At 32.5% G+C, this 72,089-nt stretch overlaps 1 protein-coding gene and 1 long non-coding RNA gene across 2 annotated transcripts; both read right to left on the bottom strand.

Annotated features, from left to right (window-relative positions):
* Nucleotides 1–821: 821 nt before the first annotated feature.
* On the bottom strand, nucleotides 822–37,634 carry LOC124363713 (serine/threonine-protein phosphatase 6 regulatory ankyrin repeat subunit B-like). Its single transcript, XM_046818976.1, has 3 exons — nucleotides 34,528–37,634; nucleotides 32,564–32,683; nucleotides 822–4,789 (listed from the first exon to the last, which is right to left on the bottom strand). Exons 1-3 carry the CDS (start codon nucleotides 36,181–36,183, stop codon nucleotides 2,129–2,131), a joined length of 4,437 nt encoding a protein of 1,478 aa, XP_046674932.1. The 5' UTR covers nucleotides 36,184–37,634; the 3' UTR covers nucleotides 822–2,128.
* LOC124363150 lies at nucleotides 30,217–33,505 on the bottom strand. The gene is made up of 2 exons (XR_006922523.1): nucleotides 33,333–33,505; nucleotides 30,217–30,789 (listed from the first exon to the last, which is right to left on the bottom strand). It is a non-coding gene; the product is annotated as an uncharacterized LOC124363150 (long non-coding RNA).
* Nucleotides 37,635–72,089: the final 34,455 nt, after the last annotated feature.

Raw genomic sequence — 72,089 nt, forward strand, 5'->3', positions numbered from 1 at the left:
CAAAATTTTACTATAGTACCTTATATAAACATGTTTGTGTATAAAAGTAGTTAAACAAAATTAAAACCCTGTTTTGGTTCTGAAGGGTTAAGCAATACCAGACACTTTTTATTGTTCAGAACAAGCAAGTTCCTCAGTTTTTGTTACAGTTAACATTCCTCTTTTTGTAAAATAAATACTTGGACGATGCCATGCCATCAAATACCTCTCCACATACTGAAGATATCTTTACTTTTTCTATCTAAGAATTCTTTCTCTTATCTTAACTGTAAATGAGGTGTTTAAGCATTTGCAACAACTTGTGCATGTTTGCACAATGTATTCCATATTACATACAATTGGTTAGCTTATCTTATTATTCAATTTCGATAAGGAGCATCAACGTTTATTGATTAAGTATGTTATATAAAGCTTGCAACGTCAAACAGAGTTTTGTACAAGAGGCAAATTCTCTACACATTACCAAGCCTTCAGTTCTGAGACTGTTCCTAATTATATGTATTCTCAAATTACTTTGAGCTATTTACAAACTTTCCTGAGCATTTCGCTACCTGCCTTTCAATCATCTTATACAAAATTAAGATTCCCATTAAGGCATACTATAATAACAACTGAGTACTGCTTTGTGCAGCCTCGAAGCGCAGGGCTCAGTGATTCTGGGGCCGGCTATAACGAATCATAGCACAGTAACAATATGTTTGACTGTAATGTAGGACAAAACAAGTCAAACTATAGAGCCTTGCATTGCTCAGTCAATAGTTGAAGTAAACTTAAGTATAAAATTATATAGTAATAAAAAACAGGGAAATAAAACGATCTTATCGATACAAAATATTTAATATGAAACGTTAAATACTCTGTATTAACAAAACGTCTTCTATACAAACACTGCTTATCTAAACATACAAATTAAATTTTTATTTATAAACATTATTTTAAATAGTAAACACACGGTGTTTTACATTTAAATTAATTATTAACAAAGTAGTACTTTGTAGTTTAAAAATATATTACGGATTTAATTAAACTTCCAATACGGTATATAAAAATATGTACGGTGGTGTATTCAAAGAATACCAGCGTAGTGTCATGGTACTCAAATGAAACCTAAAGGAATCATTTCTACTTCAGTTTTCATATCGCAGCCTTCTTTCTAAACAACCACGAATACATTTTAATTAATGAAATCTTAGAATAAATAAATAAACACCATAATGATTCGTGGAATAGACAGACAAATATTACCACTACTTAGTCAAATTGTTCATGTCCTAAACTAAGAATATATATTCCCAATATTGTAACTCTGCTAGTTAGTTTAGTGTTCTCTAGAGTAATAATGCATGTTCAGTTTAACATTTAAAGATAACAGTCGTTGTGAAATCCATCTTTCTTCCGACTAAGCCAGAACGGATATTTTGATTTCAAACACTTTCCAACTTTTGTAAAAAGTCTAGTCTATGGCAGGAACAAAGTACGTGAAGATGTATCAATATTTTATATTAAAAGTTATGACTAACTCCTTTTGATTTTATATATATATATATATATATATATATATATATATATATATATATTTCAAAGTGTAGTTACTTTCTACAGAAGTAAACTGTTCTTAAATAATTAGAAATAAAATAAATTACATCTGATAGTTTAGTTTATTCACTAACATTTTTGAGTATGAATACGTGTTTCTAACATATGAAAGAAAGTTACATTTAGTTATTGTTTTATCTATCCTTAAAATTATTATTATTATCCAGGTATAATCTTATCTGTCATAATAATTACTAAACTTTATTCCACTGTTTGAAGCAAATGTTATCAATGTTATTTTTCAGTATAAAATTAACGGTAATGTACTTGGATCATTAATATGTTATACACTGGTATTCTAAAATGTAATGGTTTTCGTACTATACAGGTAGATGACAACAAAAAGTAAATCAAGAAACAAAAATGTATGTATTCTTATTTAAAATGAACATTATCTCTGCTTACTAAATTAATGCTTTCACAGCTGTAAGTTACTTGCTGTAGAACTAATTGTGATATTTTGTAGCATTTTTATACAATAAGAGGCAGTTATTTTAAATGTTAACAAACACACGTTACTTAGTGCACACACTTATTTGTACAATAAAGTTTTCAATTCTCGGTCACTTAAATAACACATAATATGCCTTTTCACCTCATTTGGCAATGTTATATCAATTGTAGCACTCATTTTTTCTACCGCTAAATCTAACAATTTATGCCTAACTTTTGCTCTCTGAAATGTTCCTCTCAAAAATGAGGCATATAATGGAAACTCTACATCCAAAGTGGGAGAATAAATCGCTTCTACCATGGATTGTTTCATAGAAAATTTAGGATCCCTGTATTTGGAAAACACATCATAGAGATTATTGCTGCCAATTTTCTTTTTTTTCATGTATTTCAATTCAGTTAAGCAAGTGTTTTGAAAATGAACTAGTTCACCATAAGATTTGAGGTCTGACACAACTTTACTATTCAAATTTAGTTCTAAATTAGCACAGCAAGTTTTTATGATTGTTTCTAAAAACAAAACTGGCAGATCTGCAGATTCCTCTCTATATTCTACTGGTGTTTTCCCTTTATAATCTTTTATATCATCCATGGTAGCCCCATAATCCAGCAACACTCGAACACAGTTACCTTCAGTGAACCGTAGATGATTTATAGCCACGTGGAGGGGCGTTTGTCCTTTTGAGTTTTGAATATCAACTATAGCTCCTCTCTCCAAAAGCTTTCTGGATAATGACTCTGATTTATTTTGAGCAGCATAATGGAGAGGTGTGTTCCTTTTCTTGTCACTCAAATTTACTTTAGCTCCTGAGGCAAGTAAAGGATCAACTACAGCATCAAACTCGTACAAGACTGCTAAATGAAGTGGTGTTCTATAACACTTATCTCTAAGGTTTACAATTGATTTATGGATTAAAAGAATGCTTACTTCAAAGTTTGTACATAAAATTGCATAATGGAGAGGGGTACTCCCTCGATTGTCTTTATTATTTACATCTGCTCCTTTATCAATTAATGCTTCAACCAAAGTCTTATTGTTTGCCAAGACAGCCAAATGAAGGGAGGTTCTGTTTTCAGCATCCCCGACATTCACACTTGCTTCTTTCTCTAACAGTAGTTGAACTATTGGTTCAAATGATCTTGAAACACCAATATGCAGAGGACTTTGACATTTGCTGTTTTTTGAGTTCACACAAGCTCCATTATCTATCAATGCTTTGACCAGATCATAATCCCCATTTGAAACAGCAAAGTGAAGAGGACTGTTTGTGTCTCTGTCCTTAAAGTTCAACATAGTTCCCTTGTCCAACATAACACTTATTACTGGCCTTACCGCTTTTCTGTACAGTGCAAGTTGAAGTGGTGACTTAGTTCGCTTATTTTTTAGGAAAACGTCGGCACCATTATCTAACAACAACTCAATTACAGATGTTCGGTTGTTCAAAACTGCTAAATGTAGAGGAGTAAGACCTGCATTGTTCTTTATGTTTACACCTGCTTGCCTTTTAAGTAGGAGCTCAATACATTCAGAATAAAACCCACGAGAAATGAGTACATGGAGAGGAGTATTTCCTTCATTGTCTTTTATATTTACTTCCCCACCATAATCTAATATAGTTTTTAATGATTCCAAATCATCCTCTACGTGATGAAAGGCAGTCCTTCCTGTATTATCTCTCACATTTACTTCTGCTCCTCTTTCCAACAGAATGTTAACAGTACATAAGTCACCCTGGACTGCCATAAGGAAAGGTGTAAACCCAAAAAAGTCTCTTGCCTCCAGTAAAGCTCCACTATCCAGCAATATCTCACATATCTCCTTTGAATAAGCAAGATGAAGAAGTGTTTCGCCGCCACAGTTTTTCTCATTTACTTTGGCACCTCTTTTTAAACTTGTTTTAACACCATAAATAAAATCCACTACTACTGCAGTGTGTAAAACTGTATTATCTTCCCCGTCTCTCTCATTTATATTGGCACCATGATTTAACAATGCATCAAATATATCTTCATTCATTTTTATAGCAGCCAGGTGAAGTGGTGTAGTTTTGTTACACTTTAAGTTCACGTTAGCACCTTGCCTAAGTAATAACTCAACACCAGCTTTAAAGTCTCTTTTAATAGCAGAGTGAAGAGGTGTCTCACCTTCATTATCCCCGATATCCACCACTGCACCTTTGTTGAGAAGTATTTGTGTAATATCAATGTACTGTCTGCAAATGGCGATATGAAGAGGACTTTTACCTCGTTTGTCTTTGCAGTTCAAATATGCTCCTTTCTTTAACAATACCTCCACTCCCGATACATAATGTATGTAAACAAAATAATGAAGGAGTGGGAAATCATGCACTTCATTTTCAAAAACAAATTCTTTGTCAATAAGAGTTTCAATTATTTTTAAACATCTTCTTTTAATTATTAATTCAAGAGGAGATTTCAACTTATTTACTAGATTTAGATTGCCCCCTTTATCAAATAATTTTCCAAAAATAGTTGCATTGTTTCTATAGACAGCCAAATGTAAAGGAGACCTTCCTCTGTTGTTACAGATATTAACGTCTGCTCCCCTCTCCAGCAGTAGATCAACTGCAGGCTCTGAACCCCTCCAAACTGCTTTGTCCAGAAGTGTTCTGCCGTATTCATCTTGGGCATTTATATCTTGACCTTGATTTAATAATGCCTCCATTTCCTCCATCAAGGAGATCTGAATTCTTTCAGGAACCATTTTCATATTAAAATATCAACTAGACCACTTTTGTATCTATTGAAATTTTCCTTTTACTATTTTTAACCGTGTGTAGTGTACTTAATTATAAGACTGAATTAAATTATTTATAAAGGTACAGTTGTGCTGAATTGGTTCCAGTGAGACAGGTTACTATGTTTTCTTAAGGCCTGAAACAAAGCGGAAGTAAGAAGAATTTTGCATTATTTATAATTTTATTCAGAGTATGAAATGAAATCCAACATAGGTAATTTAATACTAAGCACATATACATAATTAAATTATGATCACATTTAAATCAAGGAAGTTTTGATCTGATCATAAACATAGATTATTTTATACAATACGTAAAACATAGTTATTTTTTTAACATGAAAGAACTTATGAAGAAGAAAAATTATTTAATTCTTCGGATAGTTAAGTAAATATTCAAAACTCAACTCAAACAATAGTGCTAAGCAACTTCTGCCATAACTCGAACTATGACTCTGTAATGTAGTAAGGTTTAAAAATATTGTAATTAATATATCACATTGAATGTTCTATTGTGTTGTAATCAATATAATATCATAATATAAACCTTACAAATACACATATTCCTGTTTGTCACTCCAGTAGACTATGTTGCAAAAGTGTACATTTTAATAAGTAGTTCTAAATAAAATTATGTATCCATTATTTAATTTCAATAAATGAATGTTAACTTCAATATATAATAGTTTTAAATGATTGATAATTGATGTTTTGACTTAATTGACGATTCCACAACATAAATGTCAAATTCAAATTCAAACAATGCTAAAAGTCTGGTGTCAATATCAATATATACTGGTTGAAAATGGACATGATCGTTTTATAAAGTATTTCATTAGCTGCAAGAGAGTCCTTTGCTGGTATTTAGAATTATAATGATAATAGTTCAGTGCAGTGCCTTACCAATTTTGTTCATACGGAAAGATTCTTTGTATTGGTTTTAGCTTAATTTATTATATTATTAACAGGTTCAATCATTATAAAAGTCAACTGAGTACAAATATAAGTTATACACCCAGAGTTAAAATGTTCCATCTGCAGTAAAAAGGTTTTCTCTAATCTCTTTTTGTTATCTATGATACCAACTTTATTCAAATATTGTACACCCACTCATCACATCACATATTCCAAAGCAGGGGAAAACCAATAGGATTTTAATGGATGGTATACTCTTTATTTTTTGATAATATAACTTGAAAACATATAATTCTACAGAAAAACTACAAATCGTATCTCAGCACGACAAGCTGGAAGAGCAGAAAGATAATATCCAACCTCTACTCCAAGATTTGTAAAGCTTCAGGCAAGCATCTTTGTTGATAAAATACAAACAACGCTGTTTAAATGTTCAAAGAAAAATTTCATCAGTTGTCCCCAATCCCTATAGCATTATCAAATATAAATTACAGTCATTACCTGGTAGCTGAGTGGTTAGCATCACCTAGGAATCTGGATTTTAATCCTAATGTGGCCATGACATTTTCACAAACAAGTCTGTGGTTATTAAACTTTTAATTGAATAGGACTGGCATAGATAGGATAATCATCCAAATAGGCTTTCTGGGAGTCAAAAGTTACATTGGTAAAGTTATCATATTGCATAATTGTAGATATTTCATTTTACCATTACCACCATAATTCACTTTAAGAGTTATCCAAATATGTTAAAATATGAAAGTTGTTTTATTTTGTAATAAAAAGAGATGAGTTTGAATTACAGAATGAGGTAGACAGGAGTCTATTCTACTTGTAAGTGTCAGTTTAGATGAGATAAAAATTTTTGAAATAGGCCTATAATTTAGAAAAACAATTTTAAATTTAATGCTCAATATTTTATACTAGCAGTTCTTGGGAAATAAGCTCACATTTTGTTTAATTCGAATAGAATACAATTTAATTAACGTGAAAATAAATTATAAAATTTTCAAAGGTCGACAAACACTTTCATACTGCGAGCAAATTTGCATTGTATAACCATCCTTTCAAAAAATGAATTCCCTAAGAAATCAATATTCAGCCTATTAAATCTGTGTTTGATAATTGTTTATGGATGTGCCATGATTTTCTATTTATTATTTAATATTTTCCCCTTCCATCTCAACCCCAACCAAAAACTAATGCGACAGATGACTAATTTCTTTTCAGAAGAAACTTTTTATTGATTTCAGGAAAAAACTAAGTTCTAGACTATTATATACACCATCTTTACCTACTGTATATGGCATACTTATCATTTAAAACATCAACACCAGATATTGGAACATTAAAACCAATATTTTAATATTATTGCAAAAGACTCAAAATTTACATATTATTATTTACATTTATTTATGCTTCACGAATATTTTCTGAATTAACAGTGATTTATTATGCTTCTTTTTATTCACTGAAAATCTTGTACGTTTTTCACGGTAAAGTAAATAGCTCACTTTTTATGTTAATCAATCTGAAGTAGAATTTTTAGCATCTACCCTAGCTATGATATTATAATATCATAGAATTGATTATGCCTAACCATATTACATAATTCTACAATGTTTGAGGTACCTAAAACATGATTAAAAATTAATTACCAAATTATGATTAATTGATAAAAAAACTTTAAACTTGTTTAGCTAAGCTAAAATGTTAACATGAGATTTCAAGGTGTTGTAGTGTTCCAAACAGTGCATAAAATCACAGTAGCTATTGCCATCTGGCAGCTGTGTTACAGCAGAAGAGCACCTATCTCAGGTAGTATGACTATGTTGCGCAATATATTTTTCAGTTCCAAAAACATTGATTTTTAAAATATTTTCATCTCAGACTTTTAATTATTGAAACAATCTGGTAATTTTTTGTCGCCAAACACCCACAAGTAGACCCTTTTTTATTTTTTAAGGCAAAAGACTCCTAGGTTTTTATTGCTCGAGATAGTGGATACAAGTCTTGCTCAAATAATATTGCAGTGTCATAATTACAGGGATACTCAACTCTATTAGTGAATATTACAACTGCATAACAATAACTGAAAAGAAATGTTGCTTTAAATTAATTAAATAATATAAAATGTATCCATAACGCACAATGGGCCATTTTCAAGACCTTGAGCCAAAGAAAACAATGAGAATAACACCTTCTACCACTCATAAGGTATTTTCACTTCATTGGCAATGATCTTCAGAAAGATTGAGAGCTCAGTTCAACCAATAGGGATAATTAAAAAAAATAAAAGTATTTCCAAGCTGCTTGCATTTACATGTTTTATTTGTACAGTTGTTTCGTTTTTTATATTTAAAGTATAAGGTCACACTGATGTGGGGCTTTCTTTCTGAAAACCCGGCATGGGGCTCAAGAGACCCATGCCTTACCATTATCCTAAACTGGCACAGGGCTCTTGAGCCCTATGTTTTATATGATTTGTACGGTGAGTTTAACCCAGCTGTACGTCCAACAGACCCAATAGCTTTTATTGCTCTTTTTGTACGTTTTTTGCCACATAAAGTGCAAAACACATACAGTACACTATAAAAAATATGAAAAAAGTTGTACACTAATCAAAGTGTGATGATGAACGTGGCAGAGATAAATTTTGTGATGCCTTGATTTGTGATAGCTTAACCCTATGCCAAAAGGTTGTTTGACGTCTGAAGGAGATGGAAAACCTTTAACTTTCACACAAAAAACTTTCAGCTTCAAAACTATTAGAAGTGAATAAAAAGATATAATTATGTTACATGACTAAAATAGTAACATATTTGTTACTAATAAAAAACTTCCAGTACATATTTACAATCAAACTGTATGAAAAACTTGTGCATCATAAACAGAAGGTATTTTGAACAGATTTAAAAATCAACAAAACCATTCCATTACTAAAAATGAACTTCAATAAATCCGATCCCCATTCTTTCAAAACCAATATTCATAACTCCTATGATCTCAAATATTTATGAGAATAATGTTCTTAATTATTCACTTAAGACCTTCCATCAAAGGAACAAAGTTCTCTCTCTGTATCAATACTCTCCGTACCGTTTGGTTTCTGGCCCAATTTCAATACTTCATCTGCCATAGCTTGCACCTTGAAACAAATCCTGTCCTCCCTGGATTCTAGTGAATACACACTTGGTTTATTTTGTGACTTAAGGAAGGCTTTGATGTAGTTGATTACTATCCTACCAATGAAGCTTGAACAATATGGTATCAGGGGAATAACCCTAGACTGGTTTGAAGCTTATTTGATTGGCCGTGTTCAGTTTGTTGAAGTCCACAACAATGGCAACAGAATTACTATTCAGAATTTTCAGTATTGGAGACAGGTGTACCTCTCGGCTCAGTGCCGGAGCCACTTGCCACGAAATGAGATTCCCGTTTTTAATTTATTGAAATTGTCTTACTGAACAAAACAATATAAGGCTTTAGAGTATTAAAATTACCAATAATGAAATTTAGAACATAAAAAGTGGAACTACTTCTCTTGCACGATAGTAGAAAGTTAAAGGCTACGTAAATTTACAATAATTGTTTGGTTTTTCCAGTTGCGTTTTCTATAAAGCAGTTATGGCCAGAGGCATCCTTGATCAGACCATTTAGAATTTGATTTATTACTGACAGGTAATATCTCAAGGGCTGTATGTTGCCATAAGCATAGGGTAGCACTATGCTGCTGCAGCCCACGTTGATGGTCGAAGGCTTTTGTGTCAGGCTGATAAGAATTTTTTTATTCTTAGAAGATCTAAATTAACAAAAACATCTTTTATTTGGGCAAAATTCCCCCGATTTCAACTTTATTGTTATTTTACATATCCAAAGATGGTGCATCAGCTGATGTCAGCAGCAACCAATACAAAATTGACTTACAATCATAGCAAGATCATGTGATGCCTGTAGAAAGATGAAATATTAGGCAGGGTGCACACTGAAGAAACCTGTTTCAGGAAACCGTTTTCATGAAATTGGTTTCAAGAAAACCATTTAATTTAAATATGCACACAGCAGAAACGGGTTTCCATCAGTTTCATTTTATACCCACTTAAACAGCAGAAATCAATCTCCCCACTCTGCAACCAATGTTCTGAAAGACAGAAAAATCATAATGCTCCTGCATTTGCAAGATCTTCCAAAAGTGGAAGTACTACAAGGATGGTTTTCGACAGCTTCTGCTAACTTCCCCTGGAAAGAAATTTTTTGCCATACTAAAACAGCAAATTCTTTTCGATATATTAGGTTAGAGATGTGTCATTAAAAACGTTACATCATTTTAATGAATATAAGTATCAATGGTATTGGTACCGAAAATCTAAAAAAATAAGTATCGACACTATAGTATTACTTTTATACTGTGGAAAGCACTTTTAATACTTTATTTAAGTCATACATGGTAGTAAAATCACTTGAAACATGAAACTAAAGCCATTATGAAATCTGTTTTTTGGGTTGCGTGTAAACCAGTTTCAAGAAATCAATGAAACTACAGTTTCATGAAACGCAGTGTGCACAGCCCTGTGTTAATCTAACCTATCTGTTGCAAGCAACTAAAGTTTCTCGTTTCATGAAACCGGTTTCTTCTTCGGTGTGCACCCTGCTTACTCTACACGAGAAGAGTAGTTCCACTTTTAAATTTCTATAATTTTGCTATTATGTCATTTCCACCTAATGAAACATTATACTGTTTTGTTCAAGAGGACGATAGCAATAGGGTAATTATATGAAACTTGTATTTTGCCACACCGCTCGTTAAGTTTACAATTACATTTTGCATTTTTAGATAGTTATGAATATCGAGGATTCAATACTTTGAATATTGTTGATCTTCAATAATTATGGTTCGCTTGTTTTGGTGGCTGCTTATTATACTGCAGCCAAATTGGCTGAGCGTTAGCAAATATTTCTAACTTTAATCTATGGTTAACTATGATGGAAATATAAATAACATACAAATAAATTTGCTATAAAACGGACTAAAATTATATTACATTTGAACTTAAAATATGTAGATTATAAAGTAAATAGAAAAATAATAAAGTGAGTCAATGTTAAAATTAGGTGATAAGATTTGAAAAGAATTTAATTTCTAGAGACAAAATTAAATTCTATGATGGTTTATGTCCAAACCTTAAATTTGGCTGGACAGCATTTCAGTACATCAATTAGCAAGATGAAAATTTCTTTGTCTATCAGGAGGAGGAGTGGGGTTGGAGTGTAAAAATTTCTTTGATAATTATTCACTTAAGCCACATCACACTTTTTGCCAAAATTTCAACTTATAATAATAAGAAAATAAATTTATAGGATACTAGTACAATAGATATAAAAGGTAATAAAGCCTAAATAATAACAGAAATTACTACGGAAACGCCCCTGGCTATGATGTTTGAACTTTTAGGTTAGAAATTTTAGTCTCGAACAGTTTACAAATCTTGAATAGTCCAACAATCTAGGGGACAGGAAGAATCAGGGTTTCTAGGTGGAGGGGATAACAAGTTAAATTCGAGCTCAGATCGTGTGGAGAAAGGCTACACCAAAATGCCCCTGGGCAATGGCCAACAATGCAGGCTTCGGTGGCGCCTACTCTGCATTGCTGGCAAATAAAGAAAAACATCCTCGAGTAATACCTAAATTCGAGCTCAGATCAAATATGTGCCCCTTCCCGCTAATAGGCTAAACCGAAATGCCCCTCACCATCAGTATATGTTAACCATGACATAATTAAAATAAAATCAAATAAAAATAACAAATATAACCAAAGAAAAGAAAGAAAAACTTATATAAACAAAAAGGGTAGAGTACGATAAGCGGATCCGGTATTTTATATCGAAGAATGTAATCATCGATACCTAATATTTACATCTCAAATCTTAGACTATCAGTTGATATAAAAGTATCTATAGTCCTCAATAACAATCATATGTTTTAAATTAAAATATGTATTTAATATTTACAGTGGTCAAACAAGACGACCATATTTGTTCCTCTGAAAGTTACAGTTGTTTCTTTCCCACAAATCTTATCACAAGTATTATCATCTTTCAAAGCAATGTCGTTTAGTTTTCTAAAATTGACTGTAATTTTTAATCAAATGTTACTTATAGGCCCTATATACTTGAAATATTACATTACAAATATTATTTGAAAGTATTTACAGTACGCGCGCTGAAGGTTCGGCCCTGTCGTTGCCCTACTAACCAAATAAAAACATTGACTCTCCAATGATCCATCACGGACAACAATGTTTAATTCTCCCTCGACAATCAACTTATGGTTAGACCAACTTCCTGTACAAATAAAATTCTGAAACTTCGCAGATCTATTTTCCTGTTTATGCCAATGCTAATGGATGTATTAAGTTTCAATGTCTTATTACTTTTCTTCAATAAAATATATTTTAAAATTAACTGTGCCAAATTGTGGTACAAAAAAGTTTGTATGTGAGGATTTTTTTTATTATTTGGTCAGGAAACTTTCACCAGCGGGAAAGTTTTTCTGAATGAACTGAAGTTAATTTTAGATTTATAGATACATTTTTCAGATACATAGTTTAGGTTAGCCGTAACTTAGTCTGAAGTGGAATGTATCACCGACACCACTGCCCTACAGTTTAAGGCCCATTCACGTAAATGCAACACGGCAATATCATTTGAAAATTTAACATTAAATCACTTTACAATAGTTTATTTCTGAAAAAAAAAAAAAAAAAAAAAAAAAAAAAAAAAAACACTTTAGGCCATAGTGGTGATCTGTGATAAACTTAAAAGTTTTAAACTTTAATGAAATTATGTTGAATAGAAAGTGTTTTTGGGGTGGATTGTTTATAAACTAATTTTATGACAGGTGAATGAATACGAAACACTGTTGTATAAGAATCCTGTTTATGAAAAACTTAATTATTAATTATGTGGCATGACAATAAATTATTTTTTTAGCATTCCTACGAATACACTATACATAGAGGCATTTGTTATATATGGATTAAACCGTATTACATTGTAGCATTCAATTCAAAATTCGAATACTACCTTAGCAATACATTGTGACATTGTATTATACTGCAGTCCATAATCTTGTAGCCACTTGATCATTTCTGCTTTTTTGGAACCTGAATTAGGTGCTTTATTAACTTGGACGTTATGATAGGCGGCATTATCAATAATTATTAGAGTTAACTGGTAAGTTTGGGATGAGCTGAGTTCTTGTCCATGTCATAAGGTTCGCATAGTTTATCTGATCATGATAATCTCCTTTGCTCGTTCCCCCCCGCTTTCCAGATTAAGCAAGCTCCAGGAATAAACCCCATTTCACCCCCTGCGTGCAGTATTATGGCCCTATTGTCTTTACTTATTTTCTTTTTGAAACCTTGAAGACTGGCGTCACCCCATCCCTTTTCAGTCACATGAGATGATAATATATACGATTCATCAATGTAAACATTAGGAGAGTTCTCTGCTCGAGCTTGTTTTATACTTCGTAAATAGTTTATACGTTTCATTCTTATGTCACTAGCTTCAATGAAAATTTGCCTATTTTTTTCTACCGAAATCCTAATGATGCTAATATTTTTCTGAGGCTAGTTAAACCCCCTTCATAGTTAAATTTTTCATTCAGCTTGTTTTTTAACAATTGAAGAGTTGGCAGGCAACTATCAGTTTTATTAAATTCATGGACGGTTCTTCGAACAACACATTTATCAAAGTCGTCTAGTTCTATTATTTTCTTTTTTCTTTTGTATTTTTTTGGGGGAGTGACCGAACACTCCCCTTCAGTGGAAGAATCCATAATTTTTTTTTTACGGCGAATCTTCTTAATCAGTGTCTTTGAAACACCACAAGCCGCGGCAGTTCTTTCTAAACATTTATTTATAGGGATTCGTTCATCATTAGATAGTTTCGACTCATTTGCCATGAACTCACTAACCCTCCATTTAATTTCTCGAGCCTGGCTTTTCGTAGTTTTTCCTCAAGCCACTTTGGAAACGTATCAGGCCATTATGCCGACTGAGATGATGAATCAAAACAAAAATACTAAAACTTGTAATATAACTTTAATAGCAAGGATAATATTAAATAATTTGTAACGCCCTACAACTACCAAAATTCACTAACCTCACTACTAACTAAACTAATGAATTGTGTATAACGCACTTAAACCACTTGTCCACTTCTAACAACAGTGAATACTCGACTGTGAGGGAGAACAGGGACAATAAATATTCGACTGCAGCGGGCCAAACATTGGCGGATGTCTGCAGAACAGTTGTTATATCGGGCAATCCACCCGTCCCCAGCCATAGTCCCCTCAGTTGACTCGGAGCCGAACCTTCAGAGCGCGTACTGTACAGCTGTTGATGTAGATTATTTAAGTTGATTGTTCAAAATAATATTAATCAGTAATCGATTGATTATATCGATGGTTGTGATTAAGTAATATCGTTTGCCAATTTCGATATAAAAAACCGAGTCCGCTTATCGTACCCTACCCAACAAAAATAATAAAGAAGTCAAAATGGTTGCATTTCACTTAAGCCACTTTACACTATTTCCTAGCTAAGGCAAAACTTCATTCTCATTGATCCATTGTTGTGCTTCTGTTCTTATTTAGGCTTTCGAACCTTTTATATCTATTTTACTAATATCCTACACATTTATTTTCTTATTGTAAGTTTAAATTTTGACAAATAGTGTGAAGTGGCTAAAGTAAATAGTTATCATTTCTATTCTGTAAGATATATGTTTGTCCATCTCAACACAGGGCATCTCAATAATTAAATTAAAATAGGGTATCAATTTACATTAACGTGACCATGGAAAGGTATGTTCATTTTTTTTTCCTGAAAACAATATTGAAGAAAAAACTTGTCGGCAACGAAAATCAAAGGAGCTACAATTTTTTTAAATCCTCTGAAAACTCCGTTTTTGACAGTTTTCTATAACTCCGTGTCTGCTCGAACTCAGTATAGCCAGATTTTAAAAACCCATTATCATACCAACAACGAGAAATTATCGTACTTTCATATAAAATAATCGGGTAAATATTAAGATCAGCGACTACCGCTCCAATCGCCGTAATTTTTAGCATACTAACACAGGTTAACCTAATTTCACCGAAAAAATAGTCTCAATTATCGCTAACATATAAAAACCAGTTTTTCGGCAGTACAATGTTGGCAATACAAAACACATAAATAACAAGATTTTCGACTATCAAACTAAAAACAATGGCCGACCATGGTTGTTTCGATGAGTTGACAGTAGTCACGTGACAAACAGGAAAGTTTCCGATTGGCCGGGCGGATCACGTGACCTATAGGACGGCTTCGATTGACCGCCAGACGTAAACAAACAAACCCACATGGACAAGGAATAATTAGTTATTGACATGGCGTGCGATGGTTCTTGTCACACGCTAAAAAGACCCTAGCTTGCCTATTCAAAACTCAGATCACGCGATGCTTGCCCGCTGCGCAGCGCTTTGCGCTGCTTGCTCTTTTAGCAAAAAAATTAACTTGAGCTTGCAAAGTCCAAGCCCAGATCACACCATGACTGCTTACACACACAAAACTCAGACAGAACTAATGCAGGTTTCATTACAGGCAAAACATAAGTGGCACGCGTTTATCACTGATAAGATGACGAGTTTATACTAGAAGTAGTACCTGGACTACTGCCCTACGAACTAATAACACCAAAAAAACAAATAAATGCACTGTCAGTCAGGTTTTTTTTTATTTTTTGGGGCGGGGAGAGTAAACGGCTACGGCGATAATCGAGACTATTTTTTCAGTGAAATTATGTTAACCTGTGTTAGTATGCAAAAAATTACGGCGATCGGAGCGGTAGTCGCTGATCTTAAGATTTACCAATAATCGTACCAAACACATTTAATGAAAAAGTATGTTATGTTCGTATAATAAATTATGTTATAATTAACTTTTGGTTTGTTACTTGTATAAATTTGTCAAAAATCTTTCATGGTACTATAATAACTACCCGTTGTGTATCTTACTGGTGCATAAAATCAATGAAATTATCGTACCTTTACGATAATTATCGTACCTCTGGCAACACTATCCATTAAGGTAAGTGATAAGTTACTGAAATACGTTAATCCTATCAACGATGTAAGCAAAAAAATTACTCGAGCTTAGTATGACTGCTTACACACACAAAACTCAGACAGAACTAATGCAGGTTTCATTACAGGCATACGTTTATCACTGATAAGATGACGAGTTTATACTAGAAGTAGTACCTGGACTACTGCCCTACGAACTAATAACGAATAAATGCACTGTCAGTCAACGGCTACAGCGATAATCGAGACTATTTTTTCAGTGAAATTATGTTAACCTGTGTTAGTATGCAAAAAATTACGGCGATCGGAGCGGTAGTCGCTGATCTTAAGATTTACCAATAATCGTACCAAACACATTTAATGAAAAAGTATGTTATGTTCGTATAATAAATTATGTTATAATTAACTTTTGGTTTGTTACTTGTATAAATTTGTCAAAAATCTTTCATGGTACTATAATAACTACCCATTGTGTATCTTACTGGTGCATAAAATCAATGAAATTATCGTACCTTTACGATAATTATCGTACCTCTGGCAACACTATCCATTAAGGTAAGTGATAAGTTACTGAAATACGTTAATCCTATCAACGATGCCTGCGCACTGCTTGCTCTTTTAGGAAAAATAATTAACTCGAGCTTGCAAAATTTGAATCCCAGATCACGTGATGCCCCTGCTCCTTAACGCAATAATGTCCGAAAGGCATCAATATAATACAATAATATACTTTCCCCCCAGTTCATATGCACCTGTGATAATAATACTTGGCTATAAATGCCCAACCCATGAAAAAAGTCCATTTTCCATGGTCACGCTAATGTAAATAAATATCTAAAATAGATTAGAAATGTTACAAGCACACTCAAAGATAGGTGGTGTGACGTACTCCCATTTTTTCATAAAATAATTTAGACTTAACTATCCTTTAACAGAGCATGAGTTAAAACGAAATCCTACCACAATTCGACTTTGCAAATTGGTTGTTACAATATTCTCTCAACGTTTAAATCCAACTGTGTTACCATTGCAATACAGTAACACGAGCAATATTTGTAATTTTCACAGCCAATAGTCAAGTTCGTATCAATCAAATCACACTCACAACTACTACACAGGTCCAAATACTCACACAATTACATCGAAACTAACCTTAAACTAAAACAATGCACTACAATACCACATCAGATCAGAGTGAAAACTTGCTTGGTACCACTTCAATTGACTTTTTTTCTGGTGTGTCGTTATAACCAGCTGGTTAAATAAAAAAACGCAGCCGCGTACTTCACTTTTTTCGTGGTTGTTTTTCCAAAATTTAAAAGTTGTATATTTGCAATATATGAACATATTAGTTAATTAGATTTGACAAATTTAAATATAGTATTTAGACATGTATTTAAAAACATATAAACCCAAATATTTACCTGCTAGATACATATGACTCTTTTTTTCTTAAACCTTATTACCTAACAGTGTTTAATTAAAAGATGGGACTGAATACCATTTGAAGGATGTGTGTTGAGGCTTAGATCTTTACTGCCAGGGGTCCATCAAGCTACTCCGAAATTGGAACGGATCATGAAAATATGTGAAAAAGTTCATTTGAAGGTATGTCCTAAAACCTTGAGTTTTCCGTCCATGTGTTTTGTATAAAGAATTTATATTATTTGAACCAGTTAAAATGCAGTTTTGAAACTTAAGAATTGTATTAACTTTTGGTAGACTTTTTGATAATAAAATATTAACAAAATCCTTGTACGCGTTTCAAAATGGCGTCTGTTTAAAATTTTAAAGTTAAATAACAAAAACACCGGTATAGTTACAAAAAATATACAGGGTACCAACAATTTGGTCATTTTTATACCAATTCTAACTGTATCTTTTTAAAAGAAGTACGTTAACGCATAAGCTAGCACAATCACTATATTGGTATGCTTGCACAAGCCGGAAGCAACTAAGGTTTTGTCTTTTGATAGGCATCAGCTGAACACACTTTTACTGAACACCATGTTTACAGCCACAAGTGTAACTCACTGATGTATATGGATACAGTCTCTATCCCTCTTTTAGAAGTGCTGGACCCACGAAATTTGGCACGCACGTAGCTTTTGCCTCAAAACCCCTAGGAAGAGGCTGAAAATCGAAAATTTGTATTTGTTAAACACTCAAAAAATTATAAATATTTAGAAATTTAATACATTTATTCTCCTAACACAGACACAACTCTCTTCAAAAAAGACCAATAGGTTTTTAAACCCCCGTTATAATAATCCCCTCCCGGGAAATACCTGGTGTGGCCAGATAGTTTCCTGCGTAAATTAAAATCTCTCCATCAAGTTATCCTGACGAACTTTGCTGTCTTAGATAGATGAAAACTCTACAGGTATTGAAACAGCTATTGTTATTATACTGTTATTTCTTTATTCTAACTAATATTACAGTATAAAAAGAGAAGGCAGGTAAAAAGTAGGTATATTAGTATATAACAAAATATCCTGTTCAAGATCTTTTTTCAAACTTCATTTGACTCTATTTCAAATGGTAGTTAAATCAAAGTTCACGTATTAACTTTTCAGAGATCTACAAAACCTAGAGGAGTCATAAAAAAGATTGTTGACTCTGGGTATGACTGGTTTAAATTGTTGAAAGTGGTTTCACTTTGTTTGTGTAATTTTGAACTGAGCTTGATGAAGTTGTTCGAATTCAGGCAGTTTTGCGACTTCATTCCTCCTTTTCCTCTGCTGTAAGGTAATAAATTCATTGTCAACAGGTTTTACTTTCACTTATATTTCACCAAACTTACACCGTGGTATATACTTTATGTTTGTGGCCATTGGATCCTCTGGTTTCATTAAAACTAGGGCACACTTTGACAACCTGAACTTCTTGGGAAATAACATAAAGAGTGCCTTCAATGCTCTTTCCTTGTCAATAATTTTTCCGTGACTTGCTTAACCTTTTAATTTAACATGGTCGGGATAAACTTCATCACTAATAAGGCCCGCATCATGTGCGACACATTTATCAAATCTATCTTTTCTGGGCTGTTGAAATGTTAAGTTTAATAACATAAAGAGTGCCTTCAATGCTCTTTCCTTGTCAATAATTTTTCCGTGACTTGCTTAACCTTTTAATTTAACATGGTCGGGATAAACTTCATCACTAATAAGGCCCGCATCATGTGCGACACATTTATCAAATCTATCTTTTCTGGGCTGTTGAAATGTTAAGTTTTTATTTATACTGTTTTGTGAAAAGTAAACGTAGACAGTTGTTTTGTAGGATCATTCTCATTTTACACTGTCTTTTATATTCAGCATAGACGTCAATCTGTTGCCAAATACTGGTTCAGTTTATAGATTTATGTCTTTCCTGCAATAATGTGGAGGTAGTTAGGGTAAACTATCTAAAAATTGTATTAGCTTTGCTTTGGTTTTATATCAGCAAACCTAGCTCCTCTAGGTAGTTGTGTCTTTGCTGGAGTTATTGCATGACCTTGAGTATTTTTTTAGAGTCTGCGCCCATTCTCTAACTGTCCACTCTCCCAACGCCAACGTATTAGATTAGAAAGAAGGTTTTAAATAATTTATGTTCTTTTTCATCTATTTTGTTTTCACTGTATAAATTAAGGTCGCTTTTCTTCTTCAATCTATGTCTGGTGATTTCCTTCTGCTGACATTTTACTAATAAGGCAACATACCATGTCCCCATGATAAATTGTTCAAGGAATCTTTGAATATTTGTTTTCTCCTCATCTGATATTTCATGACAGGTTCTTGCACACCCCTGGCTTTGGCATCTAGGTCCTAGTTCTCTTGATTTGATATCTATCCCTCTTTAAACCTTCCCATCTCCTTTCTTTTTTCAGCCTATATATTCTTTGCCCTGCTCACAAAGATGTTTTTATCTGTTGTCAAACCATTATTCTCTAATTCCATGCCCTCTCTTCTTTTAACCAACCTTCTCAAACAACATCGTTATCTTGTAAAACCTCTCCAATTTCTTCATAATATAGGGAGGCTATCGATCATTACCAACTGGCAACGGAATATCATGTCTAGGGCATTTTTCTAAATCCTGTGCCTCTGGTAATTGCTCTAGATCGTTATTTATGGACTCTGATATATTTTAATTCGATGTCATCTTGTTTGGTATTTGTTCAGTTTCATTAAATTCTGCATATTTCATAAAGGCATTGTTATCATTTTCAGCTGCGTTACGTCCAACTTCAACTTCTTCCAAATTATTTTGAAAAAGTTTTATTTCATTGTCGGTTATTGATAATAAATTGCTTTCATTGGTATCTCTAATAGATAAATATATGACACTCACTAAATCGCTGAAAACTGCTTCTATTTGAGTGGATAGATAACTGCTCTGCATCCAGTCATCAAGTCTTGACTATTTATACCTTTGCTAAGTTACTGGCTTAATTTATTAATAAACGAACTATCAATAAATATATTAATACTACTTAGTTTACCTTTTTTAAGTTCTCTTAAAATATCAAAAACTTTTTTCAAAGTGACACTACATCAACGGATTCACTAAAGCAAAGCTTCCGAGGTTATACTATGAAACTTCAGTATCTTTTTATACCAGACATACGAGTTGACACTTTAATAGCTTTTTTAGATATTTGAATTTTTAAATGAACTTTTTATGGGCTAAACTTTCTGGAATTTTCATTCTTCATTTTCATACTTTCATTTCTGAACAAAATTCGACATACAAGGTTTCACTTCTAGACCGTCGATATCATTGTACGATAACGTCAATCGACAATACATTACCACAATGTTCAATGGACTAAGTATTTTTAATAATCAAATAGTTAATTCAAGAATTGTAAGAAATCCCAACAACATTTAATAACCATTTATTAAAATAATTTTGCTTCCAGGGGGAGCAGCTGCCCTCCTACCCCTCACTGGGTACGCCCTTGATCATGTGTTGGGTCATTTTCAAATTGAGAGCAAATATCATTCCCAGGTTAATAACATTTTACTAATTATACAAATAAATATAAGAGCTTAAGGATTAACAAGGGTATGCTAAGTAGTTATAAAGATCTATTTAAAAATAAAATGTTATTTTCTAATAAATGTTATGTGTCAATTTGTCCCCTCGCTGATGGTCCCCAACAGAGTTGAGAATGTGTATAAAAATCTTCAATATAAATCTCTATTCTTCAGTTGTAATACAGGGAGTGAGTACTATTTCAACAATAATCTCTTTTGCCGTAACCCGTGAATAAATAAATATTATTCCTAAATAAAGGATTCGTTGTGTTTTTTCATGCCTCCAGAAATGCCTCAAAGACCTTTTTCCACCAAACGCGAATTCAGTTGTAGCGTTACCTGTCTTATGAGTTGTGAATATTCTGTGTTATAGGTTAATATCGTTCCAGTTTGATTAATTCTTAAAACCTTTTTTTAAATTTCGTACCAGATAACATTTATTCGCGTAAACTAATTAGAAGTCTACTCGCCGATGGAAATTTAACAATGTATTTCTTGGACAATTGCGTTAATATTATCAGTGTGGTGAGCCGTTACGGAATCGGACCTAACCTCAAAATCTTCCCGAATCTAATTCCATTGTTGAATTTAGCGGGAAACCTCGACAGAACGTCTCCTCGCGGATGTCCGCGAATGTACCAGCCGACGTGGCGTATGAACATTTTCCATCGGCGAGTAGACTTTTCATTACTTTAATTGAATTTTTAATGTCAATTGATGTTTCTAATAAATTTTCTTCTTATATTATTAACCCTTACATCCCCATGTGAATATCATAGTAGCCAGCAGGAGCAGTTTCCTGCTCATCAGCAATAGTCTTGGTCTTCACAAAGGGTTATTTTACAATACCTCACTAGCTTATACATACTTGTTGTTAACCCTTACAGCCCCAGGCGACTAATACAGCAGCCAACAGTAGCAGTTTCCTGCTTTTCAGCTTTATTGCTTTTAAGTGCTATTTTAATTAATATTTTTCTTTCTTTATAGTTTCTTTAAAAGTGGGAAAAAGAAAAGCTCTGCAGAAGACGCTACAAAATATAGGCGAGAAAGGCAAATTGCCAATGCAAGAAATTGTAAATACAAAGCAAATTTGTCTAAAGAAAAATTGGAAAACAAACAGCTAAGAGATAAAGAACGGTACCATGGCTTAAAAAAGGAAAAGAAAATTAGCTTGGTTGGTAAAATGATAGAAAAAGAGAAGACAGATAGAGAGCAGAACAGTTTAAAGAAAATGACAGGTTGCCCTTAGATAGAAGAAAAAAAGATGAAGAGATGTAAAGAAACACTCCACCCAACAGTGACACTAAAGGCAGTACTTACTGAGAGAGTTGGAACAAGTTGGAAGAAAATGGTTTGGAAAGACAGAGCCAAATCATACAGAGAACTAAAGCAACAAATAAAAGAAAACAAAAAACTAAAAGCCAAACTAGAAAAGTACAAAAAACGGTTTCAGAGAGAGCGATTGAAAACCACAAATTTAACATCGCCTTCATATAGCAAAAAGGTTCGCCATGAAAAGGTATCTCTGCATAAAAAAAACCTTGTTGTCGGAACCAATATGTCGTTGAAAAGCAGTAGAAATCGTCAGTGAAAAAATCGATACCAAAAATAAAGAGAGCCAAATAATGGCTAGAGTTATCGGTTCGAAAGTATTAAGGAAATACAGAGTGTAGAAAGAGTTCAACCATATTGTTTGTATCAGGGGAACAAATGAATGTTGAATGGAAAGATATAGTTTAATCATAAAAGCTATTCCACCATAAGTCAAGTAAGCTCTGGCGATTTGAAAATTTCATTTGAATAATCAAGTGTCCAAAATTTTGCCAGACAAAAAGATTACAAGTAAGAATGCAACGAGTGTTACTTGACATGTTAGCAAATCTTCATTTACAGGTTAAAGAACAAACTAAAATGAATGTGTTTAACACTACGTTCACCAGATGTCGCCCATTTTGGGTTTAGAAGCCGAAGCAAAAGGACAAGGAAACCTGTGCATGCTTAAAACATGAAAATATGGAGTTACTTGTGAGGGCTTTTTGCAAGGCCAAATCAATTGTTTGTAAAATTGCTCATGAAGTGTTCAAATCCATAGTATGCTAAACAGCAAATGAAAATTGCTTGTTTGGAAGATGTAAACAATGGTTTTCAATTAACTTTGTATCGATGAAGATGTTCAAGAAGTGATTAAACTAAGCCAATGGAAAAAATGTTACAGAGATGAACATGATTAAAGAAAAAGAGAAAACAATTAAAGAATTAGTCAATGGCGAAGTAATAGATATGTTTCATAAACAAATAATTGACTTCAAATAACATGTTTATGCCATGAAACATCAATGGAAAAGCCTTAACACTCTGATATAGAATCTACTGTTGCCAATTTAAATTTTTTTTGCAAATGGCGATGGTCTTCTCGTCGACAGTGGACTGCTACTTCAGCTTCAGGAGCTGTTACTACAATAATCAAGGAACACTGTGTTTTAAAACATTTTTTATTTTTTACTACATCATACTTGCTCTCAATTTGAAAATGGCCCTTTTGCGTGTTTGCTCAGTAAGAACTGTAACACATTACATACAATTTGGTGTTTTATCTTATTACATAATTTTGATAACCAACATCATGTTTTTTGAATAAGTATATTACATGAAGTTTGTTTCAAGCTTACAACACAAAATAGACTTTTTTTATGTACAAAATGTGGCAAGTAGCTATTTTAAACAAGAAGTTGAAAATTTTAAGGTATGTCTAGAAATTTACAAACGATAAAACAAAAATGTTTTGGAAAAAGGTAGTTCTTTTAAATGCCATTTTTACAACAGGGAAATTCTCTAAACATCAAATCTTCAGTTCTGAGACATGTTTCTAATTATATGAATTTAAACCTTACTGTACTGTATACTATGTACAAACTTACCTGAGAATTTTGCTAGCTAGTTTTCAATCACTATACAAAATCAAGTTTCCCTGTTAACACATATTAATAGCGACTGTGATATTTGCAGGCTACGATGCAACTAAAACTACAACTACGTAGAGTGCTTGCTTTTATAATAGCAGTTATGTCTACACAAATTTTCTTTCTTATTATTTTATAAAATTACAATTCAACCAGAAAATTAAAAATAATCTTTTTGTGCAGAGCCCTGAACCGGCCCTTCAAGCATCATAGCACAGTATCAATATGTTCAATGAATCCTATCTCTATTCAATTTATATACTCTGTACAACGAGTGTCACACAGTAATAGAAGTCCTTAAAACTAATATAACCTAAGTGATCTAAGGTTCCTTAATGCTGGTCAACTCCTAAACATCTTTAAACGGGTTTGTTCATAGTATCATATGAATGATTTTGACTGTGCGCCAGGAATGTACTATTACTGTTTCCGACATATATGATCATTCCAAAATATAAAGACTATACACTGTTAATATTTTTAAATCAGCAAATACATTTTTTACAGTATAATAATGGTTTTTCTTTTCTTAGGCCTGTTCGTGCAATCTAATGTTAAGTGGAACATTCATGTTGAAACTCTATGTAAAAAGGTTTCTAAAGGTATTTTTATGCTTAGAAAACTTAAATCTTTTGTAAGCATAGATGTGTTGAAAGCTGTTTACTTTGCCCATATTCAAAGTCATTTATCTTATGGAATTATTGTGTGGGGGCATTTTGGTAATGTAAGAAGACTATTTTTATTACAGAAGAGAGCAGTTAGAGTAATGTTTAATGTTAGGTAGTAGGACACACTGTAAGCCACTGTTTAAGCAACTTGGTATTTTAACTATTATTTCTTTATACATTTTAGACTGTTTATTATATATCAAAACTAATTTAGATACAATTCCTACAAATAATTCTATTCATAGTCATTTTACCAGACAAAACAATTTCCTTAGAGTAAATCAGTGCAATTTTCAAACAACTATAAACAGTTTTTGTGAATTTGGTCTGAGGCTTTATAATATGCTACCATACAATGTTAAATTGCTCAATGTAAAACATTTTAAAAATGAAATTAGATCTATTTTATGTGATATTTGTGTATACAATGTCGAAGAATTTGTTAATTTCTTAAAAACCAAACAAAAAAATGTTTAGGTAGATGTTTGTGTATGTGAACATATTTTAAATTAGTATTTTATAGCATGCTGTATGCAAATGATGCTTATGACACTATTCTCTGTATTATTTGTACAGTTTATGAATAAAGAATCTTTTGACTTTGACTTTGACTTTCGTGCAATTAAGTTTTGTCCTTATTCTTCGTAATAGTCCCTCCACATGCAGAAATTCCATATGTAATATGAAACTGTATATATGCAAGAAAGATAATTTTAAGATCAGAAATCGCGTTTATAAAATATATATTTGTTAACTGTCCTACATGTTTGGCTATAATCTAAGACAAAACAAGCCAAACTAAGTTGAAACAGGGACTTGCTTTGCTCAGTCAATAGTACAAGTAAACTGTAAGTATAAAGTGGTATAGTATAAGACAGCCATATGCGATAAAACAGGTAAATGAAACATTCTTATTAACAAACAATATTTAATATGAAATAGTACATGGTTAAATACTCTGTATTTACATGGTAACATATTGTATAAAAATAATCCTCAGCTCAAAACACATAATTAATTTAAATTTGTATAATTATCTTGTAAAAGTAAAAACATAGGTTACATTTAATTAGGTTAAAATAAAGAAATATTGTCTAATTGAAAACGTCTTACAGATTTAACTTAACTTCCAATACGTTATATCCAAAATATGTACTGCGTATACAAAATACAAGTGTAGTCATGCTGCTCATATTTTCACAAGTAATACCAAAGAGAATTTAAATTCATTTCTACTTCAGTCTTCATGTCACAGCCTTCTTTTTAAATCACCATCATTAATATTAATTAATACAAGCTTAGAATAAATATTAGTTTTTATCACAGAAGTCTTTGGTGAAGTATATAATGTAATTGTTATTCATGACCTCAACTAAGAATATATACATATCCATAACACAATTAATTACATAAAAGCAATAAATTATTATGGTATTTATAAAATTAATTTTATTCAGATTTACCATCAACGTAAGACACAAGATATTTATTGGTCATTTTAACATGTAAATAAATGCATTGACAATCAAATTTATATACTCCATAGTTGTATATTGTCCAATAATAATGCTCTCTATACACAAGCTGAGACTGGGCATAAGTATTACATGTAATATAGTGATCAAGGGTGATATGACAAACATTTGGGACTAGAATAATAAATTAATAAATAATGTTAAAAGCCTTATGTTATTTTAAGCCTTCTCATTATTTAACAAGGAACAGTTGGCTGCAAACAGGTCTGGGACGTACTTAAAGTGTTATTTACTTGTAAATTCAATATATTATAGGTAAACCGCTAACAAAAAAACCTTGGTTGATTTGAGTTCACGCAGGGTGGGGTAAATATCCCTCCGTCGCCCCTCCAAGCATCCCCACCACTGCTCGGCGCTCACTCTATTTCAATCTAATAAAATCAGCTGACCAATCCGGCTCAGTCGGTATCGTTCACTGCTGCGAACCGTTCAGTTGAACCGGTCAGTACAGAGTTACTAAGCCTTCCCGCTAGAGCGTGTTTTACCGGTCATCGTGTTGACTGAACAAAATGAACGAATAACTGGATGTAATGACCAAGTGAACGAAAGGATCTACTTGCAAAAATGTGTTCGGATAGAGGAAGAAACAACATATTTTACAGTGAATGGATAGATATATAACAATAAATGTATTGTTTCAGGAATCTAGTAGCTTAAATGTAAATATATATTATTAATAGAAATGATTAACAAAAATTAACTGTATGTATTAACGTGGGTTACTGTTGTTAGATGGCGAAGAAGTATATAGACTTATAGTCCCTTGTTATCGCTGAACTTCTAACCCTTCCTCTCTATTTATTGTTATTTGGTCTGTCCTTCACTATAATTACCATAACTAATACTTCATACGACAGTGCAGCAAAACTAGATTTATACTCGGTTACGTATCATTATCAATGTGACTCATCAATTGCCTGCGTGGTCACTGTTGTCATTGCCATCCAGCCGGATTAAAAATAAATTCTAAAACCATTAATAATATCAAAAATTACTAAACTACTATTTTTTACTTATAAAATCATTTGTTCTATTATTAGTTTTGAGTTCCAATATTCACGACCAGAGCCTATGCACAGGTCCTAGGCCCATGTAGGCTCATCCCGGTTATACTACTCTTCTTATTTCAAATTTTAATTGAATTAAATAGAATTAATGCAAGGTTTATTATAATAAGAAATAATTAACTACGTATAAGTACCGTATTGTTACACTCTGATACATGATTTTAGACATTGTATATATTTGCTTACGTTTGTTGCAAAACGTGTATGTGTTTTATTGTACTATTTTTGAGAAAATAAACCATTTTCATTTCATTTTTCATTTCACCTGATTTGGAAAAAAGTATCAAATTTATTCAGTTGCCCGGCCAAATTGAACAAAACTTTCAAAGTGAACGGGTCTTTTGGAACACTCCGATCCGGATCACTCGTTCACCTGACTGACTCGTTCGAATTGAACGGTCCAAGTAAGTAACTGCAGTATAAACAATATGGCGCGAGCAAGACAAGATTTAAACAGCTGACAAGAAGATGCTCCGCCCACTCGCCACTCCCCCCCGCCGGAGGGGGGCCCCTCCTGCGCTGTGCTGCTCAAATATTTGCTTCTGCGCAGGTTTCTTTGTTAGCGGTTCACCTATAATATCTAAACCATGCATTAAAAAAGTTGAGTCGTTAGCATAAGAATCAGTTTCAATGCTACAAGGCAAGTCGTTTACTGAAATTAAAAACAAATAAGGGCCAAAGTCAGAGCCTTCAGGTACCCCACATATCACAAGGCGACCCAAGCAAAGCCCACGTCTTAAAAAATGTCAAAAATTGTGGCAACTAAGGCACCAATGGCGTCAGTGGTACTGTGACTTCCTAAAACCAAACTGAGAGTTGATATTGAAACTGCAACCTTCAAAATAACTACTTACCTGATCCAACATTATGTTCTCTATGACTTTTGAAAGTGTTGGGATCAAGGAGACTGGTCTATAACACTATCCGAATTTCTCATGTCTCCATTCTTGTGTGTAGGAGTGATTTTGGACATTTTAATATCATTTGGCAAAATACCTAGACTCAAACATGTATTTATGATAAAGACAAGTGGTGCTGCAATAATATCATCAACATTCGTAATAAACCAGTTTGAGTTATCATAATAATCAACAGATTTTGAGTTTTCAGGTTAGAAATAACCCTACTAACATCTAAGGCTTGCTGCAACAAATTGAAACTGTTTAACAGAAGTAAGTGCACTCATAAAATATTGATGATTCAGAATGTTAGGTTTATTGTTACTAGATCTAATTTTACTACAGAGTCAATGAAAAAGTCATTTAGGCTATCAACACCAATAGGAATGTCACTGCTTCGAGATCGCCTCAGCCATTTTATCACAGACAAGGCTAGTTTGTATGTATTACCTGAATTTTCTATTAAACTAGTATTATAAGCTAGTTTGGCTTCTTTAATGCGTCCTTTGTAGGCAAGTTTAATATTTACATAAGTTTTATCAGCATCACCAACGGTACATTTAAACTTTTCAATTGCAATTAAAAATTTGCTCTTAAAAAGTGCGCTCTATCACTAGTGAATGTTGATACAAGGGTTTTGAATCTGCCATATTGCATGCTCACTTTTGAACTATTACAAATACTTTGTTTGTATAATATTTAATTTATATAATCATATATAAAATATGAAATTTTAGACATTATAAATATTTTATTAAATCATACACATTTTTAATAAATATGTATAATATATAATGTGTTATAATGTGTTAAACTCTTTAGTTGTGTAACATTTAACGATTTATTAGAATTATACTTCAAGTAAGAGCTTATTTTAGTTCTTTCATGGTACAAAACTGTATAAACATACACAAAGACCAAAAGAAAGTAAAAATACTTACAGAATAGAATATTATTATTATAACCTTATATGCCTAGTGTGCTCATATAAATGTTTTTAAAGAAGCAGTAAATTGTATTACATTACGCATAAATTGTATTACATCTCAAATAACTTAAAACATTCATAATCATAATAATTCATTTTGTTTATATAGGATTGACAAAAAAGTTTTTGTTCTTAGGAATATTTTAGTTACACCAGTCTTTTCTAAACTATTTACAGGAAAGTACACAGTATTTAAAACGTTACCAGTATGTAAATACTGAGTCTCTACGTATCAGGGAGGGGTATTCAGTAAATTAGTACCTAAACAAGTATTTGTACTCAGTACCACAGAGTAACGGTATCAAAAACAGCGGTTACAAGTCCTTACCGATCTAGGCCATCTCTACGATAGATGTGACACAGGTGCATGTATTTGTTGTTACGAGCCGTCGACTGCAGGTTCTTTTGGCAAATTTCAGAAATGCTTGGTAGTTCTGATCCCTTCCACAGCTTCAACGACTTCCCTCCCTGCAACACCTTCTACCGATGTTGGCAGCAACACTCCTCGTGGATATCTAAAACATCATACTGCGATTACTGATTTGTTGTACATTGAGTCTTAAGATTAGCACGCTTGTCAATAAACCAAGGCTTATTTTTACTAGTTTTACACAGTTTTGACTTTTCTAACAGGAAAGTAATTTTGAAAGATTCAATAGAACTTGGTCTTTGTCACATCTGTCTCTTTCGGCTCTCTGCTATCAAAAACTAGGTGAAAACAAGTGTTGAATGGTCAAAGCAATGGAACGGTTCAGCATAGAAAAAGCAGTCTCTTTGTTGGCATTAGAAAAAACATTATCTAAACATGCATAAGCACGGGTTGGCTTTGTTATGCCAATACAAATTGTATTGTTTCAACAATTTCATAAAATTATCACTGGTTTTAGTCTTGTGTAATATCAAATTTGAAATTAATGTAACCACCACCAAACATAAGATAAAAGGGAAACCATTGGGGTTGGTTAAAGTAGATTAAAAGAATCTCAAGTGAATCCAAGAAAATTGTCAACAATATCTGGCGCGCAATATATAAAATAACTATCATCTTGTGCGCTACTACTAGTATTGCACAAGCTTCAATATCTGCATCTGTACAAATATTACTTAAGTCCACTGGTTTAAAATTAATGTTATCTTATACAAATATAAGTTTACCACCTCTCATGTACAAAACTAGAAACATGAGTTCTACTGTTGTAGTAGTAATGGGTCCAACAGTGTGTATGTTGTGATTAGATGTAAACTTCCATCCATTCTATTTATTTATTTCAACGGTACAACACCAATTTTACAAATATTACTAGTAGATCCGAATGAAACCAACAATAGATAATAAGTATACAATAAAACAAAACAATATCAAGGTATTTTAACAGATATGAACTAATTGTAAAACAGAGACTACGCATTACTTCCAGTCTCTCAGGAAACCAATAGCATCTGTCCGGAAAGAAGAATTCCTGAAGAAATTGACGGAGGAAGAAGCCGCTTTGCCAGCCCTCAGGAGTCTGGATATGCTGTGGTTTTGAGTATAATTAGTTGGCTGGAAACGCCTACTGAAAACTGACTTCGAGCGAGTCCCTCTCTGCACAGTGAAAGCCACAGCTCCCAGCAGTTTAATACCTTAGTTTTGATGCCAAGTAAAAGGTAGATTTATCTTTCAAACGTTAACTGTGACAGAAGCCTTACGGTGCAGAGCATATAGATTATGTGAATGTTTAGTTCAACTCCAGTCAACCTCGCTCTTAGTAATGCTGTCACAGAACACTCAGCTGGAATCTGGAGTCATTTTCGTCTGAAGAGATAAAAAAGTCGGTGAAAAAGAAGTTCAAAATTAACTATATATTGTTTTAACATGACACTTACTACAAAATATAGTGTAATCTAGAAGGATTCATTGTCTCTTCAGATACAGAACTGAGTCCATTACAATGTTTTAGACACAATCTCTAAGCATCATGGAGCAATGAGTTTTCTTTACATAATGTAGCTATGGTGGGAGAGTTGATTCAATGTGAAAGTTGAGTTAAGCTACAAACCATCTCCCTCTTAGTGCAGCATCTGAAATCAAATACCGTCTCATACTTGACTCCTAGAATATGGAGTCATATTCATCTAAAGAGATCTAAAAAAATGTCGATGACGAAGAAGTTCAAAATGAACTCTACATTGTTACAGAGACTCCTGACTACAAAATAGAGTGTAATCTACATGAAGAGGTGTTCTTATTGTACAGGTGTAGGTGTTTCTCCTGCCAACCAAAATTGGAACTTTGAAACTCCTCTCCTCTCTTCTGCCACACCTAGGCTTGAGAACTTTTAGTATGTTACACTACTAAGACTCCAATCATGTCCCATAGTCGATTTTTCCGCTTATTGATTTTCCTTCTAGAACCCATATTTGACCATTTGTTGACTGGACTACTACTTGTCAAAAAGTGCTCAAAAACCAGTGTCTTTTATTGTTGTTATCAAAATAAAAATGGAAGTTATTGTTTCTAGGTTATATTCTTTTACATCTAAAAGGAGAATTAAACAAAATAAATGATAATGTAATTCCCATTATTATGACTCTATTGGTTAGTTTATGGTTAAATTTTAAAGTTTGTAATTTTAGAGCAATAACTTATCTTCAGTTTGTGCATTTGAAGATGACAGTCACATGTGAAAGTTACTTTTCTTCCAAATAAACGCCAGAGGGAATATTCTTATTCCATAAACATTTAAACTTTTGTAAAAAAAATACATAGAAAAAATAGAGTAGGTAAAGTTTATTAATCTTTAAAATTAAGATTAATCTTTGATTCAGAGATATGTATTCTTAAGTGTACATAGTTAATTTTTCTGAAAGAAAGAATGATCTAAAAAAGTTTAAAATAGAATAAACTACATCTAAAACAAAAATTAACTTCTGAAAATGAACTTATATGAAAATGAAATTCCATCATCCAAACTAAATAGACCTACTTAGAAAACTTTGAGTGTGTAAAGCTGTTTCTAATATGTAAAGGCAGAAAGTTGTATTTAGATATTTTGTCTAGGTTCATAATTATTCTTATGCACATATAAGCAAATCTATCATAATTATCACAATGTATTCTGCTGCTGGAAGCCAATGTTATGAATGATGTTATTTTTCATTATAAAACTGACAGCAATGTAATTATGTTTCACTTTTTATATATTATTATTGTAAAAATGTAATGGGTTTGACACTATACACAAAAGTAAAGTAAATCAAATAACAAAATTGTAAGTATTACTAGTTAAAATGGAAAACTATCTCTGCATACTAACTTTACGCTTATACTACTATGGAATAATTTTAATATCTACGAGCTGTGGCTAGAAAATAATTCAGGCTAAAAACACATTTTACTCACAGATATTTAGAATTTAATATTATCCCCTACAATGTACTTCCCTCTACGATCTCTACATAGCTCCAAGTAAATTTTTCACTGTGTTTAACAATTCTGCAGATAATTTTCCATAACTCTGTTCATGACTTCTGTCACTTTTTCTTTTATGGGCTTAACAGTCTCAAATCTTGTTCCTATCAAAGCTCACTTGATTTTGGGGAACAAAAAAGTCCCAGGGGGCCAAGTCGGGTGGATGATCTAAGATGGGAATGTTGTGTTTGGCCAAAAATGACTTCACTGACAAAGATTTGTTAGGTGGGACATTGTCCTGGGGAAGTATCAATGACTTGATTTTTCCACAAATCATCTGATTTTCTCCGTTTTGATAATCCCTGTTTGCTCTGATAGTTAATCAAGAATCTTGTTAAAGAAGGTTACCGATCTTTTCAATTTTAGCAACAGTTTTTGATGATGATGGTCTGCCAAAATGTGTGTCATTACTTGTGTCTTTGTGGCCATCTTTAAATAGTTTGTCACTCAAAGACTGGTTTTAACAGTTGTCACCTTTCACTTGTAACATCACAAATATTCATACATTGTGTTTTATAGATACTCAAAAGTTTTTCCAACTCAAGAGACAGAAGGTTAAGTGATTTAAACTAATGCTAAAGGCAGAAAAAGTACGGGAGCTAGAAGAAACACGAATAGGGGTGGGAGGGTGAGTCATGTTACTAGCCGTACGATATTCAGCCCTAATGCGTTTGTTCTATGGCTCCACTAATACTGGCTCGGTTATTTTCTAACCAAACCTCGTAAACAACAATTTTAGATTGGCAATGGCTATCAAATAGATAAAACTTAGACTTGGTTATAACTATGGTAAAAACAACTACTATCAAAAATAAACACATGTTTTTTTTATATAATTAATTATGAACACCTTTAGCAAAGGTGAACATTTCACAATATTTGCTTACCTCATATTCTGTAGAACTTCAAAGGTACATCATACTTTTCAGTTGTTGTGCCACTCTTGCTGACATGTTAAGACACTGTTTTATTTTTAAAGAAGTAGTTCACTTGCTGTACAAAGAATTTTCATATTTTTCAGCATCTTTCCACAATAACACGCAGTTATAAGAAATTTTAACATACACTTATTTGTTCAATAAACTTTTCAATTCTCGGTCACTTAAATAAGACATAATATGTCTTTTCACCTCATTTGGCAATGTTATATCAATTTTAGCACTCACATTTTCGACAGCAAAATCTAACAGTTTATGCCTAGCTTTTGCTCTTTCAAATGTTACTCTCAAAAGTGGGGCATACAAAGGAAACTCTAAATGCAAAGTAGGAGAGTATATCGCTTCTTCCATGGATTCTTTCATAGAAAATTTAGGATCCCTGTATTGGGAAAACACATCATAGAGGTTATTGCTGCCAATTTTCTTTGTTTTCATGTGCTTCAGTTCTGTTAAGCACGTGGTTTGAAATGAGCAAAGTTGTCCATAAGATTTGAGGAGGTGTGACACAACTTCTTTATTCAAATATAATTCTAAATTAGCACATTCAGTTTTGATGATTAATTCTGAAAAAATATTTTCCAAATCAATATAATCCTTTCCATAATCTAGTGGTGTTTTCCCTCTATAATCTTTTATATCCATGGTAGCCCCATAATCAAGCAATACTTTAGCACAGTCACCTCCTGTCCACTTACAGTATTGAATAACCACGTGGAGAGGAGTTCTTCCTTTTGAGTCTTGAATATCAACTAAAGCTCCTCTCTCTAAGAGTTTTCTCGACAATAACTCTGATCCACACTTAGCTGCATAATGGAGAGGTGTGTTTCTTCTCTTGTCCCTCAAATTTACTTTGGCTCCATAGGTAAGTAAAGGATCAACTCCAGCAATAAAATTGTACAATATGGCTAAATGAAGTGGTGTTCTGTAACACTTATCTCTAAGGTTTAGATTTGATCGATGTAGTAAAAGAATTTCTGTTATTTCTAAATTTTTACTGGAAATTGCATAATGAAGAGGGGTACTCCCTCGATTGTCTTTATTATTTACATCTGCTCCTGTATCAATTAATGCTTCAACCAAAGTCTTATTGTTTGCTAAGACAGCCAAATGAAGGGGGGTTCTGTTTTCAACATCCCTGTCATTCACGCTTGCTTTTTTCTCTAACAGTAGTTGAACTACTGGTTGAAATGATCTTGAAACAGCTATATGGAGAGGACTTTGACATTTGTTGTTTTTTGAGTTTCAAACAAGCTCCATTATCTATCAATGCTTTGACCAGATCGTAATCCCCATTTGAAACAGCAAAGTGAAGAGGACTGTTTGTGTCTCTGTCCTTAAAGTTCAACATAGTTCCCTTGTCTAACATAACACTTATTTCTGATCCAAACTCTTCTCCACAATTGTAGAGTGCAAGGTGAAGTGGTGACTTGTTTTCCTTATTTTTTAGGAAAACGTCGGCACCATTATCTAACAACAACTCAATTACAGATGTTCGGTTGTTCAAAACTGCCAAATGTAGAGGAGTAAGACCTGCATTGTTCTTTATGTTTACACCTGCTCGCCTTTCAAGCAGGAGCTCAATACATTCAGAATCAAACCCATGAGAAATGAATACATGGAGAGGAGTATCTCCTTCAATGTCTTTTATATTTACTTCCCCACCATGATCTAATATAGTTTTTACTTTTTCCAAATCATTCACCACCATATGAAGGGCAGTCTCTCTTCTATAATTTTTCATATTAACTTCTGCTCCTCTTTCCAACAGAAAGTTTACTATAGTACATATTTTATACTGGACTGCTCTAAGGAAAGGTGTATCCCCCGATATGCAGTCTCTTACCTCCAGTAAAGCTCCATTATCCAGCAATATCTCACATATCTCCTTTGACTCAGCAAGATGAAGAGGTGTTTGGCCGCCAAAGTTTTTCTCATTTACTTTGGCACCTCTTTTTAAACTTGTTTTAACGCCATAAATAAAATCCACTTGTGCTGCATTGTGTAAAACTGTATTACCTTCCTCGTCTCTCTCATTTATATTGGCACCATGATTTAACAATGCATCAAATATATCTACATTCATTTGTATAGCAGCCAGATGAAGTGGTGTAGTTTCGAAACACTTTAAGTTCACGTTAGCACCTTGCCTAAGCAATAACTCAACACCAGCTTTAAAGTTTTTTTGAATAGCAGAGTAAAGAGGTGTCTCACCTTCATTATTCCTGATATCCACCATTGCACCTTTGTTGAGAAGCATTTGTGTAATATCGATGTGCAGTCTGCGAATGGCGATATGAAGAGGACTACTACCTCGTTTGTCTTTGCAGTTCAAATTTACTCCTTTCCTTAACAATAACTCCACTCCCGATACATAATGTATGTAAACAAAATAATGAAAGAGTGGGTAACCACACACTTCATTTTCCAAATCAAATCCTTTGTCTATAAGAGTTTCAATCATTTTTAAACATCTTCTTTTAATTATTAAATGAAGAGGAGATTTCCCTTCATGATTTAGTAGATTTAGAATGCCTCCTTTCTCAAACAATTTTCCCAAAATAATTTCATTATTTCTATAGACAGCCAAATGTAAAGGAGATCTTCCTCTGTTGTTATAAATATTAACATCTGCTCCCCTCTCCAGCAGTAGATCAACTGCAGGCTCTGAACTCCTCCAAACCGCTTTGTCCAGAAGTGTTCTACCGTATTCATCTTGGGCATTTACATCCTGACCTTGATTTAGTAAGGTCTCCATTTCCTTCATCAAAGAGATCTGTACTTTTTCAGGGACCATTTTCATGTTTAATTATTATCAAGACCACTTTTGTATTTGTTAATCAATTATATGACTGACTTTTACTTGTGAAGGAATAGCTGTGTTGAAATTGGCTCCGATAAGAAATGTTACTATGTTGTTCCAAGGCCTGAAACAAAACAAAAGTAATAAGACCGTTATCATTACTCATCTATACAGTGTATGAAATTAAACCCTTGAACAAGATTCAGTTTTATGGGCGATAAAGGAAATATTAACATATTCACAACATGTACCCCTTGGGTAAACGCGATTTTTCATAACTGATGTAGAGTACCTGATCGGACACACACCGGGCTTACATAAAGCGTGTAGAATGTCCAATGGGGTAAACGTCAAGCATTTTATTGTGAATATTTTTTTTTTTTTTGCTTGTCTTTGTGAAATATGAGCTTGTGCTTATACAAATAACTTAGACTACCATGTACCCTGTTGGGTGCACAATTTATTTTTCTTTATTTAGGTTAATTAATTTTGTTATGAATCCGAATCCCTAGGGGTAGACATATAAACATTGAAATATCAAATTTAAATACTTTTTCGTGCAACAATTGTGAAGCCCACATACTGTTTTCATGATTACTTAGAGATTTAATGTTGAAGAAACAATTACTGTTATCGGTCACTAATATTAAAAAATTCAATGGCATATAAACAGTCCGGATATTTAGCCGTCGTAATGAACATGTTGAAGAGTATCAAAACTCAACTTAAATAATAGTGCAAAGCAACTTGAGAGCTGCCGTTTATTCAGTTTTAGTATTGCTGGATATTCGCTGAGAACCTCTATGTGGGCCATAGACCTATGTTGATATCATGAAATATGTTTGTCAAGCTAAGCAATAACGTGATATACCTTTGTCCAGAAAGTTATGGGACACCCTATATATAATAATACGAGGTGTGGCTATAAAATAACCAGACTATAGATAAACCGCTTGCAAAGAAACCTGCGCAGAAGCAAATATCTAAGCAATACCGCGCAGGAGGGGTTCCCCTCCGGCGGAGAGTTGTGGTGGGAGAGTGGGACCTGCACCTTTTCTTCTCTGTTTATCAGCTGTGTGGATTGTGTCTGACTCGAACAGTTTTGTTTACACTACAGCTACTTTACCTGTTCTATAACTATATTATATTTTTATGTGTAGGTCTATAATGCAAGTGTCGCTGTCTAAGCGTAAAATATTAATTTAACCGATTAATATAGCCCTAGACGTATCCAGGGAGCTTGCATTTTGTTGTGAGGTTGGCCATGCAGTGGCAATGGCCATTAGAGATGTATCGCTTGGTCTTGACTCGTTCAATTCGAACGGGTCAGTCAGGTGATCAGAGTGTTTCAAAAGACCCGTTCACCTTGAACGTTTCGTTCACTTTTTCCTGCCAACTGAATAAATTTCATCTATTTTTAAAATCAGATATTTACAGAAACAGGTTATTCTCTTCTTAACAAATAAACCACGGTATATTGGTTTGAAACATTTATAAATTTTCGTGTATCTAGGTACACTTCTTCAGATAAATATACATGTATAAATATTTACATAATGGAACTAACTAAAACTATAGAGTTTATGTGTTCGGTTACACTAGGTCCCCAAAATTGTTCAGTCGCTCTTTCGCTAACCTATGAAGAATAAAACCGTAATCGTATAACTCGATGGGGGGAGTAGGGAGCCTGGGTATTATAAAAAGTGGTGGGAAGTTAATCGGTTGGATATAAAATATCTTCTTTATTCATGAAAATAGATTATTTTCAAACAAGAGATGTGTCTGTTTAATTTTTAGTTCTTTATTTAAAAATTTGTAAGGGAATACCCTTACTTATGATAAATCAAAGGCATATCAATCAACCAAGTCCATTGATTATAAGTATTAACACTTGAAAGCAGTGTCTAGTGAAGGTGAGGTGAATCATGGGCAATATGGTGTCAGTGATCTTTGTTCATCTTTTTCAGATTTAAACTAAATTTTTATGACAATGAAAACTGTTCTGCATGTAGATATAATAGTTTGAATGTTATTGATCTGGCTCATAATAATGCACTATTAAGTTCAAATAACAATAATCATTTTAAACAATCAGGGATGAAAAACTACCAACATTTAAAAATGTACTGAAACCAATATCAAACTAAATTCCAAAAATAAACAAAATTTTGACAACATTCAACTTCAACCATTTAAAATATTACACCAAAATGGTCAACACTTATCATCAGGTATTAATATACTAAAAATTAATTTAAAAGAAATCCAACCAGATGCAGTAGCAATATCTGAACTTAAAATGACTGAAGCAGAAATCCTGTATCTAAATATTCCAAATTATAAAATATGTTAATTTTTTACAAGGTCCATCTCACTTGGTGGTGGTGTATTGGTCTTAGTTAGAAATAACATTAAAAGTAAAAAATAATTAATTTCACAAGTCTAAGATCTTACAGCTGAAAAATAATTTGAATATTGCTTATAAATCAGAGATTACTGCAAATACATTGTCATTTATTTTAGCATGTATTTATAGATCCCCACAGCAAGGGATACTTGAATCTTTTCTAAATAGACTTGATTTGTTATGTAATTCATTAAATGATAAATTCAAGAATATTATCATAGAAGGAGATTTTAAAATCAATGTGTTGAACAAAGACAATATATATAGGAATTTTGTTAGTATTTTAAGCTCTTATAACTTAGTTTATAATAAAGTAAATTTTCCTACTAGAGTGACCTCCGAGTCAGAAACCAGCATAGGTAACTTCCTCACTAATATTACAAGTAAGAAATTAAAAACATCTGGCATTATAACATGTATATCAGACCAATTGTTTGAAATTCTTGGTGTAAAAATACTCTTCGTTATGTAAATAAAAGGTATTGTAGAAAGTTTTCAAAAACTAACACAGATTTATTTTTAAGGCTCTTGGCTAATGAAAATTGGTTAGAAGTTTACCTGGCTAGCGTAGTAAAGTATGATGTTTTTTACTCAATATTTGTTCATGTTTTTATAATTAGCTTTCCTAAATTATTATCTGTTGAAAAAGAGAAAACCCTAAATAGTTGGATTTCAGATGATGTAAAGATTAAAAAGGAAAAAATTGCGCAATTAGAAAAAACATTTAGGGTTTGGAAAACTAATGATTTAAAACAATTAATTAAGCAACTGAAAATTGAAAACAAAATTCAAATAAATAACGAAAAAAAGGTTTTATGACAGAAAAATTAAGAATTCTACAAATAAGTCAAAATCAACTTGGAAAATTATCAAATCTGAAATCAACAATGACACCAAAATCACCAATAACATACAATTAGTCCAGGATGGCACATCCATATCAGACCCAACTCTTGTTGGTAATATATTTAATGATTTTTTTATAAATGTTGTTGATAGATTTATGCTTCCAAATATTCAGAAAGGTTTTGTTAAGCAATCGGGTCATGAAAAACCATCCCAACCTCAATTTTTTTCAAATTTAAAGAGGTTGTTCATGAAAGAATTTTAAAAACGATTGTAATGGCTTTTGAAAACAAATTCTCAACAGGAATTGATGATATACCAATCACCCTCATTAAACAATCTTTTCCGCTAATCTCCAAACCATTAACCCACATAATCAATTCAGTTCAAAGTTGTTCCACTCTATAAAAAGGGGGATTTAAATAGTCCAACAAATTACAGACCTATATCGTTATTACCTGTACTTTCTAAAATTTTTGAAAAAGTAGTATATAATCATTTTTTGGATTACCTGGAAGGTAATCACATATTGGATGATCAGCAACATGGTTTCCGACCACAAAAATCTACGATAACTGCAGATGTTAATTTCATTGAATAAATAATAGATTTGGTTGACAGGAATGAAAAAGTCATTGGAATCTTCCTTGACTATTCCAAAGGAGTTGACAGTGTGTCCCACGATGAATTACTTAAGGTACTTTTTAATTTAAATATTAAGAGTAAGGAACATGAATGGTTCAAATCATATTTAAAAAAACCGACAACAATGTATTCAAATTCAAAATAGTTTTAGTTATTTAAACAGCAAATATAAATATACACAACATTTTTATTCAAACCTTCAAACTATAAAACATGGTGTCCCACAGGGATCTATACTTGGCCCTCTTCTATTTCTTTGCTATTTAAAGAGGTTGCCGGGTGTGATACAGGTGGATGGGTCAGTGTGCCTCTACGCTAACGATACCAACATCACAATTTCAGGTAAAAGTCAAGAAGAAATTGAGCTTAAATCATTTCTAAGTCTTACAACTGTAAAAGAATTTTCAGACACTAAAAATCTCCTACTAAATATAAATAAATCAAATTTTATTTCATTCTGTACAAAACAAACTAGATGAAAATTAAAGCCAAATATTTATGTAGAATATTCAAAACTGAATCAAGTAGAAAACTCAAAATTTCTTGGACTAATATTGGACCAACACTTAAGTTGGGATTAACATGTTGGCCATGTAGTAAATAAATGTCCTCTGGTCTTTACACTCTACAACAAATGTCAAGGGTATATAATATTGAAACCTTAAAAACTATTTATTTTGCATTAATCAATTCATACATGTCTTATGGTATTTAAGCATGTATGAGCATGTAGGAGCTACAATAAAAAATCTAGACCGAATTCTTCACCAACAAAAAAAAAGCTATTAGAATAATGTTAAGTTTGGAATGCAATGATCTGTCAAACAGCATTTTTCTAAATTAAGAATTCTTACCGTATATGGTCTATATATTTTTCAAACTATCATGCTTATGAAATCAAATGAAGATAGTATATCTAAATTAGGAGCAAATCATGATTATAACACTCGCCATAGAAATTATCCATCAATCCCAAAACATAACTTAGAACTTTTTAATAAAAAACCCACGGCTATATAATCCAAATTCATGTTATTTCTCCCAAAAACGTCTAAAAATTTCACAAATTTGCATATTTAAAACAAAGTTAAAATCATTTTTAATTGAAAAATCAGTATACTCATTTAAAGAATATTTTGAAGTAACTTAGTTCATCTAACAATTTAGTAGTTAATGATATATTTTATAAATAGTATCCAAATTGTAAAATCAGTGTTGTCATTTACATAACATTTTGAGGCAAACTTCTTTATTTAATGATTTATGTAGTCACTAAATGGATATTGTAATATAATAGTTAACGCTATTCTGTATTTATACTATATGTGTACATTGTATGAGTCTTGAATAAAGTTAATTTGAATTGAATTGAAACATTTAAAGTATTTAGTAATGTATCTGGTAACTCACAATTAAATTGTTTTAATCAGTTTTAATAGATATGTTTACTTTTACTAGATTCCTGAAATAATACATTTTTTGTTATGTCATCCATATCATTCATTTTATTTATCCATTCACTACGATATGCTGTTTCTCCTTCTATTCAAACACTTTTTTGCAAGTGGATCCTTTTGTTCACTTGTTCAGTCAACACGATTACCGGTATAACACACTTTAGTGGGCAGGCTCAGTAACTCTGTTCTGACCGGTTCAACTGAACAAATCACAGAAGTGAACGAGACCGACTGAGCCGGATCAGTCAGAGCGAGTGCTGAACAGTGGTGAGGATACTGAGAGGGCGGCATCACAGCGGCGGATGGATATTTACCCCACCCTGCGTGAACTCAAATCTCTGAGAGTCTTTTTGTAAGCGGTTTATCTATAGTTAGTATTGGGGGAGCCACAGAATAAACACAAATCATATGGCCAGTCACACGAGTCAGCCTCCCACCCCTCCCTGTGTTTCTTCTGGCTCCTGTACTTATTCTGCCCGTAGCACCAATTAAAATCACTCAACCTTTTGTCACTGCTTTGGAAAAATTTTGAATATCTATAAAGAACAGCTTTTAAACATAAAATTTCTTATAAAACTTGAAAAATCAGTAGTGAAACATTTGTAATGTTACAAGTGTACGGTGACGACTCTATACTATGAACACAAGTGTTTGTGTCATTTAAACAATTTAAAGATGGCAGCAATGACACGAGTGACACATTGGCAGACCAACATCATCAAAAACTGATGCTAACATTGAAAACATCTGTAACCCTGATCACCTAAATTGCTGATAATTAGTCAGAACTACTACATCACGTCCTGACTACCCTATGTGACCGTGTACAGAAAACCCGAAACGATTTGTGGAAAAACAAGTCATGGATCATCCACTAGGACAAAGTTCCAGCTCATAAAGATTTGTCAGTCAATAGTTTTTTGTCAAACACAACATCCCTGTCTTAGATCATCTGTCCTACTGACCCGACTTGTTGCCCTGTTGACTCTTTATTGTTTCCTGAAGTCATCAGCCCCAACTCAGCCTCTCAGAAAACAAATTCCCCAAAGAAAGGCATGAAGACATGATAATTATGGTAGACACCAAAATAGAAAGTTATCAAAGGGGTAAAAAATATCAAACAATAATTTTTTTCAGATCACAATTTTTAGCTTGATACCAGCTTGAAGTGAAATATGCACCAACCAATAACATGAACACTGATTATAGGATGACAATGACGACTGTCTGTCTCTTTATTTTATTGACAGCCAGTGATAGAGCTATTAATTCAGTGTTTGACAAACTTAATGGCTATAGATGTGTCAAGCTAAAAACATTATTTTTTAACATTATTTTATCATTTAATATTTTTGGTCCTTTTCAGGTCGATTTCAAACCCAACTAAAAAAACTTCTGCGGATGACGATAAACCAATTTCATGAAAAACAACTAGATTCTTGGTTCCTAGGCTATTTTAAACATTCAATACATAGATGGCATACTTATTGTTTAAAACATCAACACCACACTTTGGAAGATTAAAATCAATATTTTGACTTTAATGAATGTACACATTATTTCATTTACTTCACAAGTATTATGAGAATTAATACCAACTGATTGATTTTCTTTTTAATCATGGGATATCTTGCAATTTTTAATGCTGAGTTAATAATTAATTTTTGTACTGTGGTTAATCAATGTAGAGAATATTTTTTATGCTTTTACCCAAGCTAAGAAATATCGTACAATTAATCATACCTAACCATATTAAATAACTGTGATTTATTTAAGAAACCATTTTACAATTAATTGATAAAAAAAAAAATCATTTTGTTTCGCTTAGCTATGAAATGTTAACATGTGACTCCAAGGTGCCATAGTGTTCCACATGCTCTGTAACATGACAGCAGACATTGCCGCCTGCCAGCTGTGTTACAGCCGAGGAGCGCCTGTATCAGGTAGTTTAACTATGTTGCATAATGTATTTGACAGTTCTAAAAACATTGATCCTTAAAATATTTTTATCTCACAACTTTTTTATGATTTAAACAACCTAGTAACTTCTTGTTGTCAAACATAGCAGATGCTAAACACGAGGCTTGCTCAAACAATATTGCAGTGTCAATATCACAGGTACACTGAATTAGTGAATACAAACCTACATAATAACTCGAATGAAACGTTTTATATAAGTGAAATAATGTAACATTTTGAAATTTAACCCATAATGAGCTAATGACTCATTTTCATCACCTACTAAAGACTTGAACTTTGAGCCAATGAAAACGATGAACATATTATTGAACACTTCTATCACTCAAAGTATTCTCACTTCCCTACTATAAAGTTAGTTACTGATGGTAATAATATTTGAACTACTTGCCTATAAAGTGTTGAAATCATTTTCAAAAACATTGAGAAGCTCTGTTTAAACAATAGAAATAAATTCAACAATACTTTTCTAGCTGCTTGCATCACTTAATATTACTCCAAAACAGCAATTGTGAAGTTAATGGCCGGACTGGCAAAATATGAGTTTCGCATTATTTACTTATTGCTATCATCTTCCTAATCAAAACAATATAAAGCTTCAATGGGTGGAAATGAAAAATAACAAAGTTATTACACATTAAAATTTGAACTACTTTTCCTTGCTCAGAGTAGTATTTCATTGTTCTATGGCACCACATGGTCTTGTTATGATTGTAAGTCATCCTCCTATTGGTTGCTGCTTACATCAGCAGTTATGCCATATTTGAATAGACAATAGACAATATGGTTTATTCATAATCTTTGAGATTAGAATGGTGTCATTACATAGGTATACAAATAATGTAAATTTGTATTAATTCAGGTTGGTTGAAAAGGTGTTGATTCATCATTTCTCTTCCAGTCCAGGAATTCCTCAATTGAGTAGTAAGGGCGATGAAGAAGCCATGTAGTTAGTTTTCTTCTGAGCTGTTGTTGTCTTGTGGTGTTTTTGACCTCTTGTGGTAGGATGTTTAGAAATTTTGTTCCAGTATATGTGGGTTGTTTTTCAAACAGGGTCAGTCGATGGGTTGGAAGTGTATAATTTTGTGCCGCTCTTGTGTTGTAGGAATGTACATCAGCTCCTCTTGTCAGGTTTTGTTGACTGGCATAAATAACTGCTTCTAGGATGTACAGAGCTACTGCAGTCAGTAATTTTTCCTGTTTAAAGGCATCTCTACAGGATTCCTGGGGTCCTAATCCTGTTAGTATACGGACTGATTTTTTTCTGTAGCACGAGTACCCTTTGCATGTTAATTTTGGAGGAGCTTCCCCATACAATTATCCCGTATTTGAGGTGACTTTCAAATAGAGCAAAGTAAGCACATCTTACAACTTCCGCACTGGCAATTTGTTTTAGTCTTCTTAGTACATATAATGCTGAGCTAAGTTTTCCATATAATTGGTCAACCTGGTCGTTCCAGGAGAGAGTTTCATCTATGACTACTCCAAGGTAATTCACACTATCCACCCTTTCGGCCTCCGGCAGTTCCAGTACTTCATCTTTTATTTTTCCTAATACCAGTTGCTGGGTCTTGGTATTGTTTAGTACTAGGTCATTTGCTTGACAATACTCTATTGCCAGATTTATTGCTATATAGGACTCTATTTCCAATTATGATAGGTGTGTAATTTTAGTAGGAGGACTGTATCATCAGCGTACATTTGCATAGAGCAGTAGTTTGTGATATATTCAGGGAAATCACTGACAAAGATGATATAGAGAATAGGGCCCAGTACTGATCCTTGTGGGACACCTCTGTCAACTGGAAATGCTTTGGAGACAGTTCTTTTTGTTACTCCATTATTTGAAGTTTTTATTTCGACTGCCTGAGTTCTGCCTGTTAAGTAACTCCTGAACCAATCTGCTGAAGTTCCTCTGATCCCTTGGTCTTCTAGTTTTTTGAGAAGCAAGTCATGACTCAAACAATGAATACGTAAAATAACAATAAAGTTGAAATCAGAGGAATTTGGCCCAAATAAAAGACATTTTTTTAATTTAGACCTGAGAATATAAGTTCATATTAGCCTGACACAAGTGCCTCCAGGCATCAGCGTAGGGCAGCACCAAATGGCAACAAATGAAAAACATTCTTTGAGGTAGTACCTGTCAGTAATAAATAAAATTCTAAATGGTCTGCTTAAGAATGCATCCGACCATTACTGCTTTATAAGAAACTAAAAAAAACACATAAATATTGTAAATTCGCCAAATCATAACTTCCTATTACCTTCCAAGAAAAGTAGTTCAACTTGGAATGTTCTAAAATTCATTATTTGCCATTTTAGTATCCTTATAGTGTTTTGTTCAGAAAGACAATAGCAATAGGTTAATAACATGAATCTCATTCCCGGTGTTGATACAAATAAATTTGAAAAAGTTCATAGAATCAAACTTTTAACAAATCAATAAATAATGTAAGAAAATGCAAGTTTAAGAAAAAGCAAAACTAACAAGCAATAACTTCGTATATATGTACTATGTAATTACATAGCATGTGGTAACTTCGGATCATATAAAAATAGCTTTTCTTCATTTAAAAATAACACACGATTACACAACGAACTTATACGCTCACTCTGAAAAAACTCTATGGCCAATTAAAAAGGAATAAACCAATTTTCTAATATTTATATCTCCTCGGGTAATAAGCAATCAAAACTGTAAAAAAACACTTTTTAAACTATTTAACTGCAATAGAGTTAATGCACCGTGATTGAGTATTAAGCAGGGTTTTTTGGACATTTGCCATCATTCAGTGAAACAAAAAAATCAGTAACACTACACGTTTCAAGATCTGCATCTGATCTCTTCTTTAGGTAAATAACTAACTTAACACATTCAGTCATAGATGGTTAGTCGACGAATGTAGACGTATTTTGACCTGTATTCTGTAGTTCACTTTTAATAATCAGTGTTGTGTTTAGTTTTTTATTAAGTGCATGTTTTAGAGTTAGTGAAGTTGTCACACAACATGGTGGTTGTGATTCTTGGGTACTTTGGGATTATACCGACCACACCAGTATGAAGAACACAAAAATATAAATTTATAGAAACAAACATGATAGAACAAAATAACAACTCTTTAATTACAAACTTACAAGCATTTCCAGGTATTGTGATCGGTATTGTTGTCGCTGTTATCTTATCTTTCTCGAGAATCCCGATTACGGCAGGAAGGCGGCATCACATGATTATTTAAGTTTTTTGCACGGTACATAATTGCCTTTACAATTCAATTTATATTTCTAATCAGCCTCTCTAGAATTTTATATTTTACTGATAGGTACTATCTCGAGGGATGTTTTTCTTTCGTTGACATCAGCGCGGGTTTCGGCAGCACCAAAGGAAGCCCGCGCTGATGGCCGGAGGCACTCGCATTTTAGGTGGCGGAGTGAGATCAAGAATAAAAACAAGTTTTTTTTTCAATAAAGAGTTTAGTTTTTGTTTGTTAATGTTGGTTATTATTGAATTTTTGTGTTTGGAGAAATGTAGGAGTAAAACACGGAAGTACAACAAAGCGACGCACCAGCTGAACGGGCGGCGAGACTCTGCAATCACGTTATCTACTAAACCGCTCGACTTTGACCACTGTCTGAGGATGAGGGGGGTTTGCTATAAAACAATTCCTGTTTTATATTGACGAAATATTGTTCTACGCTAATATAGTAATCAGTAGAAGCAAAATGTGAAATAACGATTCATGTCTGGGTGTGGTCAGTATAATCCGAAAGTACAGATTCTTGACTTAGGTGTATCACAACGCTCTAGTATGATTTGTTTATTTTAACCTAGTTTGTAATTATGTGTTAGGTTAGTTATTTACCTGAAGAAGAGATCAAATTGCAGATCTCGAAACGTAGTGTTACTGATTTTTTGTTTCACTAAACGATGGCAAATGTCCAGAAAAATCCTGTTTCCTTCACAACCCCTCCATCGTCAAAAATAAACTTCAAGCTAAGAATTGAGTATTAAGAGTGGACACCACTGTTGAAGAGACTGCATGTAACGGTAGATGATGCATAACTAAACTGTTCTGACTACAGAACACTCTGATAAGCTATCGGGAGCAGATAACACTGAGTCATAGATAATAAAAATCACAGTACACAAATAGAACCATATTTCAATTATTAAACAACAAAGTTATTTGTGATTTCCATCCCACAAAAAATCATATATATTTTTGTTCAGGAGGATGAGCAGAATACGTTAATAATGTTGAACTTTTGATTGACCATTCTGGCCGTTAACCCCAAATCCACCCCCCCCCCCCCCCACCCCCCCCCCCCCCCACCCCCCCCCCCCCCCACCCCCCCCCCCCCCCACCCCCCCCCCCCCCCACCCCCCCCCCCCCCCAACCCTATGTTCCTTAAAATAGTAGTGAATTAAACAATAATTTTCCAATATATATATATATATATATATATATATATATATATAATTTCAATAAACATTGAATCACAAAAAGTACTTGCTCCGCCGGGAGTGTATATATATATATATATATATATATATATATATACACATATACTATATATAAGTAGATATGAATATGGCGGTTCTGGCGCACTTTTGGGACAGTCAGAAAATCAATGTAAAATACTGTCCATTGAACAATAAACAAATCTAAGAAATCTAACAGGAAAGCACGAATGTTAAATAACCGAATCTTTAGCTGTTTTACTGTTCAATGTTTGCTTCTACATTTTATAAGCTGTTTTAATGAAAAAATCCAGAAATCTTAATAAAAAATCTTTATTCTACAAAGTTAATTGTAACACAGTCTTTATCTTTAATAGTCTTTTTTCCAGTAACAATCAAGTGTAATTTTTCATTTTTGTTTAATTCTTTAATCTTTTTTTCATCCCAAAACAGGTCAAAAATCTGTTCGGTAAGTGTACTTTACAATCTTCCAACTCGGCAATTATTGTCATCCCGAACTTATCTTTCATTTTCTCCAAATTCAAGATTCTATGTTTCTTCCTTTCTTCCATAATTCAATTTAACTTCTTATACTCTTTGAATTTACATTCTCCAATATCATTTAACTCCTTCAAGAACTCCATTTAAATAGAAAAAATTTAAAGACGGAAAAAATGAAATTTGCTAACAATCACTCGAGAAGTCGGGGAGAATGTGAGTAAAACCCGCATTCTTTTTCACGAGGTTCTTCGTTTAATTTCTCCAAATGTACTATAAAAATCATCAAAGATTTCAGGCTTAAAATCGTAGACAAATTCAACATCCAGATAATGAAAAAATACAGGTAATATCTTTTCATAATAAAACGTGTGTATCGATACCTACAAACCTAATGTATTCTTTGAAAAGGAAAATAATTTTGTCAATGGTTCCAAGAGATAAGTAAAAATTTTTATTCTGTTTTCTAAATTCTGTAACAAATTTTGTTTGCTTCTTGTCTCCGTATTGTAATTTCATAAGCAGATTATTCAAATGTGTTAGTTTATTTCGAAATTTCTTAGGTTTAGGTCTTTCATACAAAATTAAATTACAATCTCTACAAACTAAATATTTTTTATCAATAATTTTCTCCTCTATTATAACACTTGTAACAGTTGGCATTGTACTCTTCCATTTAAACAAAAAAAGATTTTTTTTATAAATGGAGATTATGGAACTAAGTCTACCGAGATATAAATTTTTCAGCACAAATGTTTATGTTTACATTTCTACAACAGAGATAAATAGAAATAATTTCATTCTATTGTACAACTATTTAGGATATTTTGTCTATGATTACAAAGATTATTACGGAAGAAATCGAGATTTTTCAGTGGCGAAAGAGTATATTTTTGAAGTATTAGAAGGAATGAAAGAGAATAACATGAATTTAATCCAATTATTGTTTAAAGACATACAAAAATGAGTGTTGTTAGTGTGCGTGTTTTTGCGATATCTACTTAACTTCTAAGAAATTGGGAATGGGATAAGAAGAAAGGTATCATATGTTTTATTTCAATCAACTCTAGATTTGTGACGTCTGCTGAGAGCGTTTGTACCACTAACGCTTGACCTTGCTTTGCGCACGCCGTGTGTGGTACAAGGACAGTAGTGACACCAAACAATGACCTTGCTTTGCACACGCCGTGTGCGACAATGAAATCACTGTAAAAACACTTAATTCTGTATTACAAATGAACACTATTTTCACACAATGTTTTTATCACAGTTTAGAATGTCTACACAAATTCAACACACAATCTTCTTGTAATGTCTTTCTTCGAGAATATAATAGAAACTTATTAAATATGAAGGACAACGCCCAGTGGAACACTTCACTTCACTTTTAACAAGAAACCACAGATCTTCACAGCAATCTTCTTACTTTATAAAGTCCATATCTTCTTTCTTCAACTTGCAAATACATTAGAATCTTCTAAATAATGATATATCTTGTTAAATTTCGTTAAAATAGAGGAGGATCACACATGGCTAGCTATACGTGGCCAACGCCCACCAGCAAGAGATGAAGACGAGATGTAGTGTTACCAACATGTTAAAATGAAATGTCTCAATTCCCTAGAACTGTTATAGTTTCCAATGTATATTAAATAAGTATATATCAATATTTCTTTCAAACCTTGTTGTTCAAAAACCACTCAACCGATTTTAATGAAATTTGGTACACATATAGTAAAATACTTAACTCTTTCGACTTAACTTATCCATAAGGGTGAAATCATCCCCTATTTCTTAATATTCATAAAAAAAATATAAAAAATTATCAGACAAATCTGAAAACTTCAAAAACAAGCGAGTTCTACTTAAAATTTCATGAAAAATAATAAAATGTTCAAAATCTACCCCAATCATCCCTTATATTTAAACTCTTATATCTAGAGAACTATTGGAGCTTTTCTGATGAAAATTTGGTATATAGGTTCAGTAAATATTAAAGTATTTAGTAAAATCATCACTTCCGGTCCATGACCTTGAAATAGTTTTTTCCTAATATCATCACTATTTTTCAAAGTTTTTTACTGCAATTTAAAATGAATACTTTTATCAATGTCTTTAACAATTCTGTAAAGTTTTAAAAACTATCCGACGAATAATAGTGGAAAATAACGCGATTTTTACTGAATTTTCTCTAATATCGTTCTTAATCACATCATAGGCTAAAAATTTCTCAGAAACCACACAACCACATAACATGTCGAGTTTGTAACAGCTTTTTGAAAATCCATATTGATAATTATATCGTTTCTTTGAACCAGAAATATTTGTCAAACTCTTTGTTGTATCAAATGACATAAATAGGTCTATTCGCTAAAAAATTCTTTAGGATTGTAATACATTTCCTTATTATTACAGTAAACTTTCTTAAAATCTTGATACATCTGATACATGATTCTGAAAAGACCTCCGGAAATGTTTAAATTTTGTAATTCATCCTGGAATAATAAGAACCGTTCAATTTTACTCTGATATTTTTTACATCCAAACTATCCAAACTTTGAAGGATTTTTTTCTTGATTATTCTGTCTATCTGTTTGAAAACCTATAATAACGAACTTGGGATTGAAGATATTTCTATAAATGTTTGTAATATCGAACGAATAAGTTGTTCCGGAAATACCTTTTTGTTCAATACATTGCCAATCTAGAAAATTAAACATAATGTTTTGACTTTTTGTAATTTCATCAATCAATCTAATTTTTACTCGTGGTTTTATAATCAATCATTGGAACTCTAATAAAAAAAATCTGTAATTGTTATTTTTCCATCAACAGGCATAACATTTCCAGTTGCAGTCTTCAGAATCACATCATCGTCTTCTGCTCTTATAAAACTTAGATAAAATCCTCCTTTATAGATCGGAATAGTAACATTTTCAAAAAATCCTAATCCAAAATGAGATAAATTTCCAGCTGCTTCAAAAACACCAAATTTAAAATCTGATTCAAAGCCATTAGAAGTTTGAGAAATAACATCACTTTTTGAATACGAAATAGTTCCTTTAATTGTGCTTAATTGGCCACAGTTTTCGACTTCTTCTATCAATTTATTGTGTTTTCTTACTTCAATCTTAGAAAATAAAAAACGGTATAAAATTATCGATTAATTCTAACATTATCAGTTCCAAGATATGCTTGACCATCTTGTTTTGTTAAAGTTCCAGAAATATAAAACTGGAAGTTAGACGAGCAAAAGTTATCTCCAAAATCAATATTAAACTCAGTTCTTTTATTCGGTTCATTTCAAATGTTGTTTACTAATTGGATAGAAATTTTTAAACTCCGCCCTTTCAATATCACTAGCATATTTTCTGTAGTCCGCCATTTAATAAGAGAAAATTTAGAAATTTTAAACATCATGTATCATTTTTTCATCGATCTAATGTACGTTTTTATAAGAAAAAGACATAAATTTTAGTAAAAATAATTAAAAAGATTAGAGTCATTTTTAATGATCTACTTCGTCATATTCAGGATTCTCTTCCTTAAATTTTGCGATCTCGGTCACATATTTCAATAAAATTTGCACAGGATAGTAACCGCTATCTATAATATTGTTCCAATCAACTGTATCTTTATTTTCATCCAAAAAACTTTATACTCAAGTGTTGATAGAGACAAAGAACAGACATATGATCTTTTAATTGATAATGTATATTTTCTTGAATGAACTCTGATGATAAAGTTTGATATTTAGCAATGTTATACCAATTCAATTTGTTTACGTATAATCTCATCATATCTTCGGATAATTCATATTTTTGAGAAATGTCATCCCAATGTTCTTTTTTCAAATCTCTTTCGTGTTGCATTATAAAAAGATCGAAAGCACTGTAATGTCCCGCCATCTCTATTTATTAGGAAAAAATTTCAAGTTTTTATAAATTGACTCTTTTTTGAGTTACATTCAGCACATTTTCCAGAAACTCTTTTAACTCCATTGATATTTGCATAGTATTTTATATCATTTGTTGCAGTTTTTTCTTTACATCTCACACAATATATGAGCGCCATTTATTTAGGGAAAATTTAGTCATCTTAGCCGCCTAATCTATTAAATCTGTTATCAATATTTTCCAAAATTATATTAAGATTTTCCTCGAACTTATTAATTTTTTTCTTCTAATTTTTGAAATTTGACAGCATTAAAAATCATTGTATTCAAACAAATTTATGACCAATATTCTCAAAAGTTTTCGTAGCATCTAAACTAAACTTATCAAAAGACTCTTTAAAATTAGTAAGTTTTTTTTCATTAATTTCACCAACATCGTCTACTGATCTTCTATTTCTGGCTTCTAACTTGTCATAGACTTCTGTTGTAAAATCTTTAACATGCTGTTTATGATTCTCATAATTTTGTTTTAGTTCATTAAACATTTTAATAGGATCTTCTAATTGAATCATTACAACAACATCAAATGGATTAATTCCTTTACTAACACTGCTAATTCTTTTTCCTTTAAAATCTAAGGCATTTTTAAACATTCGGATCATGTAAAATCAACAATATCGATGTTTTCTGATAATTTTAGAGGTTTTAAAATTTGTTTCTTTAACAACAACATCATGTTTGTCAATACCAGGTCGAACACCGACAATTCTTTTCTTATTAGCCAAACTAACATAATTCTTTTCAACTTTGATCGCTTCAGTAATTTTATCAGCTTTTTCGATATGAGACATTAAATTGGTAAATATTTTTTTTGCACCATCTTCAAATTCTTTTTTCAATGTTTTTATTTTATCAGCAACTTCATTTGAACTCATGAAATTTGCAAGTTTGTTATCATATTCTGCTTTAAAATCTTCAATCTCGACAGCAAACATATCTGAATCTGGAAGGTTTTGTAATAAATTTTCTAACTTGTTATCAAACTCATTTCTCAAACTATCAAAATTGAAACTATTATCTACATTTTGAATAATTTGTGTTCCAAATACGTCAAAAATATTTTGTGAAATCCATATTTATTAAGTAATAATTTGTTGACAACTTCTTTAAAATCTTTACCATTATACTCAGTTCATTCAAAACAAAAACACATAAATGACCACAAATTGGGGATCTTTATAGTCTTGAATCTGAGAATCATTGTAGTAGACGCTTGATTTTTTCAAATATTTAATCAATTCTATAGGTGGTTTGTCCTCAATTCTTCCATACGAATCAAAATAACATGCATTCTTATCATTTTTATAATAACAAATCCAATGCGTTCCACTTCCCATAATCGAGTCTAAATTCACAATTCCACATTCAAATTTCTTAACTTTTTCAGGTAATGTATCTCTCATGAAGATTCCTCTAAAATGTTTAATATTTTTGCAGATTTCTTCCAATTCTCCGAATGTTAAAGGTTTAAATTTTTTTTTCAATGTTTTGATTTCACGTAATTCAAAGTTTTTTCATCTAATCCAGATCCTGTAACATCTTCCAACTCTTTATCTAACCAATTTAAAATGTTTCGAACAATAGGAATCACATCTTTTTTAACGATTGGAGCAGCTTTACGAACATAAGGAACAACATTTTTAACAACTGGAATATTTTCTCCAAAATCTAATAAATCTTTCAAAAGTCCACCATTTTTGAGTTCTTTCAACTGATTATAAGAAAATTCTATTCTGGTTCCTTTATTGTTTTTTCTTATGTTTTTCGAGTTTATTGTATTGTCTATTTGTTAAAAATATCTTATCTTCGCCATTTTTTAGTTGATCTATTTTAAATTGAATACTAACGGGTATTTTCTTCTTAAAAGCGGATTTTATTTTTTCTTTCTGATTTTTGCTGAAGTTTACGTTCACCTCCATTTTATATAGTTAAAATTTCAAGTTCTCTTCGATTCCCATTCCTAGTTTTCTCTTCAAAAACATTGCTCCAGCTGTTGGAAGCGCAACAAATCTTTCACCTAAACTAGCATCTTTTGATAAAAATCTATCCATTGCCTTATCTTGCAAAACTTTATCTGCGATATGTCTGGAATTTGTGTCTCTATGTTTTGCATAAAAAATATCGTGTTCCATAGCAGCTTGATCTAATTTATTTATACCAGTATCTCCTCTTTTTAGTCTTTTTTCGAGTTTTGTGCCGGGCCCCAGATACTGATAAGTTGGCACGTGTAATTCAAAAGGTAAATTGTTGATAAAATCATTCAAAAGTCCACTACCCTCAATCATAGATGAACTTATTGCCGGCAAAACTCGTTTTAAATATTTAATTCCATCAGGTTTTTCAATCATTTCATCAAGTTTGTTCGAAATAAAATCTTTAATCGCTTTCTTTTCGTTCAAAAAATTGTTGTTTCCAGCCTTTTCTTGAGCATAAATATAATTTATAATTCCATCGAGTTTTGTCAAATCGTCGATATATCTGTACTCAATCTTATTATCACTGTATTTTCTTACACCTGATCCTTCGATTCGTTTTTTCCCAAAATTGGTTTAATCAAATTGAGATATTTTTTACCTTTACTTGACTTTGGTTTCTTAGTTGATGGATCATTATTTTTGTAAATTGAATCAGATTTCCATAAAATTTCTGTATACTTTTTCAAGTCTTCTTCAGAATATAAACCGTCTTTTGGAACATCAGTGCCTGTTAATAATCTCCATAAACCTTGAGTTCCTTCATATGTTTTTTCATTAATAATGATATCATTATGCTCAAAATTCACGGGCAAATTTCCAATCATAAAACTTTTCTTTTTTCTGTCCCAATACAAACCAAATTTATCATCCATTTGCTCTAGGAAGAAATTTTTTACCAATTTCACCAATTATTATATCCGTTGTTCCAGGACTTATTGGTTCAACTATGGTAGAGTCTTCAATGATTCGAGGTCTAAATGGTGTTGAAGATGGTAATTTTGGCAATTCAAACTCAGATTCTGGTATCGAAATATCAGCAAATTGTCGTACAACTGGAACCAAATTCATCAAATTTTGATTATCGCTTAAAACATTTTCAATTTTGCCCTCAACATTTTTTTATTGCAGAAGTTACAGGTTGATTAATTTTTTGAATAAGTTCTTGTTCTTCTTCATCCATTCGAATCTGTTCTTTAAATTCTTTGATTAATTTCTTTTCGATTTGATCAAGTTTTTTCGCTTCTTCAGAAGTTACGTTCGCCATTTATTTAGGAAAATTTTGAAACGTAAACGTGGAACGTGGAAACGTGAACACGAAACGTGAACACGGAACGTAAAACGTGAACGTGGAACGTGAAACACGAACGTGAAACGTAAACACGAACGTAAAACATGAACGTGAAACGTAAACACGAACGTGAAACATGAACGTAAAACATGAACGTGAAACGTAAACACGAACGTGAAACATGAACGTGAAACATGAACGTGAAACATGAACGTGAACGTGGAACGTGAACAGATTTACCGTTTTTCTGTTATTTTCATAATGTAAATAAAAATTAAAGATAATATAAAAATAATTGTAACAAATATTTTATCGAGACCACTGAGCAGCATTTATATTAGAAAATTTATTCAAATATTTACCATTTTTAGGCTTCAAAGTTAGATTAATAGTTAAAAATCCATAGTCTTCTTTCCAAATTTTATCACATAACTCAATAAAGTGGTTAAAACTCATATCAGATCCCACATAATTGTTATAAATCTTTCTCGAATAGTGATCGTCTTGCTTAAAAATACACAACATATTCAGGTTATTTCTAATAACTTGTTTATCAACCTTTGAAAAGCATTGGGAAAGATAGATACAAGATATGTTTTTGTGACGAGACATTACGAAATATTCCTTAATAACGTCCTGATTTTCCAAAATACAATCATCAAAAACGATTAACGAATTGGGTTTACATTCGCTTAACGGAACTATGTCCTCAGAAGCATTATAAAAATGTGATATTTTTTTGTTTAAGTTTTTCTCAATATTTTCAAATCTTTCTTGTAATTTTTTATAGGCGTCCTTGTTCTAAAGATTTACTAAAAACATACAAATTGGAATAAGGAATCAACCTATTGTAGATAAAATTTAATAATAAAGTTGTTTTTCCACATCCACTTGAACCAACAATTAACAATCTGATTGGTTGATCTTTCTTATTTTCTTCAAAACGTTTGAAGTTTTATCTGATCTTTTTGCTTTAAAAATTTCTCCATTTAAATAGAAGATTTTCATCTTGAAGCAACGCTTGCGAAAATGAAGCTGTTCAAGTTGACTTCAGAAAGCTCTAAATTAGTTTTAAACTTGGAACATCCTATACACTTAGAGGAAGAATCAAATTATTTTATCGGTTTAAGCGGTTTTTATTCTGACAATTTTGTAATAAATATTAGTGAAAGTTTCTCCTTATTGTATAGGATTTAGTGAGAAGAACATAACAAAATATTATGGTTTAAACAAAGGATATTATACTTTCGATCAAATTAAAAATTCCCTTAAAAATTATCTGAAAACATTCAAACAATCAGATAAATCTTTAAACTTTGACGAAAACAAGTTTGAAATGCAAAAAAATTATCTCTCTAATAAAATTCAAATAAAATCACCAGTAAGAATAATGTTTTCAGCAATTATTGTAGATTTGTTAGGGTTTGTTCAAGAAACTATTGAGCCAAATCAGGTATATTTAGGAAATAAAACGCCAAAATTTAGAACCGTTCGATGTAATTGAAGTGCACTGCAATCTCGTTGAACCTAGTTTTGAAAATCATACCGAACATTTACACAAAGAATCTGAAATTTTGTACACTTTTTTCCCAAATGTTGCTTATGGATCAAAAATCAGTGAAAAACCGAATGAAATCGATTATATTCCAATTAGAAAAAATATTAAAAGAATTCAAAAAATCGTTCTAAACTATACAAGACTCTGAGGGAAATTTATTAAATAATGAGAGTAAAACAACAATATATTTAAGATTGTCGAAAGAATGATGAATCAAGGGGAGCTATTGAATAGCTTACCTTCAAATTTTCAAGAAAACAACTTTTGAATGTATAAATTACAGGAGTCTATCCCATAGACCCCTTAACAATCTTCATCCTGACCGTTTTTATCAATGAATCTAGACTTTATACTGAAATAAAAATTACTAGTTAAATTTCTTTTCTATCTAAATGGAGTCAGTTGTAGACCTACTCAACAATCAACTTACATTCAATAATAAAGACATTGTAACGATTGTTGACGAAAACAATGTAATCTGGTTTAAGGCTAAAGATGTTGCAGAAATTTTACAATATGAAAATACTAGACAAGCTATCATAAATAATATTGATAATGACGAGAAAATAGCCTTTAAATATATAAATTACAAGAGTCTATGCCATAGACCCTTTCAAAATCTTCATCCTGACACTATTTTCATTAATGAATCTGGATTTTATTCTTTAATACTAAGATCTAATAAATTAGAAGCAAAAACCTTTCAAAAGTGGGTTACAAAAGAAGTTTTACCCTCCATTAGAAAATTTGGTGAGTACAAACTTGAAAACAAGATTAAATATTTAGAGGACGAAGTTAAACACTTGCAAATTAAAGATGAAATGAAATCATTGAAAATAGAGAATCAAGAATTGCGAATGGAATTAATGAAGAGAGATATGGTATGTAAAGATTTTGATAAGAAAAAACACCATGTTTTTGTGTTAATTAAGAAGAATCACATGTGGGAATGGCCTTATTACGTTATCAGAGCTCAGAAACGAGAAATACCAAACCGATTAAAACATCTAAAAATAAATTATCCTGAATTAGAGATTTTTGTTCATTGATGACGAACCAAAATTCTATCAATCTGTATAACCAAATGAAAGAATCTTTGAATATTTTATACAACGGAAATCATTTTACTACAAATATGGCAGAATCTCGACTGATTTATAGAATATCTAAATTACACGATGAAAATGTTTCTAAATTTTACTAAAAACTCTCGATTTATTATATTTTGTTTGTAAATGTTTAGCATAACTAGGTAACCATTGTAGAATTCTTTTTTCATATTCACAAGGCATTTCGTTTTTATAACTTTCGCTGAAAATTTTTTTTAGCACAATCTTTGCAAAAAGCATCTTTTCTATCTTTACTATACTGCCAGTTATTAAATTCAGAAATATTTTTAATTTCTTTACAAAAGTAAACACTTTTTCTCTTCTAAAGTTAATTTGTTCATTTTAACGTATAATTCCTTACAATAACAGTCTTTTCTATTCTCTTCATTTGTACATTTCTTTTGAGACTCCATTTATATAGAAAAAATTATTACACGATGAAAATGTTACTAAATTTTATTAAAAACTCTTAACTTATGATATTTGGTTTGTAAATGTTTTTCATAGTTATTTAACCATTTTATAATTCTTCCACATTCACAATGAGTATCTTCATAATATAATCTATGAAGATTCTTCTTTACACAATCTTTACAATATGAGTCTTTCTTATCTCTACTATAGTGATCACTATTAAACTCTGAAATTTTTTTAGTTTCTTTACATTTAAGACATTCTTTATCTTCCAAAGTTAATTTTTCTATTTTATCATATAATTCTTTATGATATTCCCTTTCACAATCTTTGCAATTATAATGCATTCCATCTTTCCTATTTTTATCTTTATAAAATTCATTTAAATCTTTAAATTCTTTGCACTTTGTACATTTCTTTTGATGCGCCATTTATATATAGAAAAATTTATATTACAGTTTTGACTTCTTCAATTCATATTCATAAAACTTTCCGGTTATTTCTTCATTATTTAAATCTTTTATACTATAAGTTACAGGATCTGTGTTATTAATTTGATAAATCACAAAGATTTCTCTTGACCAATTGTTCTTATATTTGTTCGAAAATGTTTGTTTTTTACTAACAATTCTTACATGATCATTGACTTTAAATCTAGTTTTTCGTGTGAATTTCAGGTGGAGCATACTTGAAAACGGTCTCTAATAACTCCTTTTCTGCATCCTTATCTACGTCTTTCGGTTTCATTTTGATTGTGCTGTGAACTGTATCGTTATATTGTTTACGATTTTTTGAAGAATATCGATCCATTTAAAGTTTTTATTAATCTCAAAAAATTACTTTCATTCTCTCATTTTGAGTTCTGTTATATCTCTCTACAATACTTGATTTCTCTTCGTTTTCAGTATGATAAATCTTAATGTTGTATTTCCTCAAAACATCGTTAAATTCTTTATTTTTAAACTCTAAACCCTTATCTGTATGAAGTAGGTTAGGAGGTTTGTGATTGATCCTTATGGCATCTTTTACTATATCTTCGAAAAGCTTTTGAAATATCCTTGCCGTTTTTTCTTTTGATAGCTCTTGACCAAGCATATTTTGAGAAAGTATCAATAACATTTAACATATACTTAAATCCATCATTTTGATCTGAATAGTTAGACATTATAACTAAATCTGCTGCCCATAAATCGTCAATTCCTAATGTTATAATTTTTCTCTTTTTAAACTTTTTTCGTACTGGTGCATGAATTTCTCGAGCTTCAATCTCTATCTCATCTTTAGTCTTCAATTCTTGCTTAACAGGTTTTGGATTTGGATTCTTTATAAACTTACTCTTGTTTGTCTTACATTTTGAACATTTTGCAGCAATTCTATACAATCCATTTTGAGTTTGAACGATTTTTGAATCTATATTTTTCGTTTTCTTTTTACACTTGTGACAGTGAATTAAATCATCTTCCATTTACATATCAAAGTTTCCAAGTTTATTTAATTCGTCTAATATATCAGATTTTGCTTCATTTTTATAGCCATACGGTACTGTATCGATCTTATTTTCTAGGACAATTCTCTTATCAACTTTAGCGTTCAGTGCCAGCTTGTTTATGGTAACAGTGTACAACTCATGTTTATAACTTTTGATGACTGTCATCTCCCTAAATTCTAAATTCTTCTTTATCTTCGAACAAACATCTCTTCAAGTTTTCGATATTTATTGTTTTATTTACAACGCTTCTCTTAATTCCTTTACACCTAACTGGGTTTTTATCTAGATATTTGTACGAGTACATCTTAGACCTTAAACCCACAAAATTCTTCTAAAACTTCGCTATTTAACTCATCTTTGAATTTCCCTATTACCTTCTTATTTTTAGTAGTGAAACATTCATGATCTTTTGGATAATCACTTGTATCAAAGTCATCTATATTTTCTTTAATAATTTTAAAAGGATCTCGTTTCAATTCTAGAAAAATAACTGTCTGTATCCATGTAACACAGATTCAAATCTGGATCAAACTTCTTTAATTTGTTGTAATAAAACTCGTACATTAGCAATTTTGAGAGGTCGAGAACTGAAAATCCTATGTAAATCGGTTTGTTAAATTTAACCTTTTGTTTGTACATGTGACTCGCTATACAGTTGTCGTCAAAGATGTTAAAGCATTTGAAATTTGTTTTCTTAGCTTGTTTCATTGAAAATTCTTCATTTCCAAGCTTAATATCACATCTGTTTCTCACATTTTCCATAGATTTTCCAAAAACTGAGTTGTTCATCAGCTTATAAAAGTCCTTTTCAAAGTCGCTTGTAGCTTTGGTTCTCATGTTTGTGTTAAAATCAATGTAATTCTTTCATAAAAGGCTTCTGATCGAATGCAATAACTCTATTCACATGTTTCAAAATCATACCTTGTTCCAAATAGAACTTCAAATTTCTCGAATGAACAACGTATTCAGTTTTATCCAGTAGAGTTGTGCAAAGTTTGTTTTTAAAATGTTCTGGAGCAAGAGGTAAATCCTTGTGATGTTCGTGGAAATTTGTTGGATATCCAAGATCGACTTCGAGAATATAGCCATAATCTTCGTCGCCAGTGAGTTCTAAAATTGTTTCTTGCCACTCTTCTTTTGTATACGTTTTAGGATCCATCCACTTGATATCACTAAACGGCAGTTTTTGCATAAGACCATACCCATAAAGGTTGTTTGCATCGAGATAGAGTAAATAGTTTTCGGGCTTTGTCTTATCAAAATCTTTTAAATATTTGTTATTTGCTTTCACATATCGTTTTAATACACTGAGAAATGCCTCCGCGAATACCTTTTTCGATCATCAAATACATATTATAATCACTAATTAATTGTAATTCTATCTTCGTTAATTTTAACATAGCATCCCATGCAAGACTGGGAGCTGTTAGATAGTTTTTTTTTTTTTTTTTTTTTTTTTTTTTTTTTTGAGGGAGAGGCAGGAAAAATGCAATTACGCACACAGGTGGCCAGCCTGTAGTGTGGGACTCCCCTAAAAAACGGGTTTACCCACTAAAAAACCTCCTCTACTCTTTAGGATTCTAACCTGGGATTGTTTATCACATTACTTCAGGCTAGGCCTAAATTTGGCTTAAGCCCGTGGGGCTCGCTCCTTATCCAGCCGCTCGGTCAAGGGATCTGGGCCACTTCGCGGTCCAGATCGGGTCTCTTTTCCAGGAGGATGCCCCGGACGAACTGTGACAAACAATCCCAGTTCCCCTCATCCTCCATTATCTTTTCGCAGACCGTATCCACCGAAAAAACCCCGAGTTTTCTTGTGGCCTCCAGGCGGGGCCTTTCCCAACGCGGACAGCGGAAGAAGGTGTGTTCCGCGTCGTCGGGAACGCCCGGGCAGTAGATGCAATCCGGTGAATCGGTCTTGCCCATCCGGTTCAGGTACGACTTGAAATAGCCGTGACCTGTCAGGAACTGCGTGAGGTAGTAATCCACCTCGCCATGCCGCCTTTCGACCCATGGTTGAACCTGCTCGATGAGTCGCGCAGTCCATCGTCCTCGGGTTTCGTGCTCCCAGCTGTGTTGCCACTGCTGGAAGGTTCGGGCACGCTCTTCGGATCTTGCTGCGTCCTTGCCGATCTCGCCTTGTCTCTGATAAATCGCCTTCCTCTCCCCTGCCAAGAGCTTGACAGGGATGACTCCGGCAACCACCAGGACGGCAGGCTCGGATACTGTCCGATAGGCGGAACACACCCGGAGCGCAGCTTGACGCTGAACCCGGGCGAGTCGCAACCTATAACATTCCTTGGTAAGAGCGTCTGCCCACACCTCTGCCCCATAAAGGAGTACGGACTGGACTGCGGACATCAATAACCGTCTTTTGCTGGACCGAGGACCCCCCAACATTGGCCATCAGCTTACTAAGATAAGAGACCACCTTAGCAGCCTTGTCCGCCGAACGGAAGATCTGGTCTCTCCAGCTAAACTTATTGTCCACCATGACTCCGAGGTACTTGGCGGCAACGCGTTGACTGGACCACTTCCCTTCCCACTCGCAGCGGGACGACGGTGTCAATTCTTTTCTTTGTGAGAATCACGATCTCCGTCTTGCTCAGAGCAAGCGAAAAGACCGTGATCGGACATCCAGGCGTTGACCACTCGCATGACCTGGTTCAACTTTAGCTGGGCCAGTTCAACGTTGCGTGCGGCGATGAGAGCCGCAACATCATCGGCGTACCCAACCAAGACGGTTTCCTCTGGCATCTCGGATCTCAGGAGGCTGTCATAAGCGATATTCCAGAGATCCGGGCCGAGTATTGAACCCTGCGCGGCACCAGAGGTGACTTCCACCGTCCGCGCTCCGTCTCGAGTGTCATATATAAGACGCCTAGAACGGAGGTAGTCCTCGATGAGCCGCAACAGATACGTTGGAATTCGGAAGGTGTCACGAAGTGCATCCAACATATCGACCCATCTCGCCGAGTTGAAGGCATTCTTGACATCAAGCGTAACAAGAAGCACTACTCGGCGGGAGAAATGGTTGTGGCTCTCGGCTCTTTCAACTGCTTTATGTACTTCCGTAATCGCGTCGATTGTTGATCGTCCCTTTCTGAAACCGTACTGACGAGGGCATAGGTCCCCGACAGCTACCACGGCAGAAATCAGGCGGGAACGGATTAATTTTTCAAAAAGTTTTCCAGCCGTGACCAGCATGCAGAGAGGTCTGTAGTACGACGGCAGCTCTGGATCACCTTTTCCCTTGCTAATAAGCACCAGCCTGGCGGTTTTTCCAGGGAGATGGAAACACTCCTTCAACCAAGCAGGCATTGTACATTATCAGCAACAACCCGGGATTGATGGTGAAAATCTTCTTCAGAGCCTCGCTGGGAATCCCAGAGCTGTTAGATAGTGTGCTGGATCAAGCTTATAGCAATTCAAAACAAATATTCCTAAAATTTTCAAAAGATATCAGCGAGCAATAGAACATCTTGAATGTTATAGAGATCAGAGTAATTTCCTAGATTTTTCTCTTTTAATTTGTTCCAAACATTTAAGTAGTGTTGAAAATCTTTCTCAGATATGCTCTCATCTGTCAAAAGTGAATAGAAATCTTGAATTCTCAATTCTTCTGTGTAATCAAGTTTTTCAATACTGTCGATAAATTCATAGGGAAATATTCCTTTTCCAGATAGAATTTTAAAAAATCTCGTCGTCGTCATTTGGCTGTCTTTCTATTATCTCATTCAATATTCTTCCATCTTGTATAAAATGATTTGTATGTTTGAAGTCTTCTCTCTTTAGATTTTTAGCTAACTTTTCTATAGACGAGGCCATGAATCTGAACGTGTCTACAAACGAAAACTTGATGAATTTTCTTGGCTTATCACCTTCGAATTCATAGCCATATCCAGAATTTACAGAATAATTTATATATTTTTCATCGGTGTTTGCAATCAAATCAACATTTTTCATATTGTTTAGCCAATTCTTTTATGTACAAATGAGTATCGTAATTTGACATATTGTGGCAGAAAACGGGAATATTCTGAGGAAATTTCAAATTTAGATTGCAACATGCATGAGCTGCGCCTCGAAACTTGCCGGTTAAATGACAATGATCTCTCACTTTATTATAACTCTTATCTTTCCAACTATCAGGAGTAAAAACCATACTGAATTGACCCAACATCATAAGCAGACCATTCACAGATATGACAAACGTTTGAATTTTGATATGAAATTTCTTCTTCTTCAGTTAATTTCATAGGTTTTTTTGTTCTTAGAATTATATTTTGTAGCTATGTATTTCGATAATTTATTGAGTTCTTCAAACAATTTTGCAGGAACATTTGGCAAATCTTCTTCATTTTTTGCTCGATAACATATCGGCTTGTACATACGATTGGTCACATTTGACACTAAATATAGAGTAAAACCATAAGGAATGTGCTTCTGAATCTTGGTTGTAGTCGATCTTTGTGGATTGTTCTTGCATGTCGGAATTTTTTCTAATATGCTCTCAAAATCCATATAAATAACGTAAGGATGGCTAAACTTCTTTTGATAATTAGTAAATTTAGTTGTTTGACCTGGAAATGGCATAATTGGCTTACAAACTTCATGTTGCTTGCAAATTTCTAAATGATCTGCTAAATCTCCAGATTTGTAGAAATGGCTTAAACATCTTCTACATAGCAATTTTTTATGTTCGTGTTTAGATAACTGAGAACTAACTAATCTATTTAAATCAGTTATCAAAACAAAATGAGATTTGTCTTCTTGTTTTACATACAGTAGATCAATATTTAATTCTGCATCATATTTTTCAGAAATTTGTAACGGAACAAACCTTAATACTTTCATCAAAAACTGTAGACATTGATAGACATTTTTGGATATTTGTACTTGGAATTGTAACTTCGTTTCTCAAATAATTGTATATCTTTTAAGGACATTGGATACTCGAAACCTGAAAATATCTCGTCATTTACAAATTTTTCATATTGTTTTGATCTTTCGCAGTCTCTTTTCGGGTTTTTTCAATAGCACATCGGATAGAATAAATAAAGCAATAATCATCTTTATTTTTGATATTTATACAAGCTTTTTTATCTTTGATTTTCTTTGGCAAACCGATATATGATCCTGCGTTCATCATTTCGTGTTTGTTAAGGCTCAAAACTAGTTGTTTGCAGCTTTTAAATGTCCATCCAGAACCCTTATTTGGATGATTTGTCTGTTCTCGATGTGTTAATTTATTAAATTGCTTAGTAATAAAGTCGTTTACGTCAAATATTTCGTCTGATTTTATAGTAAAGTACATTGGACACGTTTGTGTTTCACCGTTCACTAAAGTTCGTTCGTATTCGCATTCTAAAGATAAATAACCTTTCATATTTTTAACGGTTTCTTGAAATTTTTCTATTAAACTTTTAATCTCTGGCCTCATAATTGATAGATATTTGTAAATTGACATGAACTTATCGTTTAAATTCGTTAAAATGTATTGCTTGAAAAGACCGTGTATTGAGGATAAAACTTCTACATCAATGATATTTTTAGGTTTTTCGTTAAGAGTTTTATCAATTTCTTCGATCATTTCAGACTTAGTTTTATCGTTTGTTTCTAAGGACAATTTTTCAGCGATTGATTGAATTTTTTTCATCATTAAATAGATTGAGATCTTTTTTATCTTCCTTAAAGCTTTTCTTTAATTCACGCAATTTTTCTATATTGTACATCTTTTCGTGACCATCGATTTGATTCTCTTTAGCCCAAGTCCTCAAATAATTTAGTTCTTTTTCATAAATATCTTTATTTTTCAGATGATTCTTCGAATTATAATGCCGAGTATAGTGATGTTCAAAAACATCTTTTTTGCAGTATGGGCACTCTATCTTTTTCCGCTCCATATTTAAAGAGCAAAAATTTGTAAACTAAAATTTTGAGAAGTGGTGATTTTTGACACAAATCAGCACAATTTCTGGTCAAATGTTTTCAGATTGTTCTATTTAAAGAGCAAAAATTTGTAAAATTAAATTTTGAGAAGTAGTGATTTTTGACACAAATCAGCACAATTTCTGGTCAAATGTTTTCAGATTGTTCTATTTATTATAAAAAAATCTTTTAACTAAATTTAGTTAAAAGATTTTTCTATAATAAATGGCGGCGCTGTTACAAGAGTTGAATAAGGTTGGTGAACTAAGATTCAAAGAATATAAGAAATTAGTGGAATTGGAAGAAAAAAAGAGATATAGAATCTTGAATTTGGAGAAAATGAAAGATAAGTTCGGGATGACAATAATTGCCGAGTTGGAAGATTGTAAAGTACACTTACCGAACAGATTTTTGACTGTTTTGGATGAAAAAAAGATTAAAGAATTAAACAAAAATGAAAAATTACACTTGATTGTTACTGGAAAAAAGACTATTAAAGATAAAGACTGTGTTACAATTAACTTTGTAGAATAAAGATTTTTTTTATTAAGATTTCTGGATTTTTTCATTAAAACAGCTTATAAATGTAGAAGCAAACATTGAACAGTAAAACAGCTAAAGATTCGGTTATTTAACATTCGTGCTTTCCTGTTAGATTTCTTAGATTTGTTTATTGTTCAATGGACAGTATTTTACATTGATTTTCTGACTGTCCCAAAAGTGCGCCAGAACCGCCATATTCATATCTACTTATATATATATATATATATATATATATATATATATATATATATATATATATATATATATGTATATATATATATATATATATAAGTAGATATGAATATGGCGGTTCTGGCGCACTTTTGGGACAGTCAGAAAATCTATTGAAATGAAAAAACAAAGATTATAAGGCTTCTATATATATATATATATATATATATATATATATATATATATATATATACAGGGTGTATATTATGTCTGGAAACACCCAAATATATCCTTTAATAATTTAAATATAAATTTGAAACCTCTTACAATCGTGATAGAGATTGGGCATCTACTTTTTGGAACAATGTTTTGTTATGTCACACCAACGGGGGACGTCCTGCCGAGGGTATCGTGAATATTCTTAATGGAAGCCTATACCTTGTGATACATAATTTTAAAGGTAATAGCTTACTGAATTGAATGCCACAAACCGCATCTCAAAGGAATTATTCTATCAGAAAATAGAGCATGTTTAGTATTGAAAATTTACTGATGTTCAACAATGTAATTTTAACATGGTTCTTGCCACAAAATGTGTTACACTAATTTTTTAGCATTTTTTAAATGTTCAATTAAAATAAAATAAACAATTTATTTTTAAGCTGGTTTCATTAGTACAAATTTACCAGTTTTTATTACAATGAATAAAACTTATGAGTCACTTTCTCTGATTACTTATGAATCTGTACTTGGTGTTTTCCAGTCAGCAGGAAGGTTTAAAGAGACAAAGGTCACTAGCCTATGAGAAAACATTATTGTGTTATTAATCATCTGGTCTACAGGTTTCAGTTTGTTGAGCATGGAGCTTTCACTAGACAGGTCTAAGCTTGGGAATTACAAATGGACAAAGGTCATATCATTCCTGTCGAGTTAATCAGTGTCTCTGAAGCATTGCTGTCAACAAGTTATCTAATTACAGTAGTTCAGTTTTTATTTGGCATTTTAATGGAATTGTCTGAAAAGAGAACGAATTACTCTGTTGATGATGCGAGGATATGGCGATCGTCAAAGATCTTATCGGGAAGTTTGTAATTTGTTTAATGACACTTTCCCAGAAAGGAATCCCATAAGTGTTTCAACAATATCAAAAACTATTGAGCGTTTTGAAATGACAGGGAGTGTACGTAATCGGCCAAAGTCGGGTAGGATACAATCTGCAACAGATGAAGAACATGCACTAGATGTTTTGCAAACATTTATTGAAGACCCACATACATCGCTCAGAAAAGCTGCACAGCAACATGATATGCACCCTATGTCTGTGAGTAAGATTTTGAAAATTAATAAATACAAACCATTTAAAGTTCATTTAGTCCAACAGTTAAGTGAGGATGATTACGACAGAAGAGTTGAGTTTTGTGAACTTGTGATGCGCAAATGTGATGACAATAGAGATTTTCTGACCAAACATACTATTTTCTGATGAGGCAACTTTTTTCCTAAATGGCAATGTTAACAGGCACAATTGCCGTTACTGGGCTAGTGAAAACCCACATTGGATTACTGAGTCCCATTCACAGCAACCACAAAAACTGAACGTATGGTGTGGAATTTTAGGTAACAAAATTGTTGGACCCTTTTTCATCAATGGAAATTTAAATGCCGAACTTTACTACAATATGCTCCAAAATGATGAAAATAATCCCAGCTATTCAAATTGCATCAGGAGAATACTTTGATAATGTATGGTTTCAGCAGGATGGTGCTCCACCCCATTATGGGAGACAGGTAAGAGAGTATTTGGATTTAAGGTTTCCTCATAAATGGATTGGCCGAAGAGGAGAAATCGAATGGCCTCCAAGATCTCCGGATTTGTCACCAATCGATTATTTCCTATGGGGTCATTTAAAATCCAATGTTTATAGAAGAAAGCCTCATAATTTGGAAGACCTAAGAAACAGGATTATAGAGGAGATTGCTTTGATAACTGAAGAAATGTTAGGCAACTCTGTCGAATCATTTTACACAAGATTGGCTCATTGTCAAACCGTAGAAGGAACACAGTTCGAACAATTGCTTTGACACCAAATGCAGGTAAAACGTTTGTTGTAAGACTTTTCTAACAGCATACATTATTTTTTATTTGTAATAAGAAATCAATAACATAAGTATTTCCATAATTGTACTGTAATAAAAACTGGCAAATTTGTGCTAATAGAACCAGCTTAAAAATGAAATTTTTGTTTTATTTAATTGAACATTTAAAAAAAATGCTAAAAAATTAGTGTAACACAGTTTGTGGCAAGAACCATGTTAAAATTACATTGTTGAACATCAGTAAACTTTCAATACTAAAAATGCTCTATTTTCTGATAGAATAATTCCCTTGAGATGCGGTTTGTGGCATTCAATTCAGTAAGCTATTACCTTTAAAATTATGTATCACAAGGTATAGGCTTCCATTAAGAATATTCACGATACCCTCGGCAGGACGTCCCCCGTTGGTGTGTGACATAACAAAACATTGTTCCAAAAAGTAGATACCCAATCTCTATCACGATTGTAAGAGGTTTCAAATTTATATTTAAATTATTAAAGGATATATTTGGGTGTTTCCAGACATAATATACACCCTGTATATATATATATATATATATATATATATATATATATATATATATATATATATATATATATATAGAAGCCTTATAATCTTTGTTTTTTCATTTCAATAGATTGACTAGGCCATCCGAAACTAAAGGTTTTATCATCAGGCGAATCCATAAATAAACATTTACATTATTTCTATTGTTTTAATATTAAAATAACATATGGTTCAAATATGTAAAACACATACATTTTGGAAATATTTCAGCCAGTATGAAAAATTAGACTTGACTACAGTTTAATGTTTGAATAAATTGAGAAGAAAGGAGACCTGAAATTTCAATAGGGTCTTCTTTATTGTTTATGAGTGTTTCTTTATTTCTGTTTATGTGTAGTGGTCCCCAAACATTTTACGTTTATTGGTTTTGTTGCTTCTTTTATTAATTTTATATTTTTAAATGATATTCTGTGTCCTGATTCAATGCAGTGCTTGGCTACAGCAGATGTTTTTTCAACTCTTCTATATTTTTTGTGTGATAAATGCTCTTTAAATCGTATTTTTTATTGTTCTTTGTGTTTGTCCAATATAAATTTTATCACAGTCATCGCATCCAATTTCATAAATTCCTGATTTATTATCATTGGACATTTTGTTTTTTAGGGTTTCATAAAATTTGTGACAGTTTATTGCTTGTTCTGTGGGAGTGACAGTTTTATTTGTTATATTTTTCTGCATATGTGGTTCGAGAAAGAAACCTGTATGATGTGCAAATAAATTCTTATTGGTCACTATATATTCTGTCACTTAGCTCTATAATTTGTGTTCAACAATCAAGAAATAAACTTCATCAAGCTCAGCTTTCATTTCAGTTAAGTTATGGTTTATATCATCCTGTATCAGATCTCAGCGGTCTATAGACAGTTTTTTCTTATCGGTACAGAACTATTTAAGGCCAATTGAACAATGCGAAGAATAAATTAAATTGACTATTTACATCGGAGTTAAACATCTAACCAGTCTATTTTACTTAGAGAGACAAAACCTGCATGTTAAACAAGCATTCTAAAGCCCTAACTAAAATTGAGATATTAGTTAGTCCACGTCCGCTGTTATACGAATGGCATTATGGTTTATTCTTGTACTTGTATGGATTATTGCTGCTATCCATATCAATATAAGGTGAAGAGATGTATATATGTCATAAATGTATTTTCCAAAATTTGCACTATGTGGGCTAGGGCATGCAATTTCATATACACACTGAAATCAAGCCAAAATGAAGAGTTTAAACAATTCCAATGCGTTATGTGTTTCAAAATAATCAATACTAAAACCACCCACTAAAACAATGTTATAAGGGACACCATGCAAACCAACTAAAACATCATGGAGATTGTCGATAAATAAGAAAAAATTATCTTCAGGTGATGCTACAATGCTACAACAATCATACAAAGCTACGAATGGTAATTGTGTGGCTGTGACTTCACTTGCAAGTTCTTCTGCCACAAGATACAACTTTAATAAACCTCACAATTAATCGTTTTTCAAAAAATATGGTGATACCTACTCTTAAAATTTAGTGGTCTACAAAAATAAGAGACAGTTTTAAAACCAGGTTACTACCTGGTTTTACACCTAGTACCTAGTACTACCTGGTTTTACACCTAGTACCTAAATACTACCTGGTTTTACACCTAGTACCTAGTACTACCTGGTTTACACCTAGTACCTAGTACTACCTGGTTTACACCTAGTACCTAGTACTACCTGGTTTACACCTAGTACCTAGTACTACCTGGTTTACACCTAGTACCTAGTACTACCTGGTTTTACACACCTAGTACCTAATACTACCTGGTTTTACACCTAGTACCTAGTACTACCTGGTTTACACCTAGTACCCAGTACTATCTGGTTTTACACCTAGTACCTAGTACTACCTGGTTTACACCTAGTACCTAGTACTACCTGGTTTTACACCTAGTACCTAGTACTACCTGGTTTACACCTAGTGCCTAGTACTACCTGGTTTTACACCTAGTACCTAGTACTACCTGGTTTACACCTAGTACTACCTGGTTTTACACCTAGTACCTAGTACTACCTGGTTTACACCTAGTGCCTAGTACTACCTGGTTTTACACCTAGTACCTAGTACTACCTGGTTTACACCTAGTACTACCTGGTTTTACACCTAGTACCTAGTACTACCTGGTTTTAAACCAGGTACATACTGGTTTATCACAGAGTCCATTTCATTATGTGTCAACCAGTGTTCCGCTACACATATGATGTCACTATTGTTTAAGTCAATAGACCGATGAAGCCCGTTTAAGACACATTCATTGAGTGTTCCAATAGAACACATAGTGGTTTCTCCCTATCTATGAATTAGTGTTGGGGGAACCGAATACAGAATCGAATAGTATTCGAATACAGCCCGGGTATTCATATATTCGAATACCTCAAAATGAATTTGAATACTTTTGAAATAAATACGATATATCTGGAAGGATCGAATTCAAACCTACAGTATTCATTTGTTTGGACTAATAGTATTCAAATAACA

Source organism: Homalodisca vitripennis, chromosome 5 (genome assembly GCF_021130785.1).
Source record: "Homalodisca vitripennis isolate AUS2020 chromosome 5, UT_GWSS_2.1, whole genome shotgun sequence".
NCBI lineage: Eukaryota > Metazoa > Arthropoda > Insecta > Hemiptera > Cicadellidae > Homalodisca > Homalodisca vitripennis.

Excerpts from the sequence above, each read along its gene's own strand:
- LOC124363713 (XM_046818976.1), bottom strand. The coding sequence starts at position 36,183 with ATGAAAATGGTCCCTGAAAAAGTACAGATCTCTTTGATGAAGGAAATG. Across the intron at positions 32,684-34,527 it reads TTAGAGAAAAAAGCAAGCGT|GACAATGTCCCACCTAACAA; the intron begins GAATGACAGGGA and ends ATACTTCCCCAG. Across the intron at positions 4,790-32,563 it reads TTTTTGTTCCCCAAAATCAA|TATTTTAATATGAAAATGGT; the intron begins GTGAGCTTTGAT and ends TGGTCTAGTTGA.